Source organism: Amblyomma maculatum, chromosome 4, assembly GCF_055883805.1.
Source record: "Amblyomma maculatum isolate TAMU_Amacu chromosome 4, ASM5588380v1, whole genome shotgun sequence".
Classification (NCBI taxonomy): domain Eukaryota; kingdom Metazoa; phylum Arthropoda; class Arachnida; order Ixodida; family Ixodidae; genus Amblyomma; species Amblyomma maculatum.
This window is the reverse complement of record NC_139347.1, coordinates 79,158,913-79,226,534: the sequence shown is the minus strand read 5'-3', so window position 1 is coordinate 79,226,534 and position 67,622 is coordinate 79,158,913. Positions and strand designations below refer to the sequence as shown.

The 67,622-nt window shown below is 46.9% G+C and overlaps 4 protein-coding genes across 4 annotated transcripts in view; 3 read left to right on the top strand and 1 right to left on the bottom strand.

The window, feature by feature from the left end:
* Nucleotides 1-9,050: 9,050 nt before the first annotated feature.
* On the bottom strand, nucleotides 9,051-22,180 carry LOC146191507 (uncharacterized). The gene is made up of 2 exons (XM_084599963.1): nucleotides 21,822-22,180; nucleotides 9,051-9,594 (listed from the first exon to the last, which is right to left on the bottom strand). Exons 1-2 carry the CDS (start codon nucleotides 22,155-22,157, stop codon nucleotides 9,292-9,294), a joined length of 639 nt encoding a protein of 212 aa, XP_084456089.1. The 5' UTR covers nucleotides 22,158-22,180; the 3' UTR covers nucleotides 9,051-9,291.
* A 694-nt stretch (nucleotides 22,181-22,874) lies between these two features.
* LOC146191506 (uncharacterized) lies at nucleotides 22,875-35,531 on the top strand. The gene is made up of 2 exons (XM_084599964.1): nucleotides 22,875-23,093; nucleotides 35,322-35,531. Exons 1-2 carry the CDS (start codon nucleotides 22,914-22,916, stop codon nucleotides 35,457-35,459), a joined length of 318 nt encoding a protein of 105 aa, XP_084456090.1. The 5' UTR covers nucleotides 22,875-22,913; the 3' UTR covers nucleotides 35,460-35,531.
* Nucleotides 35,532-50,814: 15,283 nt separating this feature from the next.
* On the top strand, nucleotides 50,815-52,203 carry LOC146191505 (chitinase-3-like protein 2). Its single transcript, XM_084600343.1, has one exon. It carries the CDS (start codon nucleotides 50,815-50,817, stop codon nucleotides 52,201-52,203), a length of 1,389 nt encoding a protein of 462 aa, XP_084456469.1.
* Nucleotides 52,204-63,665: 11,462 nt separating this feature from the next.
* Shrm (shroom) overlaps nucleotides 63,666-67,622 on the top strand; it is a 483,537-nt gene continuing 479,580 nt past the window's right edge. The window contains exon 1 of the mRNA XM_084602015.1: nucleotides 63,666-64,279. Coding sequence (XP_084458141.1) covers nucleotides 64,130-64,279 — 150 coding nt within the window. The 5' untranslated portion in view covers nucleotides 63,666-64,129. The remainder of the gene's footprint in view (nucleotides 64,280-67,622) is intronic.

Genomic DNA, 67,622 nt, shown 5'->3' with positions numbered 1-67,622 from the left:
ATTCTTCGTCATGGACCCCCGAACAATCTACTGAGCGTGGATTGTTGGTGGGCAACAGCTGGAATGTGGCACTTAGATATGACATCGAGGCCCAGAGGCCTGCTAAGGAGGATGGTTAGGTGGGTGGAGGGGGGGGGGCAGTACCGAGAAGCCTGGAACTGGTCCGATTTTTGAGAATTCGACTGACAACTTCCCCATCCTAGAAGGGGGGCTGTGTAGCCATGCTGGAGGGCAGTTCTGTGAAGCATGACAGATGGTCTATGTGCATCAATCTCTGGGCGAGAAGATCCAGAGCGTAGATGCCAGCCTCCGGCAGGATTGCCGAGATCTGAGATGACTGAAAACTCCGAAAAACCGTTAGATCCAATGCCTATGGATTTATACAGTCGAATGGCCAGGGTAGGCCGAAAGGAAACAAACGGTAGGGCATAAGGATCACCGATGTTGCCGCTGCTTTGAAGAGCCTGATTGCCTAAGTGGAAGAGCAGCCATTGCCCCGGTCAAGGAGGCGTTCGATTGCTCTGCCTCAAAATCCAAGTGGGAAGGGCTTTATCTGTTGGGATCTCTAAATCGGTCAATTGTTAGACCTAAGTACTTCGCCTGGTATTCTACGGCATGATGGTTCTACTGTTATGCAGGGTCGAAAGTCAGCGGTTGCTCCTCGGGTGTAAGACCGAGGCCTTGGACTTGGTTTCCGAGGGGGTCAGTTCCAGTGTCTCGGTTTTTCTTTGCTTCCGATTGGAAGCAAGGTAATCATTGACACTGTCAAGGGCTTGCTGCTTGGCCTTCCTGATTGAGACCATGGCCCCGCCGGGGTGGTGCAGTGGTAAGACGCCCGACTACTGTGCCGGAGTACCCGGGTTCGAACCCGACCGCGGCGGCTGCATTTCGATGGAGGCGAAACGAAGTGGCGTCCGTGTGCTGTGCGATGTCAGCGCACGTTAAAGATCCCCAGGTGGTCGAAATTACTCCGTAGCCCTCCACTACGGCTCCTCTTTCTCTCTTTCCACTTTCATTCCCACCTTCCTCCCTTCCCTCACGGCGCGGTTCGGGTGTCCACAGAGCAAGTGTGACAGTTACTGCGCCTTTCCCTTCCTGTGAACCAATTTAACTTAACTTATTGAGACAATGTGCCTCTTTTAAGCCCAGATTAATAAGGCAATATCGTCCGCGTAGATGGAGAAGATTTGATGGCGTCTTCCTGTAGAAAAGATTTCGGTAGACCAGCTAGGACAGGCTAAAAAGCGAAGGCCAGAACCAGGCAGCGAGAAGCTCCCGGGGAAGGACAAAATCGGTTTATAGGTCGGCGATGGAGGCATGTGACTACTAACATCTCCCAAGGGGGAAGAGATGCATATATAGGGATGGTGTTTTGTCGTTACGCAGTTCGTCCCAGGCCAGCAGGACGCGAAAAACCCACCTCACCCGAAGTCAAGAAGTCTTTTTGAATAAGCTCATCGCCCATGCGGCTTACACGCCACGTATTATGGCCCGCTGGCGTCAGTATACAGAGGAAATTATTACGTGCCCCCACTGTACGACTCTAACGCGTGGCGGCATATCTCATCTACTCTGGGATTGCTCTGCTTTTTCTGCTGGACGCTCAGAGATCAAACCCTACCGCCTGAATTACTATTCCCTTCTAGAAGCTGATGCTACCACACAGATGATATTTGCCAAGTATGGCTCGCTTAGTGGCCTGGTTAGAGCAATATGATTTGAGTGACGACCTAAACAATGAAGATTCTGTCTGCTCCCCTTTACCCCCATCTATGGCCATGAGCCTTCCCATTCAATAAAGGACATTCGATCAATCACGTGACGTCATGGCAACCATGGCACGCACAACGCAACGTCGGAGAGGGGAAAGAAAGAGTGCCTACGGCGAATCATGACACGGTATGTGAAATCCGAGCTCTGGTTAGATAGCATTGGAAACGGCGTCTCAAGTGTCCGACAAATGAACGGCGCGCAGCAGGCAGGACACCGTTAGACCGGCGCCGAAATGCGTTGGAAACATTTTTTCTGTGCTTTTAGTTTCGAATCGCCCAACGTTATGGCGTCTCCACATCACAGGGTTACCACAACTGCCGCCTGCTTGAGGATCTGGACGACAGTGGCGTTCCTCCACGGTTTACAGAATATCGCTCTCAGATGTTGAAGACGGCAAGGAGGAGTCAATTCTCGGAGGCACCCAATTGCGGAGCGTTAGTCCATCTGCCCCCGGAGCTGTCTTGAAGCGGTTGAACCCCGCTGCAGCTCGGGGGGAACAGGTCATTGCAGAAGGCTAAGATTACCCCAGCCGTGGCTGTGGGTGGTGACGGGATGGGAGGGAGGCTGTCACTGGATGTCCGGCAGAGGAAAATGGTTGACTGACAACTTGGAAATTGACCAGGACTTGGAAGGAGACCTCCCTTGAAATGGCTCCTGCGAGGATAGGCTATCGGTTTGTGGTGACCTGCAGGAGCGGTCTCTGAAGATATCAGGCAGTAAGACTGGCAGGTTGAAGGGAGAATGGCATATTCTAGCCCAGCTACAGCAGACAAATCCCGTTGAAGGCGTTCTAGTCGGGTTGGTGGATGCGTCCAACAACATGATCAACGCATCGTCTGGCGGCATGAAGTCCCAGGAGCCTAAGGACGGGCATGGTGTGGAAACTGCACAGAGGACAATGGAACTCTTGGCACAACCCAAGAATTAAGTTAAGTTAAATTGGTTCACAGGAAGGGAAAGGCGCAGTAACTGTCACACTTGCTCTGTGGACACCCGAACCGCGCCGTAAGGGAAGGGAGGAGGGTGGGAATGAAAGTGGAAAGAGAGAAAGAGGAGCCGTAGTGGAGGGCTACGGAGTAATTTCGACCACCTGGGGATCTTTAACGTGCGCTGACATCGCACAGCACACGACGCCTCTTCGTTTCGCCTCCGTCGAAGCGCAGCCGCCGGAGGCGAAACGAAGAGGCGTCGTGTGCTGTGCGATGTCAGCGCACGTTAAAGATCCCCAGGTGGTCGAAATTACTCCGTAGCCCAGGAAGTCAATTTTGAGGGGTATGTGCCCTCTCCCAAGAGTAGTGGCAGGCGTCAAAGAGAAGGGCCAGTTCGATAAACGTAGACTGTCCTGGCTGGATGAAGGTGGGAGCAGTGGGCAGAAGGAAGCGGAGGCCAACAGCAGTGATCGCATCCAAGAGCAGGAGGCTCTTGGATGCGAGTGGTGGTGGTGGATTCATTGCCTTGTGAGAATTGAAATCACGGCAAATAACATTAGAGAGTTTTAGTACTGCGTAGTGAGGCGAATGTTTCTTTTTTTAACTATACGAAGTTTCTGAGACAGCTGTATAGCTTTCCTTTGTAGCCGTATAGCTGCGCTTGGGTGGATGTCAATGAGTAATTACTCCCTTATTAGAAACCTACTACACTTTGCGGCATTCCCCTAAATGTTTGACCAAGCTGAAAGCAGTCATCATTCAGCACAATAACGGACCGTGCACAGCAACAGACGACGAACAGTCTGCTCACACGAATGTCGTTCGCAGACGCCGGCGTCATCTGCGATCGAATAGAGCGTCGGCTATGCCACCGTCTGCTAGAATGGACCGTTCTCTTCCGTTCTTTTGTTTTTACGTTTAAAAAGTTACTTTGAGATGTAGTTTAGTTCTGTCTGTGGGCTGCTTGCTTTGAATGACCGGTGTTAAGAAATTTAGTACATACGACAGCATATCAGGCTATACGATAAGCCTGCGCGAGGGCAGTGACCATCTGCTGTTGGTGCATCCACTTGGTGCACGAAGGGTCTACAGAACGATGACGACCTCCGCAGTGGAGGCACTTGGGAGCACATGGTGTGCATTTCCGAATGGGGTGTGAGCCTCCACAGGTAATGGAGAGGGTGGGCCTGGCGCAGGCAAGGACCACATGGTTGTAGCCGCCACACTGTGCGCACTGGAGGGGGCATACCGGAATTTTCATCCCGTTGAAGATGGTCTGGGCGACTGGTAACAAATTGCAGGGCGACAGCACGTCCCCGTCTTCGGACACCAAGGACCTCTGCCTCGATGGTCTCCACGATGTCGCGGTCTGCCCCATAGACCGTGCCCACGCAGCTGTGGAGGGATGCATCGAGGGCATGGAGGAGGGTTCATGAGGGACTTGAGAGCCAGGAGGTTGATCGTAGGCCGCTTCAGAGGAGACGTCAGCAGCGACGATATTGCTCTTGCGATTTGTGCACACCTCCATGACTCCCAGCTGGCCGTAAAGAAAACCGCCGGTATCCCCCTTAACTGCTTTCCGGAGCGAGGTCGTCCGACGGAGGGGACATAAGACAACAGTGGTCAAGCGAGATTACTTGGGGCGCCTGGTCTTTAGCCGGACAGAAATCCAGCCGCCAGGATTCCGGCGTTGTTGGGCGTTGCGGGAAAGCGAGGCTCGAGGAGATTCCGATTGGGTACGTCCTGGGTGCGCTGAGCAGACAGAGTGAGAGGTGTTAGCTCAGAGGGTTCTGAGTATTCACCCTGTGGGGTTGCCGTAAAGGAATACAACGGTACAACAGGGCTATCCTGCTGAGATGGGAATGCTTTTGCAGAGGGGAAAGCAGAAATATTAGAGTTATCCGCTTCAGCTTGAACTCGCTGTTCTGTAAGGTGATATCGGTTGGCGGAAGCGAGGTAGTTGCTGAGGTCTGGTACCAGTAGATTCAGCATGGCGCTGTCGGTTGGCCATCGCTAGGAGATTCTCCAAGGCCTGGAGCTGGTGAGCCAGGTCTTCCTTCCCTGCAGAGAAGAAGGCGGAGATTCGGCTGTTATCTGACGAGAGAATGTCCTCCAGAGCCTGGCGTCGGCGGCCATGTTCGTCTCCCCAGTAGAGAGAAGCGAGGTCACTTGGGCAGTCATGGGTGACCTCAGGAACGGCCGGTCGTTTTTCCAGCGCCTTTACCGACGCACAGGTGTCGCCTTGATTTGGGACTTGAGGGTTATCTTGGTCTCAAGTTTTAAGGAGGCGAAGGCAGAAAGACTCCAGCTGGCCAAACACGATGCTCGATGTTCTTCAGCGAGGCATGGGTCTCGGCTCAGGCTAGCGGCGGAGCGCACCAGGGCAGCGTGTGTGACTGGATTCGTTTAATGACGCGGATCATGAATGTGTGCCTGAGAAATAGGAGGGAAAAAGCAGCCGGGGCCGTGGGTTAATACGTAACGCGGCTTACCTTGTCGAGAAGGAGCGCGGCATCGAGGGGTTCGAGCGAAGCGTCGAGCAGGGGATCAGCGTGCCCTGGCTGCGAAGCGAGCAAACCGACGAGTAAGGAACTGGCGTGACCTAGCTGCGAAGCAGCAGGGAAACACGGGTGAGAACCCTGAAAGACACCGGTGGGGTCGCGGGTAGCCGCGTGCGATGATGCTCTCCCTCTGTGGACGACCACGGTGATTAATCCGTTCAGCAGTGGCGCCCCACCGCACCACAACTGCCATTTCTCTCCCACTTCACAGCGCAGCTGTTTTCTTTTCCCTCAACACCCTCTGGCTCCTTTACGCTAGGCAAGGGGAGTTGTGGACTAGTTCCCAGGAAGTTTTTGTTTCTCTCTGTGAGAGAAGGGTGTCTTGACTGGTTCATTTGTTTTCACGGCAGGTGGTTGTAATCAGACTTGGTGCCGGTGGTATAAAAATGATTTATTGAACAAATCATGGGAGTTCGTCGACTACACGATGCCGATGCAGATTTCGAGAGGCTCAGTCGCTAACGATGGCAGCGCCGTTGCGACGCTCATTACATCTTCTTCCAGGAGCGTTGCTATCCTAACAGGACCTCCCAGGTGGTTTCGAAGTACGACTACTTCTTCGCAGCTGATTAGTCGGGGTCTGGGAATGTGGAAGCAGAACCGATGATTCCTGTTCAGGAGGCGACGTCGTGTTCTCCATCTCATGATCTGCAGGAGCATAGGCTTGGCTGGACTCACCGGCGTCCCTGACCTCTTGACTAGATGGAATCGCGTCTCCTGGGACCGTTGTACACTGCAGGTGCTCTCTGGTGCGCTTCTTGTGCTGCCCATCCTCGGTGGTGATTATGTGTGACCTCGGGATATCCGCTGGACCTGTAATTGCAGGGCTTCTCGTTTTCAGACGTGAGTCGTAGACGGTCACCTGGGAGCCAGTTGGCAAGTCGGGTAGTTTGCATGATAATCGATCGTACGCTGCCTTTTGCTCGTCCGCACTTCTTTGAGGCGACTCGTTAAACCTCGTTCGATACTGTCTTAGGCTTCATGTGACAAGATGGGACTGGAAGTAGAGCCCTCGTTTGTTGGCTCATTATTCGCTGAACCGGTGATTTCAGTTGGTTACGTCTGGGTGGTTACGCCACTCTAACAGCGCTTGGGGTAAGCTGACCTTACTGCGGCAGCACTTCACCAACAGCTTCTTCGCTTCTTGGACAGCACGTTCCACCATGCCATTTGATCGCGTGATACGGGCTTGAAAATACTTGCTGAACGTGCAGACTTACCATGAAGTCTCTGAACTCCTTGCTGCTGAATGAAGACCCATTGTCCCTGCACAGGCATAGCAAATATATCAGTGCATGCCGAGGTACCTGCTGACACAGTCGTCCTACGTAATTCTTTCATTTCGAGAAAAGAATGAGTAGTAGTATACCACGATAAGAAAGTCATGGCCTCCCTCATGGAAAAGATCTGCTCCCAACATTTGCCAAGGTAAGTTAGGGGACATAAAGGCTTAGCAATGGCATTTTTATATTTTTTGCCTTGTGCTTCTGGCACACCAAACATGAACGGACCAATGCCGTAATTTCACTTGTTATATTGGGTACAAACATGACTTGCCGTGCTCTGTTTTTCATTTTCTCTTCGCCTATGTGTGCTGCATGGAGCAGGTTCAAAACTTCCCTTCTTTTTGCCTTCGGTATAATGAGCTTGTTGCTACACTCAAGGAAGCAGAGCAGTTTTGTGTAAATGTTCTCACATACCTCCCAATCTCGGATGAAAAGCTAAGTCCATGTTCGAAGCAACGGACAACGACACAGTAATGGCGCAACTATGCCAGCACGTCCTGGCCGGCCTCAAAAGATGAAGTACTGGATGAACTGAAGCCGTTCTGGAATTACCGGCAGGAAATTCGTGTCGAGCAAGGGTTGGTCTTGCGTACACTATGACGTCAGGCTGTCCAGTGATATAATCATGGAATTTCTTGCAGACGTGAACGATGGCCAATGACTCTTTCTCAATTTGTACATGCTTTTGTTGCGTGTCAGTGAGGGATCGGGACGAGTTCGCAACTGGATGTCCGTCTTGCAATAGGACGGCTCCCATCCCATGCTGGCTGGCGTCCACGGACAACGTCACTGCCTTGGCTTGCTTGTTGTAGGCTAGAACTCGGGCTTCCATCAGTGGTTGTCGCAGTGTTTCAAAGTTCTGTTGGTGGTCAGTCTATTCGCAAGCGATGTCCTTGCGCAACAGATCTCTCAGTGGAGCTGTAATCGATTATATGTTCAGAAAAAACCTTGACACTAAGTTTACCATTCCCAGGAGCATTTTCATTGACTTGCAGTTCGTCGGAACAGGGACAGTCAGACTATCTTGCACACGATAAGGATCGATCTGAAGGTCTTAGGCTGCCAGAATATGTCCTAGGTACGCAGGTCAGAATATGTCCTAGGGACATCCTCCAACGAACTTTAGAGGTTTCCCATTGCCGTTTCGTGGCATCCGGTTTCTACCATGTTCGAAAAAGGACAGCGTATACCATTGGACATATACTACTGGGACTCCAGAGTCGATGGAAGGTGCGAATGGCAGTTCGCAATGCGGACGTAGATGTTCGCCGTGACAGGCAGTACTTCATTGATATAACTGCTTATATCAGATACGTTCTCGGGACTCCAAGGGAGCCAACCACCCGAGTGGATTAGTACATTGGATGACCTTGTAAATTTGAACCAGTTTTAATCAATGCTCCACCAAGAGGGGCAGAAGTGGAAGTATGTTATACAGTTGTTTTTAAAGCCGGAAATAAAGAAAAAAGTTGCCGTAGAGCAGTAGTTAGCGCACTCGGCTGGGGCATGGAATGACATGTTCCGAGTCCTGGCATGGACGTGACTCACTTTTATTTTATTCATGCAACTGGGACCACTTTTCGCGGACATGTTTCGAAGACAGGCTCTGCGGAGAACTTCCGGACTTGGATTTTAAACTTCCGATGTATTGTTCCGCCAGTTTCAAACCGTGACCGGTGGAGCAAGATTTGCACAGTTCATGCTATTGACAAATGCAAGCAACAGATGCTGGCAGTTGTAAAACGCACACCTGCCACTGTATGCACACCTGAAGCCTCGTGGAAGTGGATCACGCCTGTTCAGCCCGTGTGTATTTCCTTATCATAAGCAAACTACGTTTTCTGGAGAATAACTGCCTCTACATATCCCTCAATGGGGCTTTTCTACCTGTTTCCAGTAATGCCCTTCTAGCGGCCGGCAGACGCTAGGGCCGTTTGCAGGCAGAAACAAGAGACCTCGGGACAAGAGCTGTCCCGCAGGGAGGGTATCTTATCAAATGCTGGTGGAAGGCTCCCGTCTGCCACTCGCCTTGTGGACCCTCGTCCGCCTGCATGCACTCTGCTACCAGCTTAAGCCCTATCTTTTAATTTGTAATTTTATATCGCAAACTCATTGGCATGCAGTAATAACTATTATGTGAAAAACAACCCGCCATATATATATAAAGCGTCGCTTCGAACAAACCAAAAGAAACGTGCCTGCGTAGCCTACAACTAGCGTGTATAACTCAGGATTAAGGGCCCCGTGTGTTTGATTACCATCTCAACCTACCATTTCAGAAGAGCTGCCAGAGTTTCCAGCTCCTGTCATGCCATGTGGTCTCGTGACGTCACACAGTCCCGCGACCAATCAATGTCGGCCACATCACTGCCAACCACCACATGCGATAGACATGGCTGGGATATTTCGCTCATGTAAGGCCGGATGTTTTTGGAGAATGGAGCCTTTATTAAAATGTATTTAGCAGCACTTCACTGCAACCGCCTGCTTAAAAGCACATGCAAGCAAGAAGGTGCGGGAAAGCATTTTATTTTCTTTATTTTCAGATAAGATTGGCACACTTTACGTCAACAGGTAAGACGCGTACCCTGAACGGGACAAGCACGATGATCGAACACATATTCACATAAGTTGACAGCCCTACTGTCCACCACAGCGTCCTTTTTTTCGAAATCGTCGTGCGTGTGTGGCCACACATCAAGGCGCGCACACTGATTTTGGATGCACAAATACGTCGTTTCATCACCAGTGTGACAGCCCCGGGAAGGTCAGGAACGGTACCGTTACTGTCTTGTTGGCGCCGGTTCCCCTCCTTGCAGGGGAGTGCTGTCGGGACGAGAGACGCCTGGCCTTTTCATGAGTGGCTACAACTTGGAGTAGATGCATGAATGGGTCGCCTGTGGCCGTTTGGAGGGCACCATGAGCCTGCAGGCCAACGTTGGTAACACCCGCTTCGGCGGGGCTGGAGGCCCGCAGTGACGAGCCCGTGAACACGGGTAGGGACGGCACGATAATGTAGCGCCGCCACTGCTCGTCTTCGGTCACCTGAGGGGCGAATAACATCACTATTGGACTATTGTGTACAGTGCACTGCATTCCAACGTCACCTCCCCGTAACAGCGACCGCTGTACATGTGGCGTTCTGCCGGGCTAACACATTTGCATATTGCGACCGAAAATCCGTTTGACAATTTCGTTATATAGTCCTCAGCAGTTTGGATCTACACTTGCTGTCCACTGAGATATGAGCACCGTCGAGGATGTGTCGCTTAATTGTGGCCACGACCTCTATAGGTGGACTTTGGAGTTTTGCAATGCGCTGTAGCTATATTTAAGGCGAAAGCCTTAGTAGACTCATGAGTGTGGACTAGATTCGTACGTCCGCGGTGGGTGTCACAACGTCATCATCGAGAAATGAATTGATAAGTAAAATAATGATTGTATGAGGTAGACGGTGAAAAATGTATCTGCAAAATTTTATTTATGTGGAGTAATTAGTTGATTACAGGCAAAAGTTAATTCAACGTCAAAATAGCCAAGGGAGTCGGTATAGTATGCAGACGTCAAAACAGCCAAGGACGTCGAAATTGTGCAAAAAACGTACAAAAGCGTTGCAAGGCTTTAATGTCAGGCCTCGTCATTGCGTTACAACATCAAAAACAGTGCGCCAAAGGTAAGAGGAAAAAAGTAGTGAAAGAGAAAAAAGAGCAAAAACAGTAAAGAAAAAAGAAAAAAAAAACGACCAAAAGAGAAAAAGGAAGTAAAGAAGAAGAACAGAAAGAAAAGGAATTGGGTGAAAAGACAGCCGATAAGTGCAAAACGTCGCAAGAAAGGCTTTCGTCTTGCAGCACTGAAGAGAGATCTAAGCTTCCTCAGTGAGTTGGCGAGCTTCCTCACGCAGAAGAATTCGCCAACTACGCTGAGGAAGCTCGCCAACTCGCCCGTAATCGCATTACAAATCAGCAAGCAACAGATGCACGCCGATATAACGACCGATATCACCACGTCGTGTTCCAACCTGGTGACAAAGTTTGGGTGTGGACACCTGTCCGGCGCCCAGGTCTGTCAGAAAAACTTCTCAATCGTTACTTTGGACCCTACAGTGTGTTGCGTCGCATATCAGATGTTAATTACGAGGTTATTCCAGACGGAACTTTACCGAGTTCTAGTCGTCAGTGCTCGTCTGACGTACTGCATGTACTTCGCATGAAGCCTTATTTCACCCGCTGAAAGCCGTATTTACCATCCGGATCAGTTTTTTTTCTGTGAACTTGGGTTTTATTTTTTTATTTTTTCGAGGGGGGAATAATGCCACCTGGGGGTTTGAGGTAGCGCTTGAAAGACGAAGAAGTGTTAGACTCTCGTGCTCTTTTTCTAGCTAGGACTGTGGACTCTGTGTCTCTGTGTTACCGTTTCCCGTGAACCCGCCTTGACTGTGTGTCTCTGCCCTGTTACCGTTTCCCATAAATCCCTGTCTTCGTGACAATATAAAGGTGTTGCAAGGATGCTCCAGAAGCTGTGTGTAAATGTATGTATATACCGACTGAAAAAAGCATTAAATTCTTTCATCAAAACATTAGGGTCTACTATGTTCTTCTTTTGTTCGGCACAATGACTTGAAGCAGTTGATTGCTCCCTGGATAAGCTACCAAGATTTGTGAGAATTTTAATTTGTCAAAGAAGGCGAAATGAAAGAAAACAAAAAAAAAAAAAAGATTGTGCTGCGCAAATATAAATTGAGGGCTGAAATGTTCACTGAAATGTTACACTGCGTTTATGCAACCATGTTTGCGTCTTCGCTTAATTTTTCTTGCTGAATGGTACTACGTGTCCACCATGGACGTGTTTTTTCTTCTTCAAAGGAAAATATTGATTTTCATAGGCAAGGACACTTCTTTAAAACAACACCACAATCCAATAACGTTTTCGATTGCATCGATAAATGCAGTGAGGAACAATGAATCCCATCATGCGATAGGTCCGGCCACTTTATATCAGGTAAATTAAACTCTCCAGTTTATGTTATTTTAGACCTTGAATCGGCATGGCAGGATAGGCATTCATGCATCACTTCTACGCATTCAGGAGGCGCGTTTGGGAGACCGCACACAGCTCTATGAAGTGTGCAATTTCCCCAAAAAGGTAAATTTATATCATATGCTTTCATGGTTTTCCATATGTCCAAAAGTTTAAACTTGATTCTTTTTTATAGTAATTTCCTCACCGCCATCCCTGAGTCTGTATCGGCGAATTAATTTGTGTGACGATGCAATGACATCTGAGTCCAGCACGCTTTTTGCAACCAAGTTTCTATTATCGTTGAAACATAAGGACGGTCATCACTAACACTATATGAAGAAGAGCGTGTTGATTTCATATGTGAGCACGACAGAATAATTGCAGCTGTCACGAGTGGTAAGCTTTGTTCTTCCTGGGGCTAATTTTCGCAATAAAATAGTGTAAGATTCTCCCCAGAATTTAACGAGCACCAGGCCAGGGAAAAGCTGTTACCGGAGGGTATCGCCTTGCACTGTGGTTCGAATCCCGTATTTCCCGCATGCAAGGCTGATGTTCAAACCGCTAAGCCACTTCTGCAGAATCCACACACGGAGCGAGCGAAAACCTTGCACTGACCGTGTCGGCTGCTGAAGAAGTCTGGCCCACTGCGGCCGAGCAGTCATCTGCGTTGCCATTGCTACACTTGTGGCTGGTGACGTCGTCGCGGTCACCGCGCTCCCGTGGCCGGGTTCTCGTGCGCGTGAAGATGGTGGGGACCTCCTCGGTAGTAATGGTGCGGTAGAATTCCCTCACCTCGTCAGGATTTTCGTCCAGCTTGTAGGCGATGAAGCCGACCGAATATAGCAGGAACGTGCTGACTACTATGCTGTAGTAGACGAGCACGTTCAGGCAGCGCACCTCGTGGTGACGCCGCCGCCGCTGCGAAGACCTGCCGCCGTGGCGACCTGGGCCCTCAACGACGGCTCCACGGTCCTGCGCTTGGCTCCAGGAAGGGCCTCTGCTGGCTTTGCTTGGACTGTGGTCACCGGGCACCGTGCCGAAGTCTTTTTTGCTGCCGGCTCTGTCAGGATCACGGGGGCTTGCTGAGCTGGCGTTTTCTCGTTTGCCGGCGGGGCTATCACGGTGGTGATGGTGGTGGTGGTGGTGATGGTGGCCGTGGTGGTGGTGATGGTGATGATGGTCGGATGATTCAGAACCACCGTCGGAAATGCGATGCTGGCCAGAAGTGCTTGTCGTCCTCCATTATTTACCGTGCGTGTTCGGTTCTCGTTTCAGTCGCCCTGTGGCCGATTTCGCCACCGCTGATTACGTCTACAGACTGGCGCCTTGTTGTCCAAAGCGCGTGTTTTCGCGCGCCATGCGACGATGAAGAAGAGCGTGTGGATTTTGCATATGAGTATTACACAAGATTGCCGCTTGGCAGTCCCGTAGGGCGAATTTTCGCAATAAGAAAAGAAGATGTTGCCAGAAGAAATGCATGTATCACCATATAATGAAACCATGCATTTTGTGATTCCCCGTTAATGTGGCCCAGTTGTTTCCAACTGATTGCAGACAACTGTGCCACATGGACTCACTGATTATGCATTTTTGCATTGTTGGAAAGGTGTGTACTTACGGAACGTCTTGCAAAGAAAAATTCAGAAAGATTTTTTACGGTACCCGTATGGAACACGATTTCTCTTTGTAGATAAAGGCGAGGGACCACAGTATATGGCGTTCGAGAATGGCTAAATACCATTGTGAACCAGATGCAAGGACAATCCGAATCTACTTCCGCGATAGCATGCAATGGTTTGTGCCAATACAAAAAAGAGCTGAGCAAGTTCCTGAATGGCGCTCGAGAGTAGAGCCTCTGTTGTCCCTGAGGAAATTTTAGTATGACGAAGCCACATGTGGCTGCTTAATTATAAAATTCCCACATGCAACGGGATCGCTGTAAGTGTTGTGTTGTGTGTCCTCCACTACGACGCCTCTACAACAAGTAATTTCTACGCCTGTGTTATTTAACATGCACTGGTATCTAGGCGCATTGCGTTGCACCTCCATCGAATAAACGCGACCGCCACGGGCGGCATTCAGCTTTTTAGGCCACTGCACCCTCTCAGCCCCAATAAAACTTACACCTGATTCGTCAAATGATACGAGGTGTGTGTGTGTGTGTGTGTGTGTGTGTGTGTGTGTGTGTGTGTGTGTGTGTGTGTGTGTGTGTGTGTGTGTGTGTGTGTGTGTGTGTGTGTGTGTGTGTGTGTGTGTGTGTGTGTGTGTGTGTGTGTGTGTGTGTGTGTGTGTGTGTGTGTGTGTGTGTGTGTGTGTGTGTGTGTGTGTGTGTGTGTGTGTGTGTGTGTGTGTGTGTGTGTGTGTGTGTGTGTGTGTGTGTGTGTGTGTGTGTGTGTGTGTGTGTGTGTGTGTGTGTGTGTGTGTGTGTGTGTGTGTGTGTGTGTGTGTGTGTGTGTGTGTGTGTGTGTGTGTGTGTGTGTGTGTGTGTGTGTGTGTGTGTGTGTGTGTGTGTGTGTGTGTGTGTGTGTGTGTGTGTGTGTGTGTGTGTGTGTGTGTGTGTGTGTGTGTGTGTGTGTGTGTGTGTGTGTGTGTGTGTGTGTGTGTGTGTGTGTGTGTGTGTGTGTGTGTGTGTGTGTGTGTGTGTGTGTGTGTGTGTGTGTGTGTGTGTGTGTGTGTGTGTGTGTGTGTGTGTGTGTGTGTGTGTGTGTGTGTGTGTGTGTGTGTGTGTGTGTGTGTGTGTGTGTGTGTGTGTGTGTGTGTGTGTGTGTGTGTGTGTGTGTGTGTGTGTGTGTGTGTGTGTGTGTGTGTGTGTGTGTGTGTGTGTGTGTGTGTGTGTGTGCGCGCGCGCGCGCGCGCGCGCGCGCGCGCGCAGCGGCGCGAACCAAAACGATTGAGGGTAGTCCGGCGCCGTTTTGGTCATGCTGCTGGTTTATTGATCCCCAGATCAGAATGTCATTCATGTGACAGACGACTCCGTCCAGGCCTTGCAGAACCTGAGCCATTTGTCTCTGGGAGTGGTCTGGTGCCGAACTATAATCCCAAACGGCAGGCGACTAAAGCAAAGCTGACCGGACGGCGTAATTCATCATCAACGTCTTGCTGTTCTCGCTGAGTGGGATTTTTCAGAATTAAGAGTTGGCGTCGATCTTTGAAAACCAGATTTCGTCTGTAGGCATTGCCAGCGTGTGCTCGACTGCTGGAATGAGGTGCCACTCTCAAAAGACCGAGATGTTGAGCTCTGTGAAGTCCACGCAAATTCGCAGTGCTCCCGAATATTTCGGCACAACGACCATTAGTGCGCACTACGTCAGTGGCTCTGTGACCGGAGTGATGACACCGATTTCCTGTATCCGTTCCAGCTCCCTCCGTGTCTCGTCTAAGAGCGGTAGAGGAATGCGACGAGGGAACGACAGCGCGAAGGCAGTCGCATCCGACTGGAGCTTGATGTCATATATGCTCGGCGTCTAATTTTCCCAGTCCACTGAAGACATCCATGAAGTCTCTCGTTCAACGTCAAGCGCAGACAAGGATCCAACTGTAGGAGAGAGGCCAATGTTTTTTGGCCGAGCGACGGGTGGAGGAACCCAGATCCTACTGGGTGGAAACGGTTGACTTGTCAATGCGACGTAATAGGACGCAGCTATAGGATGGTACACGGCTGCAGTCGTTCACGAGAAAAGACAGGTGGATGGCCTCACTTTTAAGGCCCCTAGCGCAATCCACGCGGAGGAGGTAGCAATCGCCCTGGCTGCCTCCCACCCTCAATCTAAATTCATCCTATCCGACTCGCGAGGGGCCTGTCGGAATTATGAGCTGGACTGGATAACGCCTACAGCACAAAGAATACTTCGGAGAGCAGCTCGGAATCAGGATCCCCAGACCCGATTTCTCATTTGGACTCCAGGCCGCCAGGGCCTACCAGGGAATGAGGCCGCCAACTCGGCTGCCCGCGCACTCACTAACCGGGCCCCCGGCGTAGACCTTACCGATCTGGACTAGGACACTTATCCTCTCTTAACTTTTCAAGAAATCTATGCCTGTTTCCGGGACTTGCACCGTCAGTACCCGGCTCCTCTCAAGGGGCTAGGGAAAGCGGGCGAAAGAATACTTCTTAGACTTTTTACTAATACTCTACTGTGCCCGGCAGCACTCAAACAATTCGACCCTTCCTTTTCTGGCCTCTGCCCTTTCTGTGGAGGGGTGGCTGACACCTTTCACATGGTCTGGGCATGCCAGCTAAATCCTTTTCTTTTGCCCATAAACCCTTCCCCTACCCGAGAGGACTGGGAGGCGGCCCTGCTCGGCTGCCTGGATCTAGCGGCACAACAAGCGCTGGTCCGGCGGCCCAGACCAATGTAGTCCCGGAATAAGAGACTCCACCTAGTATTGTTGAGGGAGCGGCCCACTAGAGGTGGCTCTCCAAACAACCTCTCCTTTTGCAATAAATGCTTTCCACCACCACCACCGGGGCGAGTTCAGCGGACTAGAACAGCACCAACACTTCTCGGCGGCTGTCACAACAGACTGTGGAACGAGGCACTCCAGTGCCGCAATGTACTGGCTACGCTGATTTCAGCCTCGCTTACACCAGGAACGGCAGGTGCGTCGTATACCGCCCGATAGATTTCAGAACCGCTGAATCTTTTCCGAAAATGGAAAGATGTATGAGCGCGCGTCTTCCTCGCGACTAGACCACGCGCACTGAGGATGAAGACAATTAAAGATCACGCGCCACGGGCTTTCGGGCCAGGAGGCCGGGCATTCCATCCAACACTGTTGACCGTATTCATACCCCTGCCTATTCTTTTGCCAGTAAAGTTGTACTTGGCGAGCTAACCAACAAGCCACCGCGGCCGCCTACGGCAGAATGTTTCAGCACCCACCTAGAAACCTTTACTCCATTCCTTTATTTTCGTGGCGTAATAAAGAGTGATTTAAAGAAGTAATGACGTGCCTCTCTGCAGTAATCCACCACCCCACATTTATAAACGGGACTTAATCTGAAAAGTGTCATCAACGTGTGATCGGGTTTGTGAAATGTCTTGGTCTGTGATCATCTAAAGTCATATCGACATTTCTGCCACCTTCAGCTCTCATCGCTGTTTGCGCCCTCTGTGCAGTAGCCGTTCACAATGTGGGTAATAGCAGCGGTTACCAGGGGAAGCAGATGAAGAAATTAGTCCCCTGAAGAAGAAGAGGAAACAGAACCCTTGTCTCGTTTCGCAAACCTCGCAGCCTTCTTTTCCGGCCTGTAGTGAGTATAATTAGCTCTGAGTTGTAAGATTACTTCAATTGTTAGCTAGTGAACGCGTCAGTCACCTCATAAAAATATCTTCCTTCCTTATGGTATAAGCTTGCTTTAGAAATTATACCCCTACAAAAAAGGAAGCAAAAATAGTCTCCGCCCGATACATTTACGAAGGTCACGAATTGAATGCGGTCCGGCGTTATTACCTTCTTCGGAATCAAACCGACAACCTTGTCTCCAACAGTATGGGATTTTCAACACAAGCTTATCATCCTGCCTTAATATTGCTTTATTGATTTTTTATTTATTTTTGTGGCGGTGGCGCCGCACTACCATTCGCCCTTTTAAATTAAATTAGATCTTTCCTGAGGCGTGTTCCCTTTAGGTTACATTATTAATGTTGCGGCGACATTAATAAGGCAACCTAAAGGGAACACACCCCAGGAAAGATGTTATTTATTTAAAAAAGGGCGAATGGTAGTGCTGCAACGCCGCCAATTTTCGACGGTCTTGTGAAATGAACCCCTATTGCCTGCAGAAACCAAGTTACTGTTCGGCTTTTGCCAGTTCGGCTGTCTGGTTCGCAACGTCACGAGAACCGACGCACGGTGATACGCGTGCGTTTTCTGGCGTCAGGGATTGATATGCAGCATAGGGAACCTGCACTGCCGAGGTGGCCCAGCAATTGTTCCACAGCGCGCCTCAAAACATGTTGTGTTATCCGCTTGGTTCGCGATAAAGGACCGAGCATATTCAGCACTATTATAGATACGCGTGTGACAGGTAACGTCCCTGCTCAGGTGATATGTAGCCCAGTTATCTGACACACGCCACACAATGCTTTGACAGAGCGCGCAATCTGATCCTTGTAGCCAGTGCTGGTGGCGTGAAAACGCCCTACAAAAACGCCTCAAAAGTATTTGCTCTTCTTAGAAAAACAAAACAGCGCACTATTGACACACGGACAAAGAAAGAAACGACAACAGCGCTGTGATGTTGATTATTTCTTTGTACGTGTGTCGAAAGTGCGCTGTTTTGTTTTCCTAGGATGAAATACCTACTAGCCCGTTCTTCCACCCTTGTATTTGCTGTTCTCGCTAGGATATTTATTTATTTATTTATTTATTCGATACTGTTAATCCCATCAGGGATCGTAACAGGAAGGGCATAAAAATACAGAGGTACAAAATATAGTAATGGCAATTAATCAAGTACATGAAAGAATATGATACCAAAATTATGCATAACAAATTATACTATAGCAATAAGACAGACTGAGGAGCGTATGACAAGATTTTCGCGGACAAATAATACAAGTGAAACACAAACGGAAGGAGAAAAATTCGTAATGACATAAGAACACAGTAATTAGTCAGATGTAAGTAGCTTATGTTTCACACGTGTACTAAAAGCATTTAATGATGAATTATTAACAATGGATGTGTGTAAGGTGTTCCATTCGCGTATAGCACGAGGGAAGTATGAATATTTGAAAGTGTCAGTACGGAATGAAAACTCGTTTAGAGTGTGAGCGTGATTATTACGTGTTTGTCTTGTTTGCGATTTTGATATGTATCTTGAAGTGTCGATTTTTAAGTGATTGTGTATTAGCTGGTACATGGTTTTAAGGCGCGCTAGTTTTGCTCTGTTTTGAAGGGTGAGTAGTCCTGCCTGTTTGAGTAGTTCTGTTGGTGAGTCTGTCAACCTGTGTTTGTTATATACATCTGACCGCCTTCCTCTGTACTGCTTCTATCTGTTTAGTAAGCTTGTTAGTGAAAGGGAACCAGACAACATTGGCATATTCTAGAACTGGCCTGACAAATGTCTTATAGGCGAGTAGCTTTGTTTCCGATGGTGCTTGTTTAAGGCGTCTGTTAATGAAAAATAGCTGTTTTAAGGCGGTTGATGTGACAATGTTAACATGAGAATCCCATCTGAAATCAGAGGTCAGTGTTATGCCTAAATATTTATATTCGGAAACCGAGGCAAGGGGAATGTTGTTTAATGTGTACTGAAAAACTGATCGATGTAACTTTCTGGTTATGGATAAAGTAACTTATTTTTTAACATTAATAGTCATTTGCCATTCTTCACACCACTTTGTCACTGCTGTTAGGGCGTTATTTAAAGTTATATGGTCATTGACAGAGTTAATTTCCTGGTAAAGTACACAGTCATCGGCGAAAAGTTTAATATTGTGAGAAACAGTAGTAGGTAAGTCATTTATAAAAATTAAAAATAATACTGGGGCCAGAACACTGCCTTGTGGTACACCGGATGTTACATTGGCTGTTTCGGACCTCGCGTTGTTAATTTCGACGAATTGAGTACGGTCAGTCAGGTAGTCAACAATCCAATCTACTATGGAGCCAGCTCCAAAGGTTGCAGTTAGTTTCATAATAAGCTTAGAGTGTGATACGCGGTCGAAAGCTTTAGAAAAGTCTAAGAAAATTAGGTCGATTTGTTTCTGCTGATCAATGGCGAAGGATATGTCATGTGTAAGTTCGATTAGTTGAGTGACTGTAGAAACTCCTTTCCGAAAACCGTGCTGAAGAGGTGTTAAAATTTGATTTTCTTCTAAGTAGGTTGTTATGTGTTTTAAGATAATGTGTTCTAGTAGTTTGCATCCTGTGCTGGTTAGTGAAATTGGTCTGAAATTTGAGGGATCTGATTTGCTTCCTGTTTTATGTATAGGCGTCACTTTAGCTATTTTCCATTCTTTAGGAAGGGTGTGCGCTGACAACGACTTGTTAAAGAGTACCACTAAAAATTTTGCTACCCATTCGGCATATCTACGCAAGAAGATGTTAGAGATTCCATCAGGCCCTGATCCTTTTTTTGTGTCCAAGTTTAGTAAGAGGCTTAAGACACCTGTTTCTGTTACGGTAAGGGGTTCTAGGTAATTTCCGGAGCAAAAATTAGTACGAGGCGTAGTTCCGTTGTCTGTAGTGAAGATAGAAGTAAAGTAGTTATTCAGCGCGGCTGCAATATTTCGGTTTTCGTCTGGAGAAGCTTGGTTTTCATTTCTTGATTTAGGGCTCAGGTGACGCCAGAACTTTTGGGGAGCATCTTTTAAGAAGCGAGTCAGCGTATTAGTAAAGTAAAATGTTTTAGCTGTTTTTATTTTGGATTTCAAATCAGTGATAGCCAAGGTTAATTTTTCAATTGTTCTCGGTGATGGATGGCGTTTTTGCACTTTTTTCAGTCGTCGAACTTTTCGTTTGGCATGAATTACGGCTCGAGTTATCCATGGATTACGTTTGCGTATTCTCTTAGTCTTGGTAGGCACATAATTAGTGATGCAATATGACACAACGTTTTTAAATCTCTGCCACAATGTTTCTATATCAGTGTGTATGTCATCCGAGAGATGTTGAAATGATGTTAGTTCGTGCGATAAAGTATCAAGTATGGTAGTGTCGTCAGCTCGGTTGTAGTCGGGATACGTTATTGTTGATTGCAAACAAGGTGCATTATAGTGATGCGGGACAGAACACATTACTAGTTTGTGGTCAGACAGGCCATTTAAAATTTCCACATTGGTTTCTTGACAGGGGAAATGACTACTCAGGAAAACTAAATCTAGAATGTTGGAGCTGGTTCCTTGTACACGTGTGAGTTCTGTTACGATTTGCGAAAGGTTAAAAGAAAGCATTATATCAAAAACAACATCGGCGCAAGGTGAATTATGGTGCAGGGTGTTCCAGTTAATATCAGGAAGATTGAAATCACCTAAAAGTATTAGTCTTGCCCCCTTAACATGATGTAGCATATACGTATACAATGATTGGAGTATGATAGGATCAGAACAAGGACTAAGATAGACGCAACCCACAACGATGGTAGAATCAGAAAAGCAGAGTTTGCAAAAGATAGCTTCTACCCCTTCAACTTCAGGTAACGTAAGGAAACTTATATCTTTTCTTATCAATAATGCCACGCCTCCGCCTCGCGTCGGCCTGTCTTTGCGTGATATGGAATAATTTGGGGGAATTACTTCAAAGTCTTTAATTTCTTTTGTTAGCCATGTTTCAGTTATCGCCATGAATTCTGGCTTTAAACCTAATAATAAGGATTCTAGGGGACCGACCTTATTGATGATACTACGCGCATTAATGTTCATGAAGGTTATTTGGGACGCTGTGGACGGCGCGAGCGTAGAGTCCGTGTACCTGTGTTTTGGTTTTTTGTCTCGGTTAGTGAAGGTGTAACTGGAGGAGCTGCAACTGGTAACACTTCACAATTTTCGTTGTCGCAAAAATAAAGTTCACCGTTTATTTTTAATTTGTCGTAAACCAGCGACACTTTTTCGCCGCGATCTTTTCTTGGTTTCCCGTATTTCCATAGCTTTTTTCTGATTTCGCGGACACGAAGCGAAAAATCTTCACTTATGGTAAACTCGGTGCCCTTTAATTTGTGACAGTTGCGCAAAATGTTCGTTTTTTTCCCTGAAATCTAGAAGCTTTAGTATTACAGGCCTTGTTTTGTTTTCCGTTGGTCTACCTAGTCTGTGAATGCGTTCTATTGCAACTTCTTCCATTTTTAGGGATTCTTTCAAAACTTCTTCATTTACAGTTCGCTCCAGGGATTCGCTATTTTCTTCTTCCTTTTCAGGGATGCCATAAATAATAAGATTTGATCTTCTGGAGCGATTCTCAAGATCGTCTAGCTTTAATTCCAGAGATAATACGACCTGTTGAAGATTGGCAATATGATCGGTACATGACGAAAGTTTGTCTTCAAGGAGAGTAAGACGTTCTAGTTTGTTGTCTATTGATGTTAACCTTTCTTCTTTTATTGTCTTTATGTCATCTGCTATATTCTGTAACTGTTGCGAAAGTTCTGCCATGTCAGGCCCAGGATTACTCTCAACGTCACCCGCAAGCAGTAACAATTTCATCACATGCACCACATCGCACACTGTGTCAAGAAGTACCGCAGGGCACGGCAGCACAACAAGGCAACGTTCGCTAGATCGAAAACATTTCCCAAAGCGCTTTCTTACCTGCACGAGGAAGACAAGCGGATTATCCATCTGTGCGCAAGCCCAGCTGCCGTGCCCTTTGGTTCGAAATCCTTCGGTCAAGTCTTTTATAGTCCAAGAAGCTTGCAGCGCCGCTCCGCATGGCTTGAAGGCCACACAGTCGCTGCCGCTAGTCGTTGGCGATGGTAGGTGCCAAAATTCGTCCGTGGATCGTAGGACCGGGGGCGTTGCAAAGTTGTCGTTCCGTAGCACTTGCACATGTTCGGGCTGGAAATGCTGACGTGGTTGTTGGCATCCCGACGGTATCACCAGCAGGCTGGCGATGATCTGCACGAGGAAGACAAGCGGATTATCCATCTGTGCGCAAGCCCAGCTGCCGTGCCCTTTTCAGGTGTTACGGCGCGGCGATCGACACAGCAAAATTCATTGCAGGCTGCCTATAGCGAACATATACGTTAGTCTTGATGAGGGCATAAAAACTTTGAGCGGAACAGCGACCCAGGTGCTATTCCGAGGAGAACAAAATGTGTTTAATATTCTGGGAAGAAATTAAATTGCGCTACTTATTTTTACAGCAGGAAACTACACGAGAAAGTATATGCTTTCGAAACGGTAGGCATTTTCTAAAACTTTGTATATTGCCTTAAACAAATTTACTAGCTGTTTTGTATAGCATAAACATCACTTGCGAGTCAGCACATGCCCTTTGCTCCTCTATCTCCCAGTGGTTGATGTAGACATGGAGCTCGATCTCACGATCTCATATATATATATATATATATATATATATATATATATATAGGCCGGGCCCCGGCCGGAACGTCGGAAATAAACCATTGTTTACGTTTGTGCGCCCTTACCTCATCTTAAACATATTTCTGGATCCTGGAAGACTTATTGATTATTGCATAGCACTTTGAATCTCCGCTGAATACTAGAACCATACTTATAGTAAGAAGAATGCAATAATGGGATTACGAGTCTTGCCAAGCTGAATGCATGTCATAATACGTCACAAATACGTCACAAATACGTCACAGCGTTGATGCCGTCCTCTGGTCCGCGCAGCGCATGCACGCTCTGTGTGCATAGCAGCCATCGACGCGGGGGACCATGCAGTTCTACAAGGAGGACCCGAACGACGCCCGAGCCCATGGACTGACTGGCTCTCTGATCGCATACTTCGTGATCATGATCGCCATCATGTTCATCTTCACCTTCGGCATCCTCATCTACGCGCAGAAAAAGAAGCACTGCAAAGACGTCGGTCTCGTCACCACAGCAGCGCTCAAGGTATCCCGGGCCTCCTCTCTCTCTCTCTCTCTCTCTCTCTCTCTCTCTCTCTCTCTCTCTCTCTCTCTCTCTCTCTCTCTCTCTATATATATATATATATATATATATATATATATATATATATATGCATGGTATGGTTATAAACACGTGCATGCCTCCCCGCTTGGACTTCCGTTACCGTCATCGATGCAGTAGTTTTAACGCGGTAGCGTTCAACGCCCTGTTCTTTAAAAAAAGTCCGGCGTCGATGCTGTAAGCGAAAAACAACGGGCATATGGCTTTAGCAGGTGACATGGCCACGGTCGCCGATTGGTCGCCGGGTTGTTTGACGTCACGACACCACGTGACATGTCAGAAGCTGTCAAATCGGATTCAGCTTCGAAGTGGGAGACAGAGATCGAAACTCAGCGTAACAGAACCCTTGCATTCCGAGTTCGACACGCTGCCTCTATAGGCCCCGCAGGCACGTTCGTATTACTTGCTTGAAGCGGGGATTAGGCTGTATGCTGATGAGTATCTGTGGGATAATCGAAGCACAAATAAAATGTTACTACTTAAACGAGTAGCAAAGTGAATGTACGTAAACGAGGATTCGTATGAGATTAGCCGCAAACTGGAGCCATTAACGCTGACGCATCATATACCCTTAAAAACGGAGCTTAAGTGTCCCCCAAATTCTTTTAACCACTGCTTGTTGTCAACCCGATTATGGGCAACAACCCTTACATCGAAAATAATTGAGAATCGTTTAAACATGATCGCAAAAAACAAAGCACAGGCATTCCATACCACAGTTAAAATGTGGTAGAGCTCCTTTATAATTGTTCCAGTACGTCCATATAGTCAGATACAGGTCAATAAAAAAGCGGCAAACAGCCCTCAAAGGACCCCCTCCCCCTCCCCCTCCATTTCAGTGGCATCGCTCCAAATGTGTGACGTCGCGGCGCACACGAAAAAAAAAAAAAAAAAAAAAAAAAAAACAGGAAAACGTGTTCTTCCGCGCTCACGGTCTCGCAACTTTTACCAAAATGGCCGCCTCCGGTTGTCGCGTCCGTCCGTCGGTGTCGCCAGCCGTGTCACCTTGTAGGGCCTCATTCTCACAGCCGGTTTTTCTCTCCTCCGTCGCCTCCGTCGCGCTGGCGCTCGCCCGAGAAGGGGAGTTAATGGTGCCAGTACTCCCCGAAATCGAGTGGCCGGCGCCGTGGGGTTTTGCTCCAAGGCGCCGCCGGTCCGGCGAGCGGCGGACTCCGCCCCACGAAAGACGGACCAGTGAGCGCGCTCGCTTTTCTCACGTGACTCAACGTCATGGCTTGTGTGTCGCGACCGAGCGAGCGCTGGCGGAGCGGCCGCGCGGCCATCGCGGGCTCGCATGCAGACGGCGGTGCGCGAGCACAGAGAAAAAAAAAAGCGGGGATTGCCCTCCTGTTTGGCGCCCCGCGAAGCGCGCGCTGACAAGAAGACAACAGCTGCCGTTTCTTTTTTTCTTTTTTTTTTTAATGCACCGGGTGTCGCAGCTAAACATGACCTCCTGCAAAACTTAACGATATTTCAGTTGTATGTTTGAATGGGTGTATCAAAAGAAATTTTGCAAGTTCTGGCGACTCATTCCTTTATTGATGACGGAGTTATTATATATGTTCCTATAGATTTCTTCGACTTCGCTGACTGCCATGAATAATAATATAGATGTGCGCATTAATGCTGAGCTTGGATACTGGCTTGATATATATCGGTACCTATTTGTTGTTCCGTAGTACGTGCGGTGCTTGTACTGAGGCTGACATAAGAAGGCGTTCCAACTCTGAACTGCTGCGAGAAGTCGCGACATTAAAAGCGGAATATAAGAGACGGGTAATTTTTTTTTTTATCTGAGATGCTGAGGTAACACTATTTTCAAATAGCATAATTAGAATTTCACTCACTTTCATTTTGGAGCTACGCAAACGGTACCTCGTTGCAAATAGTTAATCTGGTAGTTTTTCTCACCAACCTAAGTTAATCCAAACGCAGAACAGGTTCTTGACAAATTGAAATCATGTAAAGCATGCGGCTCACAAGTTAAGCTAAGAGCCATTATATAGACACAGCCCGAACCAAAAACAAGTACGGAGTGGCAAACAAGGTTCGAGACAGTAAAGAAGTCAAAACGACTGCCACACAGATGAAGAAGGGAAAGGAAGAGGTAATGGACGAGGTGAGGAAAGGAGCAGAGGACAAAACTGAACAAAGAAAAGAGAGAGAAAAAAATGCAGACAGCGGGTAAATGGCGCGGCAAGAAAACTTCGTCAAGGGGAGGAGGTCTAAGAAAGCAAGTAAAGAAAAAGCATATCAATGGGGAAAAGAAATGCAAGAAAAGGTCGCAACCTCCCCGCAAGAGAGAGAACCCTTAAAAAAAAAAAAAAAAGCTGTGACGAAACTGCGTTTCAAGAGGAAGCCACCGCTTTTGAAGCCGCGCATTGCTTGCACTTGCAGGTGATAGCGAAATATTAAGCGCTACCTTAATATCACGAATGGTGGTATCGACAGGAACGTTTCATTGCTGGTGAACAATGCTTACATTGATAGCATTCTTGAGTTGCGTGGTGTTTCGTACAGCTACTGAAGCACCAAAGCACGAGAGGCTAACAAAAAATGCCGATTTTATTTAATTTTGCAATATGCAGGACGTCACAGCTAACCTCGACTTCCGACAGATTTGCGTGAAATATTTCAGTCGGCGCTATTCTAACTTGATTTTTTAATACTTGTATCAAAACCATCTTGCCATGTTGTCGCGAACAATTCTTTTATTGATAGAATAGTTCATTACGTTTTCTGTGATTGTGCTGATTGCGAAGAATAATTTTATTGGAGTGAGCATAACTTTCTGTGGTTTAATACATGCTTGCTATAATTATACTCATTTGTTTTGGCGCAGTACGCGTGGTGTTTGTACCGTTACCAAAGCTGAGATGAAAACGCTTTCTAGCTCCAAACTGCTGCTAGAGCACGTGAGACAGCACGCTTCCCTTTTTTTTTTTTTTTTTTTTTTTTCCCGTACAGACTCTGAGTACACGACTTCCACCGCTGCAGGGAGGGCAGCCGCCCTTCGTATTTCTTTTTCTTGCTGGAGAAAAAAAAAGCGCTCTGACGTAGAGTCACGTGGGAGCGGCGAAGCCCCGCCCGAACAGGTTTGACGGCGTCCGGCGGCGCTTTATGTTTGAACATCGCGCCGCTCCATCCGTCGTGCGGTGTCCCCCGCCGGTGCCGCCGCGACGGAGAGGAGCACCGGCTGTGAGAATGAGGCCTAGGGCTCCATGGCGGAAAAGAGATGCAGTGAAACGCAGAACAACGAAGGGGTTTCGTGAAAACTCGACAGTGCTGAAATTCACCATCAGAATTCATCGTTTTACCTGTTGTACACTAATGAGCAAACGACTATCGATCGAATCGAGTATATATGTATTATTTTTGGAACTCACGAAGCATTTAGGAACTATTTGCCAGCACGGACTCACTCGAAGAAACCACGTTCCAAGCGCTACTCGTAGGTGCAAAGCGGTCGGCCGTGACGCCATGGTATATACCTCGGCAGCTATTGGCTGGAGGGGGGTCCTTTGATAGGTGGATGCCGCTTCTTTCTTGACCTGTATCTGACTATAGGTCTTGTATATCTATTCCTACGTAATATTTAAATCTTGCACTCAAATGGTCGCGGCATAGTTTCTGAGCTTGATAATAGCATGAGCACTGTGAAAAATATCTGCAGTTGCATTACATATCCATCACTGTGAACTTCTTTTTTTTTTCTTTGTAAATTCGAGAATATATATATTTGCGGTACCGCAGATCAGTTGGCAACTGCTAACGTGTAACAGAAGAGAGAAGAGAATTTCAAGCCAATATTTATTTTTCTTATGAAAATTGTGCATCCGAGACGACCGATTACACCGGTTATTTAATAAATATTTGTCAATAACTAGTTCACATCCGATTTGCAGGACACATGGGCTGTAAATATCGCATAGAGACATTTCAGATAGTCAGACGTATAGCAGGACGATAGTTTACAGTAACACCGGCATGAAGAGGAAAAACATGTGAGGGTTTAAGAATTGCTTATACTTAGTGATACGAGCGAAAGCTGTGAGAGTAGCCACGGTGATCCCTGTAACACCACCTTTTTAGTCAGGTTGTATTTTTTTTATATTTTTCTCTTTAATTTATGTCTTGGGAAAGGAAGACTCAGTATAAAGTAAGATAGGCGCCTACACTTAATCAGGTCAAGGTCACACCACGTTTTTGAATGTCAAGAAGCCGGAGGTTCTGGGGGACGGACGGCGCAGTATATACTCATAGCCGCACTTTGTCCTCTGGCTCCTTGAATGAAAAACAAATTAGCTGTGGTTTAGCTCTGGTTAAACCTAGAAGGAAGCGGAAGCTTCTTTTGCCTGGCTACGCATGTGGCCGAATAATGGGGGACACTTAATCTCCGCCTTTAAGAATACGACTCGACAGCGTAGGCTAGCAGCCAACATATAAAACCCCGCTTTAACCAAGCTGTATCAACGTGCCTGCGTGGCCTAGGGGTGTGCAAGGGTACTGGCAGGCTGCGTCTGATATCGCCCTCCCAAATGAAAGGAGAGGCCGAGTTGGCAGCTCCGGCCAAACGTAACGTCAGGCACGACCGGTCTCGAGGGAGAGAGCGCGCGCTTTTTCTTACGGCCTTCTCAATCGCCGCGTGAACAATGGGAACTTTTCTCCTTGAGTCACGCTCTCCGCCGCCGCAAGGGGCGCGACCTGCTCACTGTTCGCTCCGCATCTGCTTCAGTGGCGGCGGGTGGCTTTTGCCTGGTTTCGCGCTGTCGCCCGCTGGTTTCGTGGTGAGTGCAGCCCCTAAATGAAAAATTACAGAAGGTAGATGCTGCAGCGGCATCTTGTCAGCGTGCTACGCACGTGAATGGAGTCTTTATATTAAAAAACACTGTCGCTCAGCAAACGCTCGACAAGCATATGACATGTATTGCGGCATGGTATCTACTTTTGTTCATTTTAATCTTAATTTTTTCCCAAGCTTGTACAAGAAGATGAATAAAAAAAGTGAATGAGCAGTGATCACATCGAAGCTTCTTCAAGGCAAACATAACAGCAACAATGGCAAAACCGTCTTTCAGCGCTAGATGAGAAACCATCGAGGTAACACCGAAGATGAAAATAATTTTATAAAAATATAATGTAAGTTGCAAAATGCTTACATGACATAAAGTATTAGTATAACGTCAGAGTAAACGCTTTTAAGTTTTGTTTTCAATTTTGCTATAATTTATAGACCAGCAAATGTTTTATGTTGTATTATAAACATTATTTTAATTTTGCAAATAAACGTTGGTTTAATGAAATGTTTACATGATATCATGTTATTTTATGAAAACAACAGGAAATCTATTTCAAGCACTAATTCCTAGAAATATTTTCATTCTTTTTCTAGTATGTTTTTGAACTAATAGTTCCTTGTAGCTATCTGTGCAGTAATGCTTGCCTTAGAGAGCAATCGCTGCCCCATTATTTTGGTAGAATGCTTTGCTTATTACACATGCGCCACTGTTACTCAAGGGACACTCCTCAATAATGGATATAAAAGCTTTTCTCTGTGCTATTTATTCAGAGGTGACTATAGGAGTTGTATGTCGCGCTGTATTGCGCGCCTAGGCACCTAGTGTCGACACCGACGAAATCATTTCAGCTCTGCCGCAATCAGTAACCGAGGAACTGAAAGAAGTGATGGTATCTCCTGTCATCCCATTACCCACTGTCACGTATTCTGGTTTAGCTTACGTCGCTGGATACATTGTGAAGTTAATCAGTGACTTCGGGTGTGACGCTTGTGCTATCCTTCTTGAAACCAGCGAAAGAAGCAGCCCCATGTACACTATTCTGCGAGGACAAGATTCTAGCGGACCGCATTATCCAAAACCAGAGTTTGTAGCCCTCTTGGACAAGGTTGTGTCTCTTTTTGAAAAAGCTGTCGTGCACCTACCATACACAAATGTCCTTGAAGTCCTACAAATCTTAATCCAGCCAGCACTTGAGGACTCACCTTGGCTGAGTTGTCCGGAAGGCATTGACAATAGCCATGCTATAAGGTCCGCTTCTTTAATATGTAAGAAATTTCTCAGAATACTTCTTGTCAATTATGCTAAGAAGGTGACAGACAGGAACGAAAGGCCAGCTCCTTATGTGCACAAACCGTCCAGAAAGATTTTGAGACTTTAATTTTCTAGCCGCATGTACCGTTTTGATGAATGAGTGCAATGTGTTAACTTGGAAGGACATTTTTTTTTTGCTTGCTGCAATTTTCAATTATGCATATGTGCTTACGCTCATTTCCTCTATTAAATGTCGTTTTTTTTATCACTGTATTAAACTATGACTGTCTACGTGTGCGTCATTGGCGAGACTACGTATACATCTGCTGTCTTTCAACCTACTGATTTGTTTTAAACGAAGCTAGAACAGCCCACTTCACTAGACAACTGAAATTTTAACTGTATGCGTAAATGTTTGATCCTTACTCTGAATCTGAGACGTGCTATGAATTTTCGTCAGTGCCTCTTTTGCTCTAAACGAAAACGGCAGCGGTTGACAGAATATCCACCGAACAGTTTGCCATGCACTAGCGTCAGGTCGCGCTCTACCTGCTTACAGCTTTCAAAGGCACACTGCGTAAAATGGTACATATATTTTTGTGAAAAATTTAGGAGCAAAAAGTGTTGATGTAAGTGCACCCGAAACTTCATTCGACCGTGCGCGACAGCACTGACGAAGGCGCGCGCGCTCTCGCGCGCACGCGCATTATTGACTATTTTATTGCTCATACACGATAAATCAGACGCTGATTACGGCTTCTTCCTATAAGCCATAAGGGGTGAAATATCAGAACCTGCCGGTTGCAACCGATGCGGGCGGAGCAAAGAGCGAGCGCGTGTTTCCCTTGCGCGTGAACGGCTGTAGCGAAGGAGCAGCAGTGGGGCGGTGGCGACCCCACCGAGGCGCGGCGGGCGGTGGAAACAGACCCCATTGGAGAGGCCGTAAGAGAAGAGAGAAACGCGCTCTCCCTCGAGACCGGCCATGCGTCAGGCAACGTTAAGTAAAGTAAGTACGCGGCCATGTCAGCTGCCAGCTACCGCCTGCCACTGAGAGCTGGCTGGCGTAGTGAACCTTCCGCTTCAAAAAACATTTATTTTATATACAGGGATGTTACGACACCGGTCGGTAAGGGGCCGCCCCTTACAATTACTAGACGGGCTCTCTCTTACAGGATCCCATTGGCGTGTTAGCCGCGGCCTGGGCCCGTTGCGCCGTCAGGTCAGAGCAGCCGAGCAAAGCCGCCTCCCCATTCTCCCGGGAAGGGTTGGGTAAGGGTGATAGATAGGTGTTTTTTGACATACCCACACCATGTGGCAAATGGCCGGAGACTTTTCCTCACAGTGCGGCCATTTCCCCGCGCAAGTGGGGTGAAAGTATTTTAATACTGCCGGGCACAGTAAAGCTTTGGTGTAAAATTAAGACGAAGGAGAATGCGCTCCTCTGCCTTTGTGAGGCCCTTGCAGGGCTTATTGAATGGCTGAATTGGTAGAATTGAATGATTTCTTTGAAAGTTCAAGCGGGAACATTTTTGAGAGCAGTACCGCCTCGTGTAAATATTCGCCATTAATTAGTCTGGATTTATGTAGGTTATCGCGGCACAATAGATTGTCCCAAAGTAGCTCACTTGGCACGTTTTTGATGTGCGTAAATGATAAGAAGCCCCCTTTGAGTGAAATGCGCAGTTTCTTCATTAGTTATAACTTCCGATGCTATTTCAAAACGGTAAGTCATCTAAATTACAGGTGTTCAGAAATAGTCTACAGAGCTTCTTTTACCTCCTTTATTGATACATACAGTTGTGTGACCGATGGCTTTATAACGTTTCCATTTCTCTGCCGTCTTTCAACGCGAAAATGAACGTAGTGCAAACTTTTAAAGATATACAGAAACGTTATGGGCGTATTCTAGCATCGTTTATATCACGAATTCACATTAGCTGATTTTTAAAGGTTAAGGGTGGCATCAATTATTGTCTGGTAAAAGATTCCAGCAAAGCGAATATTTTGTAATGTCGGCATCACGTAAGCAACATAAGTAAACAAAAAGTTCAGGAAGATGGTCACTAATGGAATATGAAAGGCTCCAACACAAGATACAAATCTTGTGTTGAAAAACTTGTTATGAATATATCTACTACAGACTACCATTCAGTTATTTTTGTTGGTTCGTTAATAACATTGTCGAAACCATTTGAAAGATTCGGAGTTTTAAATATTTTTCTAATTGTCTACAGAAGGATTAACACCCATGTCATTGTTATATTTACCAGCTGCCAACCAATCTATACCTTTTCTCTGCAACAAACGAAATAAAAGCCTTTATAGAAATTAAGAAATATTGAGACATGCCTTTCGCGGTCGATAGCAGACCGAATATAATACCTCAAATGCAATTAAACATAATAATAATTCACAATATTGAATGAATCTAAAGGAGTTCGCAGGACCACGACACAACCTCTGCGAACGCAAGGTAACATGTATTTCTTTCTCTAAATATCACTAATTTTGTTCCATGATTTACAGAACGAGGTAGCAGTTAAAATAAAATTATATAAATAATTATTCTAAAGAGAATGCCTTGTTTCGGACAGGGCTTGCGTTTAGCAATATTTGTTTTTGCGGCAGCAATACACGCCTATGCTTTTATTAGAAAATGAGGCACCAGTTTCAAGAAATGATTTTTCAAAATTATCTAACGTAGTCAGTACATCGTATGCAGGCCATTCTCATCGATTACTGATTGATACCGACGAGGCATGGAGTTCAAGTATATAGCTGTCAACGAAGGTTTTCCTACGTGTCCCCCCTAATGCAGCAGGTGGTCAGATTTGTCCTCGGCGTTGCTGACTTTTTGTCCCTCGCATGACTCGTAAAGTTTAGCCAATGATATTCAAATTAAATAATCTCTCAACCCTCTTCTTCTTCTACCAATTTCTCACAAGCGTAAACAAGTGCTTGGGATCCAAGTTCTATATAACGTTTGACCACATATCCAAACCAATATTTTTGCGTGCCTATATGAAACATAATCCCACTATCAATTCCCCGGGGAACCTCTTTCTCGTTATATCTTGAACTCAGCGAAGGAAACCAATACACGAGAGGAGATTTAAGCCCGGGCTGTAGTTTTCCCGCTTTTATAGTTTAACGTGGAGAGTTGATAAGACTCGATCATTTTGTATTGTGTGCTTCAAATGTGTAACGTTCACAGAGAATCCTATATGATTTCAACACAAAAGAAATGCAACTCGTCTTTGCAATATCATTGATTGATGGTAACATTTCGGGTTAGTTGCTTTAGACTAGTTCACTACAATATTCTAATGCAGCGCAAACGACACAAAAACACAGGAAGAAAATACAAGCACTGACACTGCTAACACATAAGCGGCTTCTTTTTTTCTTCCCCTCCCTAAGCAAATAAGTACCGATAGAAAAACACTATGATTAAGAACTACGAGAAATAAGAAAAATAAGTTAATTCTTCAGGGGCTCAGTTGAAGTCGAGCTAAGACGGGTCTGTCCCCTCGTATGAATAACAAAAGCTTCATAGATTTATCTGCCCTTTCTGTCTTGTTGCGCTCGCAGAACGTGTGTCTGGTCGAACAACGGGCCGTATTTCTTGCATTGGTTACAATGAATTAGAAGTTTGCTTCAATTACCTTTCTTCTTTGAATTTGAATTCCCACGTATCTGTGCAGACACCAAGACAGCGGCTTGCCTGACCGACATATGTGCGGTCACACTTAAGCGGAATCTGATATATCACTCATTTCTGGCAAGGGACAAATAGGTTTTCGCGTCTTATACTGCACGGCGATATGTGTTTTTGTGTCCACCTATCCACACCAGGTGTTCATTTCCTTATGAAGCCCTATTCTTTTCAAAGATACGCGGATGGGATCGAGTTCTTTAGCTCAGCAAATGGCTCATAATATCTCAAAACTTCCTTCGGAGATCCCTTTGGAACCTGCAAAGCCGCTGAGAGCGTTACTCTAAACAACACTGAAAGCCAATGATACAGTTGCGGCTGCGGATAATTGGAATTTGAGCAGTCGTGGTGACTACGTGCAACCCATTGCTGGCAAATATATGTAATGATACATGTACCCGCGAAAAATGTCACTAGAAAGTGACAACTAGTTAAAAATTATTTAGAACGGAAAGAAAACGAAAGCAACGGGAAGGACCTATTGAAGAACAAAAATGAAAAAAAAAAAAATGATCTGAAAGCAGACAGACACGCACCCAGCAACTCCCGACTGAAGAAGAAAACATTAGTCTATCAAAATATTTTCAGAAAGAGAAAGTGGATGCTTATTTTCAGAATATTTTGACTGCATGCAAAAATTGCAAAGTATCATATCGTTTGTTAAGTTCTGCATAACTCGTCGGTAATACTTTTAAAGACTTGTTATTAATTATCAGCGGTTAGCAAAATGCTAATAAATGAAGATCATCGGCAACAGAGATATGATGTTCTACTACCGTCAATAGATAGTAAAGCGCGGAGAGGAAGTTGTGCTGACCATTTTCGGTGTCATCATGATACTGCCAAGAATACTGGCACAGAATTAAATAATGAACAACTGATCGTTTCCATTATCGCGAAATATCTACTTAGAAGGGACATTTTTGACCTTTCAAACACCCTGACCGCACTTGAAATCCCAAACACACTTGAAATATGGAGCTGTGAGATCGACGCACCGTGTATTTCGTCAGCAGAGTAACGGAAGAGGCGTTACTAAAAACGGCTGCCGCATCGGTTAGAACGTGGAAAGGGTACATGTGGATGTGCGGCAGCCGCTTTCGCTCTGGTGCCTGTATATCGCTCTTTTTGCAGAGGGCTGTACTCGATTGATGACGTTGCTACCTTTATCAAGGCGGGGGCCTTGTATGCACCATTAGCAGTGGAACTCGGCGGCAGCGGACTCCAGCGAAGTGGTCCCCAGATATTAGCATTACGACATCTGAATAGTCACTGGGTATCTGCTGTTCTATTTATGGTCACTGCTATTTATAGACGTAAATACTTGAATGCACCATTTAAATCTCCTTAATCTACATCTTAATCTAACACAATCCACCTCTCAAGCCACCTTAATCGACTTGTGCTCCATCTCAAGTTTTTGCATTCACAACACTGAAGTAGTCTTAAGGTCCCTCCGTACTTAATTGATTAAACGAGCTGATTGAGAAAATGTCGCTGTATAGGGTATCATATATAGAGTCACATTTACTTGCGACTGTATAGGACTTACTGCTGACAACAGGACGATGTTTTCATTCAACTAACGCTTTTTGTTGTCACATCTCTTAGCGTACGCACATATTTCAGTATAAATCATCTTCACAACTGAGTAGTAACGTGCGATGTCAGTGCACGTTAAAGAACCCCAGGTGGTCGAAATTTCCGGAGTCCTCGACTACGGCGTCTCTTATAGCCTGAGTCGCTTTGGGACGTTAAACCCCACAAACCAAACCAAACAAGTTAGTAGAAAAAAGCTGCAGGGCTCTTCCTGTGGTCTCTCGATCGCCTGTAAAGCGGCACTCGGGCATGTACGGCGAATAATGTTTTATCTGTTGAGTGCTAAACATATCCGTAATCCGATGATGCTCTCGACAATATCGAGCACATCAAATTTATAGATATTCGCACGGAAAGATATACCTTGCTCTGATAATATAATGCCGAGACCACGATGGAGACTTGAGCAGTCATGTTTGTTGCTCAGCCATCATTCTTCACCTTTCCCTTTGCCGGTTGTCTTATGAATAATCACATTTATTCATTCGTTGCAATATGGATATTCTACGCGCCTTGGAGGAAAGCAGGATAGTGTGGCCTAATTTTGCTGAAATCATTATTACATGATTTCTATAGTGCCGTTAATTACAACACCATTCTTTGGAAATAGTCTACTGCTGTTTCTCTTCAGCTTTACTGCGCCGTATTGGTGGACCAGACAGTCGATCTAGAGCATGCCAGCCGTAGGAAAAGTGTGGGAGTTTGCAGACGCGCGATGATTTCATTATTAACGCCTGAATTTCTGAAGTAGGACTGCTTGTTACAGTTATGCTTGTCATTTCTGTGCAGGACTCTGTATGGCTACAGGGCAGGGAGGTTGAGTCTCAGGAGCCGCTGGCGTCGAAGCCCGATGACGTCACACCTAAAGTTCGCCAGACTACACAAAGCAGAACGTTGGAGACGTTTCCGGACTTACTTCACTGGTGAAAGCTGATATAGTCGCCGGATTTGCTCCTCCCTCTCATTTTTTTCCTCTTGACGATTTCCGTTCTTTGCAGTAAAATGAATCGACTAACTACTTTATCTCTGTCTCATTTCTAAAGGTTTCGGAGTTGGATTATTTGTTATAACTTTGCGCCCTATGACTAGGGATGTAAATTTTCCGGAAATTTTGAAGGAAAGGAAAAACAAGAAAAATAAGAAGGTTTTATCCGAAAATATAAATTATTTATCATAATCAAGATGTGTAGCTGCCTTGAAACAGCAGTTTTTTTTTTTTTCTTCCAGGCACATGTTGCGCCACATTTACATGGTTGTAAAAAGACATGACACTTTTCATGGTCTAGAAGGTTTCTGCTACATTTGTCGCAGCTTTCATTGCCGCGTGTGAGAGGAAGTGGTCAAAGTTTGGCTGTGAGCACACCAAGAGTGGAAATAGGTTGGTCGGTTTGTGGGGTTTAACGTCCCAAAGCGACTCAGGCTATGAGAGACGGCGTAGTGGAGGACTCCGGAAGGTTCGGCCACCTGGGGTTCTTTAACGTGCACTGACATCGCACAGCACACGGACGCCACTCCGTTTCGCCTCCACCGAAAAGCGGCCGCCGAGGCCGGGATTCAATCCAGCGTCCTTGGAAATAGGTTGGACGGACATAGAGTACAAAAGGTGAGGTTCGTTTGTTCCAGTTTGATGAGCAGCGCAGGAAAGAACAGCATCGATTTGGAGTAGTGCGAGGAAACGAAGTTCTAGCCCTGTATCCGTACCTCTCTTTTCCGCATGGATTTATTTGACTCAAATATTTTTCAGTGATTTGTTTTCTGGTGAAATGTTATGCGCAGTTGATTGTACCGTAATTTCCCGACTGTAGTCCGCAGGGGTAAATTATGGCTCAAAATAATTTACATAGCCCTTAGTCCGCAGGAACAAATTTCGGTTGGAAATAGGGTTTTTCTTAGGTTATGAGCAAGCCGTGTGCAATGCGTAATCAATCATTCTTTGTCCAAAAATAAATCCATGCGTTTTATCGTACTGCTTTTATTTCAGTCCTATAATAATAATAATAATAATAATAATAATAATAATAATAATAATAATAATAATAATAATAATAATAATAATAATAATAATAATAATAATAATAATAATAATAATAATAATAATAATAATAATAATAATAATAATAATAATAATAATAAGTGGTTCAGAGGAAGGAAAAGATGCAGTATCTGTCACACTTGTCTTTGTGGACACCTGAACCACGCCGTAAGCGAAGGGAGGAAGGTGGGAGTGAAAGTGAAAGGAGAGGAGCCGTAGTGGAGGGCTACGGAGTAATTTTGACCACCTGGGGATCTTTAACGTGCGCTGACATCGCACAGCACACGGACGCCTCTTCGTCTTCGTCCTAGAACTTGTTAAAATCACTTTCCTCGGTGCTGAACTCTGCCGAGGAGGAGGAGGAGGAAAAACTTTATTTAGTCCTATATTATTTGGCGGTTTTTGGACGTCTTCAGAGATGTCTGCTTGTTGTATCCACAAGAGTCTTCTCCGTCGACTTCGTCCACTTTTTACAATGGTCGGTTGCCCTCAGTCCAGGGCTCCGCTGGCTGCTGCCGCCCGTTGGGCTCGCTGTACCAGACCTTTCTGGTCTTCGCAGCTGTTCGTCTTTTCGGAGCCATCGTAACCGCTTTACTGTGCCAGCTCTGGCGTTGCATCTACATTTATGCATCCCCGTATCTATTATTTTTTTTTATTCATTTGGTTTTGCACATGTGCATACAAATATAAGCACTGAAAAGCAGTCCCTCTTCGTCACCTCGATAGCATTCTCTTGCTTATCAGAGCTGATTTCGCTATGATATTTAGCAGGGTAACATATTGTAGGCGCCCATTCGGAACACGTATCCCTAACTTTTTTTTTCGTAGTGACCGGTTGGCTGATTCTTCCAAACCATATGAAAAGATAAAACAATGTGTCGTTCACACACATACTCCGCGTGATGCAAAATTTTAGTTTTGAGAGATGTATAATTCGCAATATATATATATATATATATATATATATATATATATATATATATATATATATATATATATATATATGTTACGACCAAGCATCCGCAATTGCGCGCTCTATTGTTCGCCTGTGGGCATGGATAAGTTTTGTGAATATGTGGTGATGGTCCAATGGCTCTAAGTGAGCCTGTTTCCAGGAATCCTGTTTTGTAAGCATGTTTTGCTTTGTGGACAACCTGCAAATGCCAAATTGACCCTGTCAAGAGAACGTCTGGAAAAACACAAAGAAACGTCCCCCTGCGGGAAATAGCAGGAAGTGCTTTCTTTCTTTTGTTCACCCTTCCAGTCGAGAAGTGCTATCCTCCAGTGATGAATGCCTCCTATCCAAAGGAGACGACAGAGTGACATGTCCGCTGACGTGCAGGACAAGAAAGGAGCATGACTCATACGGCCATTAAGTGATTTCCCGGGAATGCAGGAAAGATTTGCAATTGTCGAAAAGGGACCATGTTGGGAGCCCTATGCGGCGCCACGTGCACTCGGGTTTCTGAGAAGTAAAACCCCTTGTCAGAACCAGCCTGTGGTTTCTTTGCTGAAGAATAGAAATGTACCTCCTCTCCTCGCCGTTCCCAAGCTTTTCCCGCCAACAAGTGATCACGCCCAACGAATGAATGCCGGACCAGTCAGTGCTTCAGACCATCAGTGCAGTGATGTGTTCGATTGGATGCCGATACCTGAGGGGCGTGCCCTGGATTTGGTTGGTCAGCATCTTCAGAGAGGGGCTGGACATAGGGGGTTTTTAAGGACGCTGCAGAGCACGAAATGTCGCTCTGGGCCCTGGGTAAACGGCTCATCCAGTCGCTTCTCGCTATGAACTCTTAACGCTTGCCATTTTGTTAATGTACCCTTCTTTTTCGTGTAAATAATCTTGTAAATAAGTTTCTCAAAGTGCCATTAAACCTGCTTGTACATATTTCACCAACTTCGAAGATTCAATCCTATTTCAACCCCGAGTCTCTGCACGCTACCAAGTGAAGGCCGGGTCGACATAGCCCCAGCGTCACGACAACTGGTGGCAGCGGTGGGATAAAGCCCCAACACTGGTGACCAGCGTTGGGATCTGAATCTGCAAGCCACAACATCTGGTGATTGGAGGTGGATCTGAAGCTACAAGCCACAACATCTTGTGATCGGAGGTGGCATCTCAAGCAACAAGCAGGAGCAACAATCGGCCAACAAGAGGGCAGCTCGGAACATCGATCGCATGTGTGGGTGAGTGCTTGGCTTTTCTTCTGATGTGGACCAGGTTCTAGAACAGGGTTAGATTTTAGAACTGGTAAAGAGAGTGTGGAAACGCCTTTAGGTTGGTAGTTTGCACAGTTGTTTTGGAAGTAGCCGACACTCGGAGCGATCATGGACCTACAAAAGCTGCAGAAACCGGACCTGTTGCTATTGTGTGAGGAATTGGGAATTGATACAAGTGGTTTGGCACGAAAACCCTTGATTATAAAGGCAATCACTGATCTGGGAACCGATGATGAGGAGCTCAGTGAAGCATGGAACCTCATCGGTCAAAAAAAGGAACAGCTCAGACAGCAGAAAGAGCGTGAAATTGAAAGAGAAGCAAAAAAGCGGGAGCTAGAAATTGAGCTCCGGAAATTAGAAGTAGAGTTGAGCAAGAGGTCGGGCAATTGTCCCCAGCTAGCGGTACCTCTTCTCAACAAGGAGGCAGATTTCAAGATGTCAAAGTACATGCAGCCATATGTGATATCAGGGGATATCGGTCTGTATCTGGGTAACTTTGAGCGAACTTGCGAAGAACTGTCCTTCCAGCGAGACACGTGGTCTCAGAGATTATTGACGGTTCTGCCCTGCGAGGCAGCGGAGGTTGTCGCGCGGCTAAGCAAGGAGGACGCGGACAACTACGAGAAGGTCAAAGCTTGCCTTCTGATTTTCGGAGACAGAGATGTGCAGGCCTTAACACGTTCAAAGGCGCGAGAACTAGCTACACTGCTCATTCCAGAAAAATCCACAGCGGAGGAAACGGCAGTTAAAACAGTGGTAGATGCTGAAGATAGCAGATCAGAAAACTTTGAGAGCGAGGCATCTCAGATAAGTCAACTAGAAAGTGAGCTTGATAAGACACGGAATGAGGACGTTCTAGAGAGTAACCTCTTGCCGCCAGTGTCTAGTAATCTCACGAGACTTTTAAGTGGAACCCGAGAGGACTTAGCTATAGAGCAAGCCAATGATCCCAAGATACAGGAGATAAGGGAGCGCCACCGCGCCACTAAGACAGCAAACAATATTTCTTTCGAGATGAGAAAGGGAGTGCTGTATCGCTTATTCAAGGATAAGCGCGGAGTAGAGCGGGACCAATTAGTCGTTCCCCAAAAGTATCGCGGAGACTTACTGCGACTTTCCCATGGCAGCTCGTGGTCATGTCACCTTGGAATAAAGAAAACAAAGCAGAGGCTGTTGCAAGAATACTATTGGCCTGGATGTTTTAAGGACACGGAAAATTTTGTACGGTCATGCGACACGTGCCAGCGGGTTGGAAAGGCGCAAGATAAGTGGAAAGCTCCGATGGTGTTAGTACCAATCATTACCGAGCCGTTTCACCGGTTAGTAATAGATGTAGTTGGGCCACTTCCTGTGACAGAGTCAGGGTACCGTTATATCCTCACTATGTTATGCCCAGCCACAAAGTTTCCAGAGGCTGTTCCGCTGCGCGAGGTGACGTCCGAGAGTGTAGTGGATTCGCTGCTGTCAGTGTTTGCACGAGTTGGATTCCCTTCCGAGGTCCAAAGTGATCAGGGTAGCGTTTTCACGAGTGTCCTCACCACCTCCTTTCTCGAGCGATGCGGCATTAAGGTAGTGCATAGCTCGATCCATCATCCGCAGAGCAACAGCGTAGAAAGATGGCACTCTGTTCTCAAACGAGTCCTGAGGGGACTGTGCTATGAAAACAAGCGCGAATGGGATACCTGCCTGCCTGCAGCGCTTTTCGCTTTGCGGTCAGTGCCGCACGAATCCACTGGATTTAGCCCAGCCGAGTTGGTGTACGGAAGGTCACTGCGCTCACCTTTGCGAATGGTGCGCGAAGCCTGGGAGGGGCGCGGAGAAGACCCAACAGTAGTAGAATTCATTCTGAACCTCTTGAATCGCTTACATAACACTAAGGAACTCGTTGAGGCCAGCATGAAGTCAGCCCAGGCTCGTTCCAAGGTGTACTATGATAAGAAAGCCCGTCAAAGGACGTTTTGTATCGGGGACCAGGTGATGTTGCTGAGAAGTTCAAGGCAGAATAAGCTCGAAGTACAGTGGGAAGGACCGGCTGAAGTCGTTGCAAAGCTTTCTAACACTAACTACGCAGTGAAAATTCCCGGTAGGCGTAAAGAAGTGCGCATTTATCATTGCAATCTTATGAAGCCTTATGTGCAGAGGGAAGCCGTGGTAAATCTAACGTTAAACCTTCCCGAGGAGATGGGGGACAACTTGATTTGCCTCAGCGGAAAAGGAAGCAACGCTCAGGAGCTTCTCAAAAAGACGGAGCAGAGAGGAGAACTAAAGAAATCCCAGCTGTCCGATCTGGGCGAGATAATAACAGAGTTTGAGGCCTGCTTCGTGGACAGGCCAGGCAGAACTGATTTGACTGAGCACGATATTGAGCTGACTTCAGACGTGCCAGTGCGATCAAGGTGCTACCGATTTTCTCCAAGGCAAAGAGAAATTCTGGATAGGGAAGTAACTCGCATGCTGGAACTGGGAGTAATAAAACCCTCGGAAAGCGATTATGCTTCGCCTATGATCTTAGTAGAAGCTCCAGGTAAAGACCCTAGGCCTGTGGTAGACTACCGAAAGCTAAATTCTCTCACCAGGGATCAAGTGTATCCTATTCCGAATATTGAGGAGAGAGTAGAACAGGTCAGTAGAGCGGCATATGTGACTACGCTGGACCTTACTCGAGGATACTGGCAAGTACCGCTCACTGAACGCGCCAGCAGATACGCGGCTTTCGTCACTCCGACGGGCAGCTACCAGCCAACAATGATGAGTTTCGGGCTCAAAAATGCTCCATTTTGTTTTTCCCGACTCATGGATAGGGTTTTAAAGGGGTGTGAAACATTCGCGGTGCCTTATTTAGACGACATTGCGGTTTTTTCCGACTCATGGGCGGACCATATGGTACATCTAAGAGCTGTACTGAGCCTTTTGCGTCAAGCTGGACTAACCGTAAAGGCCGAGAAATGTTGCCTGGCAAGGGCGACCGTGGACTACTTGGGTCACAATGTAGGTCAAGGTTTCAGGAAACCCAGCGAGATTAAGATTTCTGCGGTAGCAGACTACCCGCGGCCGAGCACGAAAACGGAAATTCGAGCATTCCTGGGTCTGACGGGATACTACAATCACTACATCCCTAACTATTCAGCTTTGGCTAGCCCTCTGACCGACGCTCTCCGCAAGACAGAACCGACAAATGTAGTCTGGGACGAACAAAAGGAAGCCTCCTTCGTAAACCTGAAGGCTGTGCTGATTAGCCGTCCGGTATTGCGAGCTCCAGACTATGACCGAGAATTCACGGTCCAGTGTGATGCCAGTGATCGAGGGTTAGGTGCTGTTCTCTGCCAGAGAGATGACGACGGTAATGAGCACCCCGTGCTCTACTTGAGCAGAAAACTGAGTTCTAGAGAGAGGGCTTATTGCGCGTCAGAGAAAGAGTGCGCTTGCATTGTATGGGCCATTCAAAAATTGCAGTGCTATCTTGGAGGGGCCAAATTCACCGTAGAGACGGACCATTGTCCCCTGGCTTGGCTGCAAACTGCGACATCGAAGAACAGTCGCCTTCTTAGGTGGAGCTTGATTTTACAGCAGTACAATTTTGAAATAAGATACAAAAAGGGGAAGTTAAATGGGAATGCGGACGCGCTTAGCCGCTCTTTCTAAGCGGTCCGAGATGTTCCTCACCATGTATCCAAATTGATAATCAGGTTTTTTTTTTTTTTTTCGTGCGCTTGTATATGTGTGGCTATGTAAAGCAGCACGTTTGGTTTTCTAGGAATACGTGGGTCCTGAACGTCTTGAGAGTGGGCTTTTCTCGAACAACAATGGCAGTTTTCTTTTAACCTGGTCTCTTCAGACGGGAGCCGAGTGCTTGCTTCGACATGTGGTTGAGTTTCAGACAGCTCGAGCAATTTGGCCTACAACAATCAAGACAACGCGACAAGCAACAGCGAGCTTCAAGCGTTCACGTGCAGGCCATTAAGTCGTCTCTTCATGCAGCAGCTGGGACTGCTGCCCTCCGAGACTCTTCTGGCGGGGGAGGAGGCTGTTACGACCAAGCATCCGCAATTGCGCGCTCTATTGTTCGCCTGTGGGCATGGATAAGTTTTGTGAATATGTGGTGATGGTCCAATGGCTCTAAGTGAGCCTGTTTCCAGGAATCCTGTTTTGTAAGCATGTTTTGCTTTGTGGACAACCTGCAAATGCCAAATTGACCCTGTCAAGAGAACGTCTGGAAAAACACAAAGAAACGTCCCCCTGCGGGAAATAGCAGGAAGTGCTTTCTTTCTTTTGTTCACCCTTCCAGTCGAGAAGTGCTATCCTCCAGTGATGAATGCCTCCTATCCAAAGGAGACGACAGAGTGACATGTCCGCTGACGTGCAGGACAAGAAAGGAGCATGACTCATACGGCCATTAAGTGATTTCCCGGGAATGCAGGAAAGATTTGCAATTGTCGAAAAGGGACCATGTTGGGAGCCCTATGCGGCGCCACGTGCACTCGGGTTTCTGAGAAGTAAAACCCCTTGTCAGAACCAGCCTGTGGTTTCTTTGCTGAAGAATAGAAATGTACCTCCTCTCCTCGCCGTTCCCAAGCTTTTCCCGCCAACAAGTGATCACGCCCAACGAATGAATGCCGGACCAGTCAGTGCTTCAGACCATCAGTGCAGTGATGTGTTCGATTGGATGCCGATACCTGAGGGGCGTGCCCTGGATTTGGTTGGTCAGCATCTTCAGAGAGGGGCTGGACATAGGGGGTTTTTAAGGACGCTGCAGAGCACGAAATGTCGCTCTGGGCCCTGGGTAAACGGCTCATCCAGTCGCTTCTCGCTATGAACTCTTAACGCTTGCCATTTTGTTAATGTACCCTTCTTTTTCGTGTAAATAATCTTGTAAATAAGTTTCTCAAAGTGCCATTAAACCTGCTTGTACATATTTCACCAACTTCGAAGATTCAATCCTATTTCAACCCCGAGTCTCTGCACGCTACCAAGTGAAGGCCGGGTCGACATAGCCCCAGCGTCACGACAATATATATATATATATATATATAATTATTGACACGTGCCTAGCGCCGCGCGACAGCCGTGTTTGGCGCCGACGACGACGAAGCGGTTGTTGTTGGCACGAGCGGCGCGCTGGTGCTGGACTCTTGTGATCGGAACGACAAGCCGACCTTATTCTCTGGTCCTCGGCTACGTGTACCTTCACGGCTCCCTGTGACTTCAGTCGTGACAATATATATATATATATATATATATATATATATATATATATATATATATATATATATATATATATATATATATATATATATATAAAACATGTGAGAATGTTGTTATGCCCACTTTCTTCTTGTGTTTTTTTTTTTCTGGCTCATTCTAGTCGTTAGGAGTTTACTTTTATATGTGCTTTTTATATTCCAGTGAGTTTTCCTATACTGGACAGCATCTTATCTAATTTTTCCTTCACCAAACACGTGGCGAAATCTACAGGTCACATTTCCGCACGTTCCCTTTGTATTTTTATCCATGCTTACTCTTACTTACGTCTTTTTGTGTGAATTTTAAGGCAGTTATTTTAATGCAGTGAATTTTAATGTGCAGTTCAAAGTTAACACACTTCTCTCCAAATCAACCATGCGGAAATAAGTATTGGGCATATTTTAGTACTTTTAAGCTATATTCTGCACCTTTGATATCAAAGGCGCTGCTTTTTTACTCTGTGAAATCTTGGTGGTTAAACGTTTACCACTTTTTTCTCAAGCTTTGTGACAGAAAAAAAAAAAACAAACTGATTTCTGTTTTTGCGTGTGTTCTACTTCTTATTTATGGTCAATAGTCGTGAACTGTCAGAATTGTGTCCATTTTGTTATGTTTTTAGACAGCTCATTGCATCATTGCATTTTTCATTAAATCAATAACATTCTCTCTGGCGAGACTACGGCCTAACTAGCTTCTCTTTGTATTTTCAGACTTCGGCACTCAGCTGAAGACAGAAAAACAAAAATGTAGCATTTCGGCATACTTAATTGTTTCAGTAGATTAGTATTTATCACGAAACTTCTCAACCAAGCCTAACTTGCGCAACCGGAACCAAATAACTGCAAATAAAAATACACTTCTGCAACCTTCTGAGTGTTCTTATTTAGAACAGCCAACTGTCAATGTTAAGGGTTTGCGCAAAGTTTCATTTATTTTTTTCATGCGCCTCGCTGAAAAACCAAGAAAAAGTTTTTTCCAAAAGTTCCTCTTTTTTTTTTGTGAGCACTCCCACTCTATATTTGTGACACCTATAGAGTAACAAATAACTTTTGAGATGGCACGCCCAATATATTTCCATATTCGCTGTCTTAAAGCGTTAGCTCTACTGCTTAGGGTGCTACTTTGAATTTCGTTTCACAGGGTCCGAATGACATTGACCTAATTAAGCGCAGGTGTCCACTGAAAAAGAGGGGTGCTACGGTCGCCGTAGGGAACAGACGTACTCTTTTCGTTTCCGTCGGTAATGTCCGCTTTCGCGGTGCTAATTAGTTTGGACCCAGAATATTTTATTACCGCTGTGTTCGTAAAGGTATCCGCTATCATCCGATACCCGACTTTGCATCAAAAGCGCGTTATTTATCGATTTATCAGACTTTTCTTGGTTCACCTCCAAGAGGAGATGCTAGGCCGAATCGAACCCAGAGCTTGCTAGGCCTAGCCAGCCGTAATTCTGCTACGATAACATGGAGGGTTCCGCCGCCTCTTCGACGCACGGTTCCCAGTTTTCCCAAATAAGCGTGCAAGTAGAAGGAGAAGAAATTCCGCCCAGGGAGTTTCAACGCTCACCCGAATGGCTGCACATCGGCGGACACAAGAGCCGACCGCGCCTGCAAGTCAGGCTGGGTCGACTTCTCGAACCGATACTCCGAGCTCTCAGCAGAAGCCTAACTTCAACCAGAACGTTAGTACCGCTGTTATTTAGGTGGCTCGCATGCCCTCCATGCCTGCAGAAGAAATTAAGATCGTCGTGCGGCCCCGCGGAGGGCTCGATATTTCCAAATATAGGAGCTGCATGCGTAGCTACTGCCATCATGGTAACAAGGGAATTCAGCGAGCAGATCGAGCTGAGGATACGGCGTGTCCCAATACCCAGCAGAACATTATTGTGCTCAGCACTCCGAGCGAGGAGCGAGCGGAGAAGTATGCTCGAATTCAAGCTATCAACGCCCAAGACAACATACAGGGTGTGTCCGGAAAGTAATGCATTTTTTTTTTTTTCTGGCTCTGTAGTCAATCCTATCGCGCTGGAATTGGTTGGTTCAGGCGAGGGGGACGTTCAACGTTTCATCGCTGCCCAGTACAGACTGCTCTTAGCTCTAGGAGCGTCATGATTGCTGTTTCCGTGTATCCGCTGATAGTGCCCCTGTCACGACGTGTGTTGGCATCTCCACACAAACAACGGTACGCTGTCGTTCTGTGATAAACTGAATGAGAGTCTTGCCGAGACCTGTCAAATGATTCAGCAAGCCTACCAGAAATCTGCTTTGTCGTATCCTCGTAGCGCCAAGTTCTTGCTCTCATAGCACTGCGAAGTGGCAAAGTCCCGGATGGCAAACCTCAGAGCCCCACACCCCAAGAAGGCAACGATGATTCAGTCGAAATTAAAACAATGCAAATGGTCTTTTTTGACGCCAAGGGTGTAGTTGACAAAGAAGTTTTACCCCAAGGTGAGGCAATGAACGCTGTCTACCAGGTGGATGTGCTCGAGAGACTGAGAAAAAGGGTCCTTCGAGCGGAAAAGGAGATCGCCGACATCTGGGAGTTGAACCACGACAACGTTCTGAACCACACTCTTTGCGAGTACGGGAGTTTCTGCCAAGCACAACTTGGAAACGCTGCCCCAGCCCCTCTACAGTCAGGAACTGGCTCAGACAGACTTCTTCCTGTTCCCGAGAATCAAGAGCGTCCTGAAAGAAGTCGTTTTGAGACATCGAAGGGATTCAAACCGCCGTGAAAAAGGCCCTAAACGAGGTTCCTGTCGATGCCTTCCAGGATGCGTAAAGTGCATGGCAGGGGCATTGCGCTCGAGGACAGTGAAGCCGAAATAATGCAGCAGATCGGTACCAAGTACAACTCCCTCGCCGCGGGCCGAAGCGTATTGGGAACACGACTACAGTACCGTAGTGTTCAATGGTATCAAGGTTCCTAAGTATGTGCGTTACGGATCCACGCTCAACGCGTGCAGTCTCTACACGAAACAAATAGAAGTTTCCAAAGTATGCGGGAAGGTCAGCCACAGGCGCGACGTGTGTCCCACACCGAACCTATAGATGCTGATATAAGTAAACGGAGCACGCTTTTCTGTTCAAAATAAAATTACGCCTTATCCACTGGAGTTAAACAAACAATATTTGTCCAAGTAAAAGGGGTGTCTACTAAAGGTTCGCATATACTGGCAGAATGTTTTACTGGCAGAATGTTTTCATATACTGGCAGAATGTTTTCAAATGTTGTATAATTGACTGGCAGTTTCAATTATACAACATTTGAAAACTTTTATAAGCAAATAACGTGCTCCGTTTACTTTTGTCCGGAGGAGTACGTGTTTGCTTTGCATGCGGTGCTTCTAATCCAATAGAGGCCCACAAGTGTGTCTCTCAATGCTCGCTCTGAGGTGGAGAACACCCCACCGGGGACCGTCTCTGCAGAGCCAAATACAAGGTTCCACTCGTCGTCTGGCGACGGCGATGGGAACGCCGTAAGCCGAACACGCCTTGGACGCTAAAGCTCGTGCAGTGATTCTCTGTGCTGATCCCGCAAAGCTTCGCGCGGCTGTGACTCACCTCACAGGAACAGCTGCGGAGCTACGCGTTCGCGCGTGACAGAATCAGCTGGGCCGACGCAGCAAAGGGCTAAGTTAAAAGCAGCAGCTCTAGATCCAACAGCGCCACTAGCGGCCGAAGCACACCGAGCAGCAGGCAGGCGTGGATTACCAGCTTCTACTACAAGGAACTCAAACAACTCCGCGCAACCAACGCGACGCTGGTAGAAATCACGCGCTGACCGAGGTCAAGAAACAATAAGCACAGCGAGCCCAGGCAACCACTGGCCCTGCTCAGTTACTTGAGACACCTACACGCGCCGTTATCCCTGAGCAGAACACTGACACGCCATCACACCGAGGCACACAATCAATGGACACAACCCAAGACGAGCCCGAGGAGAAGAAGACTACCGACCCAGCACCCAAGAAACTTGAACACTTACCTCTTCATAACACTTCAAGGACCTGATCCAATTGGAAACAGCTAGAAGCCAAAATAGGAGCGCTCGCCAACTCCTACGCCAGCATGGCTGCCGTCATCGACCAGCGACTGGCGTGGTTAGAGGAGCTGATCACCACGTCCTACCGCACCATACAAGAGCTTTTCGACATCATTGAACAGACACTCAGGCCCATAGTACGCAGCCCCATCTTTGCGGCACAATTCGCAACAGACGCAAACCTCAACTCTGTCACAACCATCTTCCAGCCTCAAGCCACAAAAGGATCGCTACTGAGTCTTATGGTACGGCCGTCATTGCACCCGCCGCCGCAGTGGTGGACGACGGCCGTTGCGGCGCGCGTCTTTCTCTCCCTCTTCTTTTTATTTCTTCTCTCTATTTTCTCTTCTGTCCGCACGAGGCAGCGGAGGTAGCTCGCCCCGCCGCGGTGGTGCAGTGGTAAGACGCCCGACTAGTGGCTCATCTACAGAGCCACTAGCAGGCCCTTGCATTTTCTTTTCCTTCTTCCAACAGCCACAACAACAAGTGTTCACAGAAACAAGTGTGACAGATGCTGCGCCTTTCCCTTTCTTCGAACCAATTATTACTATTAATTATTTTATTACCAAAGAGCAAACAACAGTTTGAAATCAAAGCTAAAGGTGCTGCCGCGTTTACTCCTCCGAAGCCAAACTGTCAAACAACGTACAATCCTGCGCGCCCTCCTAAGTCAAACTGTAAAACCATGTACAATCTTGCTCAACCATGCAAAACTTCAAGCCATGGTTAAATCCTTATCATTTATTCGGCGTGATGTAGACACCGACGGAAAAGGCTCGTGTAAATTAAGAGGACGTTAATTTTTACGAACAGGGAAATAGCTTGGTCGTATTTATCACAAACTCGTCTAAAGAGAGGGGCGCGAGATCGCATTGATAGCATATTTTGGGAACCATGCATCTGCTAGAGCACGAACGTTATCCATTTATACCTTCTCAAATTCCTTCACTATATTGGTTGCAGATAATGACGACTAACTAATTGCAGCTTCGAAACATGTGATTGCACCCTACTGCCTGCAGTGTTGTTATCCGCTGCCCTTCAAGTTTTACGCTTGTCAGCTTTTCGAGCGTGTACAATACAATTTTATCAACAACTTCTTGTTTTCGTTTTTTTCTTTTGACTGAAGCATCGTTTACTAACATTTTACTCGCAAACCGAGCACAAATTGCAGGAAATTCTTGTTCGTGCAGGCCACATTCACGAAGCAGCTTATGAAAGTCAGTTCATCACTCCCCTTTGGAATGCTTAGAAAACAATATGTATGTTTTAAACAAGGTAACAAAGGGTCAAATACGCGAAATGCGAAATTTTCAGTAATTTACACACTTTTAAAACATGCATGTCTCCTTAGAACGAGTTGAATAATCATCAATTCATTGTTTAGTAAAAATGTGTATTGTATGCCTTTGTTCCTATGAATGTCTGGCGTTTAAAGTTCTTTACAATAGCTTCTATTTGCTACTCTGCCACATTGGAGACTGTGCTAGTCCGAGTCTTTTTGCCATCTTTTCTTCGTCGTTGCCTGTCCCAGTGGTTTAGTGGTTAGGGCTACTCAGCCAGATGATGCAACTTCTATCCCTGCTGCGGCGGCTGCGTTTCTGTGGGAGCGAAAAGTAAACGCGCCCGTGTACTTCACGGTGCCTTCAAGAACCCCAGGGGATGTAAATTAATCTAGAATCATTTACTATGGCGTCCTTTAGAGTCTATGCGTCGTTCCGGGACGTTAATTTGCAACGAAGAAAGCCAACAGCCATTCTGAATCAATTTCCCTGGTATAGGTTGTCCTTGTTGACCTACTGACAGAATCCAACAGTTGCTGTTGGCTTCCTTTATGTGCATATGCCACAGCAGGCCGCTCGTTTCCCCTACTGCTCAGTGTGCCCCAGCTGACTGACTATCAAATAGACAGTATACCTCCATAAGCAGCATAGAACAGCTGGCATCCCTGAGATACTTAGGATGCGTCCTGACCAAGCAATATTACTCTGTTTCTACAAAAAAAAAAAAAAAAAAAAAAAAAAAAAAAAACAAAAAACCGGTTATTTGAATCATGATAGCAAAAGCCATTATTAAAGAATTTTTGATTCATCGTTATCGCAATACCGTGCAAAAAAGAGTACGAGGCGAGTACAGGGACATGGCGCTGAACTTACGACAAATGTCTGCCACAAAAGTTAAGCATACAAAATAAGCGGTACACCTAAACTCCGCCTTAACGGTATGGCGTGGTAACGACTTGTGGCCATCTGTGGTGTTTCATTGTTGGGAGATGCCGAATTCGCAATAGGACGTACAGGGGCGCCATCTTTGTAAGGGGCTTTATCCTTTATCCTTTAACCTTTATCCTAAAGGGGCTTTATCCTGCACGCTTCTCACTCGTCCTTGAAAGCTCCCGCTCAAACTAGGGCACGGCGACGGCTTTTTGGCATAACGAGCCCACTACGATCTCGCTTAAAATCAGTTGTATGTTCAGCGCCGTGTCTGTGTACTCTTCATCGTTTTCGCTGTAGCAATAGATAGACAAAGCAACATTCCTATCTTTCACCTTGTTTGTTTCACCAACACTCGGTTTCGTGTACATCTTGTTTGTGCACCTACCTTGCATATTCGTTTATTCGTCTTCATAAGCAGCAAGAAGCTGTTAGAAGAAAATGACTGCGGGCGTGTGTCACGCGCTCATGAAGGACGCCCAGCTCGCCGCTGCGAGATTCTATCGGCTGTCACATTCCCAGCCGAGACATGGGGGCCTCTAGTAGCTACATGTCCGCGTCCCACGATGACCGCAGCCCGAGCCGACGACTCAGCGAAGACGAGACCTCGTTGCGCTATTTCCTAAGCAATCAGAACCTCTTCCTGGTTGTATTTTTAATCATCGGCATCCTCACAATATCCTGTGCGTGCGTCGCCATCGTCGCCGCGGTGGTCGAGCACTTTTGGACGTCCATCGACTCCGACGAACCGCTGGGAGCCGCAGAGTTGATCGGCGGCGAACACGACCACGGAGGAAAGGGCAAGTCCTCCGGCCGCGTCGTCATGCAGCGGCAGTCCGGCGGAGACGTCAACCGCTCCATATTCTGCTTCGTCAACTACACCGTGGCTACAGGGTCTCCGCACCGGTTCAACGTGGACAACACGTCGGCTGCCCTCTGCGACGCGCTCGTCTTCGTCTCGGTCGGCCTGCACCCGGCACAGAAGAGTCTGCGCTTCAAGCGGCCCGCAGAAGACCCCGAACTGCTCCAGGGCCTGGTGTCGCTCTCCACGCCCGCCTGGGTCTGTGTCGGCGGTGAGCCGTTGGACTCGCGCGACTTCCGGAGGCTGGTGCACGACAAGCGGTCGCGCCTTTCCCTCATTCACAACGCGGCGATATGGACGCGCCGCATAGGGCTTGCGGGACTGGTCTTTTATTGGAAATACCCTACTTGGGAGTACCGCTCAAATTACAGCAGATTCGTGAACACCATGCGCCTCATATTTGACCGGGAAGGGCTGCGCGTGAGCGTCGTCGTCCCTTGGGAGACGGACAAGCGACGCGAAGGCTACTATGTCCACACTTTATACAGCCGGCTGGACTTCGTTGTCGTGGACACCCACCGGACCGTGGAACCCGCTTCGTTTCCGGTGACCACGTGCCAGAGTCCGATGAGGTCTGTGCTCAGGGCACGACACAACGGTCAAATGGGACTATCCTCGGTCCTGGACGAACTGTCCATGGTTACCGAGCACCTGCTCAGCAAGACTGTGCTGAGCGTCTCGTTTGCCAGCGCCACGTTCACCCTGAAGAGGCCCTGGATGAAACATGCCCGCGTCGGCATGCGGGCGTTTGGACCGGGCCGGCCCTTCCGTCACACCAACCACTCGGGCCTGGCCAGTTACTACGAGGTGACCGAGGCGCTGAAGCGCAATGCGTCCTGGAGCCGCGAAACGCATGGTTTCTCTCGCTGCTCCATCGCTCATTTGGGGGATCAGTGGGTCGGCTTCGAGGACCGCGTCAGCCTTCGCTCCAAACGGCCAGTGGTGCGCAAGACTGCAGGGCTCGCCGTGTGGGACTTGCCCATGGACGACTTCGCGGGTGATCTGGGTCCCACTTGGCCGCTGCTCCGCGAGGCGCATGCCATGGTGCATGGCTGAGGGAGCGAGGAGGAAGGAAGGAAAACTTTTCTATATCCTTATTTTATACATTTTATACCTGTTCTTGCCTTAAGATTGTTTCTCCTGCCAGCCTGCATGGCATGCACAGTAAAAACTATGCAATCGTTATTACACGCGCTGTACGTTAGTTGAATTCGTAACTATCTTTTCGTATCCTCAAACGCTAGAGACAAATATAGTATTGTTTTTTTTTTTTTCGGTAAAGCCATATACATTACTGCATATGCTGCGCTGCCTCTTGTTATTATGTTAACTATATTCTTGTGACACTTTTGTAACCCTCTCTTGTCAGCGCGCAATTATTTCAACATCAAAACGTTGTTCATCAGTAATTACATGTATCAAACAGAACATGTGACCTCGCATGGATAGCTACTGCTCGAATGTTAACAACGGTCTCGTCGTTAAAGATATGCATGATGTTGGGAAAGGGCAGTTGCCCTCGACGTTACTGGAACCAGATTTTCTATGTAAAGCAACTTTCCCTTGCTCCGCCGACGGCTAAAAAAAAAAAAAAAAATGGAAGGACATTTTAACCCCGCCTTTAAATATATTATGTGATAACGGTAATAGCTTCTGTTTGCCGCGTACGTCTTACCGCGGACCCTTATTCGCGTACATGTACTTTGCTTTCCAACCGATAAGTAATCCCTTAATTTTTTTTCTTGTATAGAATCTCACATATACTCGTTATTATACAGTTGTACGTGAAAGGCTATACCCGACGTAGATATGAAGTTCCACTTAACAATGCCGTACAAACGTGCCTGCGTGGTATATATATTTAGCGTGTCTGAATCAGAATTCAAAGGTCCTGGAAGGGTTATTCTGATCTCACTCTCCCATCTTATTTGAGAGGCCGGAGTTGGCAGCTCCTGCCAAATCAGTCAAGGCATGTGCTCACGGGAGGCGAGGCAACTGCATACGTCCAATCAGTAGCCGGCCATACCAACCACAAAATAACGCCTTGCAGAACCATGTCCATGATGTTTCGCTGACAATGCCTACGCCAGTGGTAAATTTTCTGGTTAACGCGACTTATAGCGGTTTCGCGTTAATAAGCGAACATTCTGTGGCAAAGGGAAGAGGCCTCATCTCCTCCGCACGCGATAGCATGTGTCAACTTTTCGGGCAGCCGTAAGCCAAGCTAGTATAGGCCAAGCAGTATAGGGCTCTGCAGGTAGCGCGTCTGACATTCAGAAAAGCGGCCCTTGTATGTTACAATGACAGACACACGGGAGTGCAATCACAGAGGTGGTAAGATAGCGACCCGCGTATCGAGCCTTGGGTCCCGAGTCAGACATGCAACCCCTAGGAAACGCAGGAACTTTCGTATGGCTTGGTTAAAGCGGGGCTTTATCTTTATGTCAGATAGTCGATGTGCTAGCTTATATATGCTACATATGTGTGGGATTAATAGAGGTGCAAATGAAGAGAGTATAGTGATCAACCCAAAGAGACGCCATTTTCGCTCCCAATGAAGATGCTTCTTTTTGTCAGAGTTGTATATAAGAAGAACAATTTGTTCGTTTTACGGCCCCGGATGTTACCTATTAGTCCTTTCGAGGAATATACAGGAATTCAACGTGCCATTTCAAAGCTCTGCTTTGAAGGGTATGAAGCGATAGCGTTAACGGCTTCCGTTTGCCGGCTTCCCTATCGCATCCTCTTGCGTACACACACTTTGATGCTCGCCTAATCACTAATTCCTTAATCATGCTTGTATTATGTCACACACGCTCATTATCATATAATATTATGTGAAAGACCACTCGAAATAAAGCCCTACTCGTCCAAGCTGCGTGAACTTGCCGGCGTGGCTTTGGGTTAGCGTGCACGTAACGCGGAATGAAACGGTCCTGGAGGGTTCGATTTCCCTCAACCTAGCATCGCCTGAGATGGCAGCTCCTGACATATCGTCCATGTCACGTGGGTGCGTAGCGTCGCATAACACTTAGACCAATAACTGCCTGCCCGTGTTAGCTGTTACAGCATACTACATGATTATGTTGTCGCAAATAACCGAGAGGCTAATGGCAATGAATCATTTATTGTTCTGTTTCAAACTTTAGGTGACAGACCATATGGGACGTCCAGTAGCCGCATACGTCTTTCAGGCGCAGGTTTCGACTCAAAAGGGCCGTCATAGCCTTGCGGTCACAGAAGTGTGCACACCCCGGCCCCCTGCGAGAAGCGTGCTTGTGATGTTTCAAGGCTGCGATGCTTCGAACGGGTGTGTTCGATTCCCAACTCACCGTTCCATATGAAAGGAGCTCCCCGGGTAAACAGCTGCTTCCAACTCGGTCATGCCATCTGGCCTAGTGACATCACAAGACCCGCTGACCAATTAGGACCTAGCCATGTCACCTGCATGCTTCTGATTTTTAGATGCTGTGGGGATTCAAACGGAGGGCAAGGGGATGAAGGGTCGTGGTGTTTACTACCTGCCAACTACAAACTGCCAGAAGTATATGCTCGTGATTTTTCGAGGGTTAGGACATCCCAAACAGTCGACACTGACGCTAGTGGACCTTTTCAATGTGACATCGTTGTTCCGTTACGCAGGAAGTCCGGCGGCGAGCACTGACTCTTCGATGGTTTGCGCGACTTAACGAGGCACCATGATATCAGAAAATTGGGAGGAGCTACCGGCTAAGGTTGCTCACTTGAGATGGGAAGGTGGTATTAGAATCAGCCTTCCAGTGCTCTTGGATGCTGGATCAGGCAGGCTACTTTCTAGACCACGCAGTCACGTTCATACGTCTTAGTTAAAGCGGCCGCTTTATATGTCGGGTGGTCGCCCACGCTACCGCGTCATACTCTTAAATGCAAAGCTTAAGTGTCCACCACAATATTTTCTCTACACTAGGGCACTAAAGCTTTCACGGTAAGAGCTTGCTACGGACACGTGTGGTTTGTTAAGGCTGCAAGACTTCAAGACTGAAGGCCTGAACACTTCTGAGCAAGGCTGTACAGGAGGACATTTCAACATGGAGAGAAAAAAAAATGCGTGTGCCTAGCAAGAACAGAGTGATGGTGCAGTTTTACGCATGATTTGGACCGCAAATGCAGCTCTCTGCCCTATGGGTTTCTAGTAATTAATCGCAACTTGGCTGTGTGTAAAGCGAGAGGGCAGCCTGCAGCTTTTTTAAGACCGCAATGGCTCGGGGAGGTGAGGCAAAAGTTTTCACTTCTTCATAAGGTTCGCAACGTCAAGTGTGGGGTGCTCTGACCAACTGCATGAAAAAAAGAAAATGCAACCCCTGAAGCCTTATCACTTTCGAGAAAAAAAAAAGAAAAAGAAAATGCAACCCCTGAAGCCTTATCACTTTCGACAAAAAATAAAAAAAAAATGTCAGTGCCCGAGCATCGCCATCGGAGATTTCTTTTTTCTGGTTTTGGTTTTTTTTTCTTGTTAGCCAAAATTGAGACTTATCTTTCAGCCCTGCATACTTTGTTCGTCTATATAGTTTACTGTAAATTCATTTATTTAAAACGTTTGCATCGCGATTAATCTCGAGCACAAGTGAACTCGCTTCCTATAAACGATGCCACAGGGAACAAAACGAGACACACTTCCAAATAGCAGAGTACGTCATCTTTTGCGAAGGCCGCTGTAGCCTCGTCAAATTATTTCGAAGACAGATCGGCAGATATAAGATGCTAGAATCGGCGCGAGTGGTTCGTGATCGAGAGAAAAGGTCGTCTACGCAGCAGAGACACACTTTTGTGAGGCTTTGTGGGAACATGCTTGCGAGGCTTTGCGGGAAAGTTGCGAGAAAAGCTGATAGACGCCGAGAGACCGCACATCGTCCAAGGACAAGACAGGGGTGCGTGCTCTCGAATGCATCGAGAGCATAATCAAAGCACCGTTTCACCAGCCGCGTGTGGCTTGACTTTCACGCTGAATCGAAACGTCGGCAAAATGCGTGATTCGCCGAGATCTAGCGAAAATGGGCTTGTCGGGGGCCGCGAGAGTATATAGCGCAGGCGCAATGATAACGCACCACAAAGCGAGCACCGAAGACACTGAGTGACAACAGGAAAAACAGCGTCTCTGCGAACGAGATGCAGCGTAATCGTGAGCACAGATCTCCACTGCAGTGAGATTGGTTACCTCACGGCCATCGACAGGGCGCCGCAGGCAAGTACGAGGTTCGCTTCGCGAATGTTCCGGGGACTCGATTTGCTTGACCTATGTGCCCCTACAGGTATTGAAGAGCACGTGCGCTCTCAAAATGCGCTTAATGTTGTCGCATTAGCCAAGCGTATTTGTTTCTAAAAAATTATGCTTAAAAAAAAAAAAACAAAGAAAGGGCGAACTGACTCCTCTACTTTACTTGCCAGCTGTTTCTTCTGCCTGAACTGCATTAGGAATGAAGTGCTTTCTTCGAAAAAGAGCATAACTGCCTACGCGCTTTCTCTGCGAACAGCAGGACTTGAAGGTCGATTAGTCTAGTGCCTTGACCACTGCGCTACCTCGTCGAGGCTGCTATATAATTATAAAGAACTAAAGTGATCATTCTTTACTATGCGGGGTTGAGAAAATCCGTTGCTCGGTTATTTTTAGGAAAAGCGGTGCGTGGAGTGACCCAGAGATGTAAAGTGTTCGAACTTTCTATCTTTATTCCTTGTGCTCCTGATTAATTCCAAGTGAAAGTTTCTGAAATTTGCGTAAAACTTTCGAAGGCTGCACCAGGGGGATTTAAAGTAGTCTGTTAGAGCCATATCGGCGAGTGAAACCACTAAGCTCCAACCCCCCCCCCCCTCCCCCTCCCCCCTCTTTTTTTTTTTTTTTTAAATAAGTAATACTAAACCGCCTGACCCGCCGTGATAGCTCTGCGACTGGGCCGCTCATCTTTTGCGCAGGAAGAGTAGGGTTTAACCTCGGCCACGGCATCCTGTTTCAATTGCGACGAAACGCATTCGGCGCTAATGGGCTGTGCGAAGTCAGCGCACGTTAAAAGCCTATTGCGACCTAAATTAACCCAGAAGCTTCCACTACATTGTCCCTCATTGTAGATGTGTTGCTTCGGGACGATTAACCCAATAATTTATGGTTTAAATCCACCTGAAGAAAATGTATATACTGATAAAAAGCAGCCAGTTAGTAATATACACAGCTGCGTACAAAGTACATTATATGGTTAATCTGCCGCGAGAAAGTGAGAAAAGCACTCTGCACAGCTGAAAAATTAATTTCGTAGAGAAATCAAGAATAGTGTGATTAAACGCGTGCATTAAGATCGGGGCAGAGAAGACACCCATCCGCAACAGAACCTGCCGTTTCGAGACATGCGGTAGAGCTTATAGCACAGTTCACACTCTAGCGAAAAAACTGTACGAGTCACTATAACCTCATACAGATTTCTCATACTGAACTCATACGAATCTCACACAATCTCATATATCTCTCATACGTTGAATGATATTTGTATGAGATTATATGAGAATTATACGAGCTTAGTATCAGTTTAACATGAGAAATCTGTATGAGGTTATTGTGACTCATAAGGTTTTTTCGCTAGGGCAGTCGCCACGCTTTTATATAGGTAGGCTCCAGCTACTATAATCACGACGTCAACTTCGGGGCAACAGGAAGCGCGTCGCTCAGGATAAAGCGGAAAGTCGTGCCATGCAGACCATCATCATAATTTATTCGGAGATTCTGCAAAAAAAAAAAAAAAACACACAGAAAAGAACCGCGCGCTCCTTACGTTGGCGCAGAAACGAAAAATACATGCAATTGGAGCCCTGTCCTTTCTTTGGGCCCGGCAGTATACGGTGTTTGATCTATATTGCCTGCTTCATACACGCGCACTCACGCCGCGTTCCTATTTCAGAAACATCCGTCCGATGCGAAGCATAATAGTCCCGCGAACTGGTTGCTCTGCTATCTGGCCTATATTTAAAACGGCGCCCACTGCCACCGGTCACGAACTGCAATCTGGCACGAAATGAAGACAACGCGCCTCGCAGCTGTTTTCGTTTTTCCTTTTCTTTTAGCGAGGTGCGCCACGTTCAACGTGTATGTATGTGCGTATGGAACGTCATAGAGTCTATGACGTTCCGGCTCTTGAAGGACGTTTTCTCTGCGCGGCTTGCATGTTAAGTTCGCAAGCGTGGTGAATATATAGAGCTGGTATCACGCTGTAATTCTGTATTTGTTCCCTTTCTTTCCGGTATATATTGTCGTTGATTGTTTTTTCTTTAATCGAGCTCTGTGTTGCACGTTAATGTTTTGGGTGTTCGATTTATTGTTTTGAACGCCTTGGCCACAAACCTCTACCCTGACGGTGTTTGCGTGCATGGCTTTGTCTAAATGCCGTTAGAATAGTTAGCCCGATGAAACGTATGGCTACGTCGTTCTTATTAACGTTGCTGCAATTGCCGTCCTCGAAGACAGTTTCTACCGCCGAAATTTCGCGCGTGCTCATCCGAATCTACCGAAGCGAGTGTCGTAACCAACCGAGTGGCATTAATTCAATCAGTCTACTCTTTTGTCTCTGAGCAGGCTTCAAGTGAACGCTCAATTATCTTCTTGCGCTAAAACTTACGCGTTCTACTTTTATTTGCTGTCGTACGTCTTACTCACTTGATCAATCAGCTCATGTATCGACGAGAGCAGATTGAACATCCCATTTGCTGGTTTCATATAGTACACAGTAAGCATTCTCCTCTATAACACGAGTGGTGGAACTTGTACGCCACTCGCTCTTCTAAACCCAATATTTTTCCGACTTCCCGTTTTCAATTTGCAATGAAATCGATTAAAACATATATCTTCTCGCTATTTGCTTCATATATCCCACATTTTATTTAGTTTTTCTCATCTGAACTGTAACGGTAATTTTTACACATGCTTTGTGTGTTTTTCCTTTCTTCTTCTGAGACTAATAATTCCACCTTATGATTTTCTTTTTTTGTTCCAAATTTGTCAATGTTATGCATTTTTGTATTCTTTTCCTTTGTTTTTATGCTAATGTATGACCCTTTCTCACCGTTGTCTCCCCCCCCCCCCTTATGTAATGTCCCTGATAGGGATCTTTAAGGGAATAATAAATGATGATGATGATGATGATACCTTTTGTCACTGTCTCATTATAATGCGCGTTCATTCAAGTAGAGTACTCTCACTGGCTATTTTCAGTCCCCAACCCTATCGATCGTGCCTAACTATTGTGTTGTTTCTTTCTATTTGTTTCGTAATTTATTATTTTATACCAAGCTTGTACTCTTCACTGTGTCCCACTACTCAGGCCACAGACTTTTCATAGCCATGTCAAATAAACACTAATTTTTCTTTTTCTTTTTTTTTTCTTCTAGTGATTGTGATGAAAACTCAAGGATGAATAAACAAGCAATCATTATCTGGGCATTATCGCTTAAGACACTGAAAAGGGTCCGTTGCGATGTCTATACCATGGTGACTGTATAGGTCTGTTTTTGAGGTGAAATCCGCTGAAAAGCTACCGCCTATATTTAAACCCTATGCAAATAGAATTCAAATATTTTCTCATCTCTATTTTACCACGTATGTACACATACTGCGTGCTCTGTTGAAAAGGTTTTTCATTCGAGCAATAATGGTTTTGTCGCGTGTCTGCTTGACAAAAGTGATTTATAAACCATGCAAAGCTAAAAATAATGTTTCAGTAGGCTTGGGCTCATTTTCCGTGCACTTTGTTTTTATTAACCAGATATAAATAGATGGTACCAAAGAGTTTGTTTGGCGTCACTCAGGCAGCGGGATCAGCGCTGAAAAACAGTCCGTGGTCAGTCAAGTCAAGCAGCTTTTAGCGATGGTAATGTGTCTAAAGAGATGATGCCTACCTTCGTCACAAAACTCACAAGGGCCCCCAGGGAGATGAGGAGCATTGTATAGTGACTGTAAATAGGACGACAGAACATGCAGGTCTATGAAGTGGTAGAATCAATGGTACATTACAGAAGTTGCTCGAAGTGCCGCCTGGTGTACTAGATAGTATATACCTATACAAGATAAGCGAAAAACCATTACAAGCTGATCACCGTCATGACGGTATTTCTGGCGTCACTGAGAGTCTGTCGTGCACGACCGTGCGATCCGGTGAAACATTCTGCGTGTTGTGAAGTTTCATACGCGGTTGTACGCTCAGATGTGTCAAGGGGGCAGAGAAGGACTGAAGTGATGAGATAAGTGGATGCCCGCCGTAAACATGAAAAAGAAAAAAAGAAAGAAAACGATGAGTGGTTAGCGGTGAAAGTAAGATGGATCATAATGTCATCCGCGAGCAGGAATTTAACGACGTTTGACATGAACACGCGTTCTCTCAAATAAGAAAGGTGTTTACAAAGAGACACGATCTCCCCCAGTGCTATATAGTGCGTATTCAAAGACATGGAATGTGGGCTGTTAAGCGTCAGCGTTGATGGAGAATATCTCAGTAATCTACGATTCGCTGATGACATTGTCTTATTAAGTAACTCAGGGGATCAATTGCAACTAATCATTAATGATCTAGACAGGAAAAGCAGAAAGGTAGGCCTAAAAAATTAATATGCAGAAGAGGTAATGTTGAATAGCCTGGGAAAGCAAGAGCAGTTTAATATAGGTAGTGAAGCGCTGGAAGTGGTAGGCAAATATGTCTACTTAGGACAGGCAGTGACCGCATATCCGGGCCACGAAAGAAAAATAACCATGAGAAAAAGATTGGCATGGAGCGCATTTGGAAGGTCTCAGACATTATGACTAGCAGCTTACCGGCATCGCTCAAGAGGAAAGTGTTTAACAGTTGCATCTTAGCGGTACTCACCTGTTTGGCTCTTACAGGGAGGCTAACGAAATGGATTCTACTTAAATTGAAGTCAAGGCAGAGGGCTACGGAACAGAAAATGTAGGTGTAAAGTTAAGAGACAGGAAGCATGCAAAGTGGGTCAGAGAAATAATCGAGTTACTGACATTCTAGTTGTAATCAAGAAAATGTGGGCATGGATACAGACAGTAGTGCGAATAGAGGATAACCGATGGTCTCTATATGAGTAATAGATTGGATTCCAAGGGAAGGAAAGCGTAGCAGGGGGCGACCGAAAATTAGGTTGTAGATCAGGTTAAGAAGTTCGCAGGGGTCAACAGGATGCAGCTAGCACAGGACCAGGGTTATTTGGAAGAAAATGGGAGAGGCCTTCGCCCTGCAGTGAGTGTATTTCGACTGACGATGACGGCGTCCTCTGTCACCGAGGCATTCATCAGGAGCAGCGTGTCGAAAAATGAAGGACACCATATGTCTAGCAGCCGGGAGTGTGGTAGATTTCAGAGTACCTCGTCACGTGGCAATAAGTAAATAACCCAGCGGTTGCCAGCAGAAGTGTACGGAAGAGAACCATAGAAATCAATTCCAACGATGTCCAAGGGCTGAGGAAGCACTGCATTGCCACAAATGTAAAAAAAGGGGTTCATTTGGTGCCGCTTAATTGGGCAACGAGAGCAGCGCTGAAGAAGTCTACGGCGAGAGTGGACGAGCAGGATCTCGTTCCGAGCGGTGGCAATACGGCCAATAGAAAATTCTAATTTTAGTCTTCATAAAATGCTGATTATGTAAATAAATGCCTTATATAAATTTTGTTTAGTTCTTTGTCATTGCCCCTATGATCATCCCACTCATGTTTTCAAGTTGGCATTCTCCGTCTTTCAGAACCGAACCCTGGTCAGTGTCTATATCGTAGGTATATTCGATTTCCGCAGAACTATGGCGGCAAGTAATAAATACCTCGTGATTCGACAGGCTGTGCATTCCTTTGGATACAACGTTGACAAGAGCGACAGCGGGGTTTGAGCAAAACGGAGGTGCTGCGTAAGGAGGATGCAACGACATCAGTAATCGTACACTACAATGCCTCGGCTGCCCCACTTCCATAGTGCACGCAGTCTACACTGAGATGTGAAATCGTTTCGCCTTTGTAACGCACCAGCAAGCCCGCTGTCCTAGAACTTGCGCCCACTGCCTTTGTTCGAGGACGCCAACGACCCACAGAAACGACTGGCACTAATGCAATCTACACAGGCATGACAGCTAGCGTTGATATGTGAAGAAGTTCGCAACGAAACTCTCCGAGAGTGTTCGTTGTTTGAGCACACATGAATTAAATGCAGCCCCGTTTCCATTTCTTCTCTGCTGAGCTGTATGCTAGAAGGCAGCGAGTTTTGGCGACCAGACGTGACACCGGTACCCCCAAGCGGAGGCCAGGTTTTTTACTGCGATTTTGTCGGTGAATGTGCTGCTGTCTTTCGCCGTGCCGACTTCACGGCTTGTCCCCAACGCTGAACACCTGTGGAGGCGACGCAATCGCAAGAGATCGCCTGCACCAGACTTACAGTTCCAGGAAGCCCAATGTCCTCGAAGACTCCATGGGCGGATTTGCGCGTGGGCGTCTCACCCAGTTTCTGTATGCGCATTCGTATAGGCTGAATTTCAATTCGTGCCCTTGTTTCCCGCCGTTGAACAAGTGCCCGTTGTGTTTGCCGCTTCGTTTTCGAGTGGGGCGCAGGGCTGTCTGTAGCAATAATACGCACGCTGAGAGTGTTGGCGTCCTAAGGAGGCAGCCACTGAACCGAAACGCCCCTCCCATAGAAAGCTGTCGGCGCCCTCATTGCGTCGATCGAGTTACTTAGGCTATTTAGTGAACTAGCCCCATTGTTACCGTTGAAGTGCACCGGTGCGTAAGAGCTGCTTCCAGGTGCGAGATGCCCTTGGTCTTCAAAGGCAGCGAAGCGCTTCATGCGTACTTCGTGGGCGTTTAACCGCCGTCATTATCATCTCAAGAGCCCCTCGCTACACGCTTTCTTGCTGTGTACACATGGCGCGTGAGGAGCTGTCAGCACGTTGCGTGCGCCTTATTTTCCCACAGCTGTATTTTTTTTTTCTTTCGTAGCCAAGTGCATTAGAATTAGTGTTATATTAACCCGTTATTACGAAAGACAAGTGATAATAATGGATTTCATCGTTGCAGTGACTGCTGCAGATAAAGCGGCGTTAAGGGTGATTTCGACAATTTACCTCATTGTATATATTTAAAAATAGGAATCTCGCTGATGTCAGTGGCAAACCGCTACTATAGAAGGCGAGTGGCACCTTTCTCCTGTTCGTCCTTCCCCATGCAACGGGTGCGCGCCACAGCACAGTGCGTGTCAGGGCACACGCGCCTTTTGTTTTTCTTTCCTGCCCGGGGTGAAAGTGCCTGCGCCGATCGCTGTCGCCGTTGCCCCGTCGCCGCCGCAAGGGCGGACCAAATCCCGCCAGTCCGCCCAGCGGTGGCAGCAGCCATCCGGCGGCCTACAGCACTGGCACTACGGCGGCGAAACCAGTTTGTTTATTGGTGATTGCGATGCGCCGCTATCCCCCCCACTCGTCGGCGGCCCTCCTTGCCCCGGCGCACTTCCCCCCTGTCACTCGCGGCGGCAGCCCTCGGGGCGGCGGTGTGGCGTAGCAGCTGCATGCAGCACCCTCACGCCCTGCCAGTAGCAGCTAGCGCACGTTTCGCTCGCATTCTCACAACGGGACACCGCCGGCAAACGCGCGGCTGCCTTTTGCAGCTCGTACGTTCGACGAACATTGTCGGAGCGGCAGCAGCAACGGCTGCCGTGTGCGACCAGCGGCGGCGGCGGCCCACCGTCATCTCGGCGAACCCACGTGGTCGGGCCGAAAGGCACGCAGCGACGACGTCCTCGACCCCGTAGCGGCCTCGGGCGGATGCCGCCTCGGCATGGCTACCGCCGCGGCGACCTCCCACCTCCACCAACGGCTGCCGAAGAAGCTCTGCTGCAGACGTCCGTCGATCTCCAAGCCTGGATGGGCTCTGCTCGCCCAGCGTCCGAAGGTGGCGCGTGTGCGCGTGTTGTGACTACTGTAATCGTGGGGCAGTGGCTATGTGGTGGTGCGCGTCATCAACGTGCGAAGAAGGCGCCGCCGACCTGCCCCTGTCCGGCTGCCGGTCGGCGGTGCTCAAAGGAGGCGCCCCGTGGGGATTCCAAGTGGACAAGGCGCCCGGTGGACTGCCCGCCGTCGTCGTGTCGCAGGTCAGTACAGCGGTAGCAGTGCGACCGCCTTCACTTTCGTTTTAACTCCTCGCACTCCTTCGCTGCCATCCGGCATGACATCAACGTGGCTGGAGGAGGCATGCATTGCTGGAGTGATGTTATGGCACCGGTGCTTTCTACTGACGCAATGAAGAGTAGCGCCGAGGATGAATATTCAGGCTATGTATGCAACACATTCACTCTTCAGGTCATGTCACTTGCGGAATCGACGCCGTGCGATAGCAGGCGCGACTTTCGACGCGTAAGCCATTTTCTTTCGTCGGCAGTATAGTTCTGTTATCCTTCTGATATATTTCTTGTTTTAACGCGGATCCACTCTACAAAAAATCCATCATCGGCGTTGTGAGCGGAAAATCCTGAGCATGCCTCCGGAAAGTGACATGGCCAGGCGTAGATTGGTTGGCGGGTTGTGTGATCACTGTAGACTGCATGCCATGATCAAGTTATTGGTAGGAGATGCCAACTCCAGCAGTTCCTTTGAGACCGGACATTGACACGGGAATCGAGTCCTGGACCCTTGGATCGCTAACCAGTCACGCTACTCTAGGCAACGCAGGTGCATTCGTACAACTTGGTTAGCGAGGTTTTATATTCTTGGAGGTGCAGCAGCTTAAGAATTCATGCTAATGAGTATCTGTGGTATAATAGAGGCACAAATTAGGCAGTAGTCATTAGGCGAATAGTAAAGTTGATGTACGTAAGCGAATGAGATTCCGCAGACGAGAGTAATTAACTCTCGGTTCATACCCATAAATGTGGTGCTTAAGTGCTCGCCAAGATTTTAATTAGCATTCTCGAAAGTTCTGAGTAATCGTTTTAAGTGTTTCCTTTTTTTTTTTTTTTTTGTAGATTTATGGCTGCTTTGTACTCCACCTGGAGGGATATACGAAATATATGTGATCTTTGTTGCGTGTACAAAGTCCGCATTATTCAACGATGCAACTAAGCAAATAATGCGAGGTTGTGGCCACTTTGCCCCTTTTGTTGCGCGACGGCCATTACTCGAGTGGCAGAGGTATAGGTCTATATATGATCCATAAACGACAAATTTCTCATGGGACAAGTATGGTAGCCCCATTTTTTTTTTTTTCGACCAGAAATACCAGTACATGTACATTTCAAAATGGGACCATCCTCACCAAGAGTGACACGTAAACGCTCTTCTGCAGGAAGGAGAGTGAAACAAGTTCAAAGGCTCCGCAAGACCTTCCGAAACCAATACCGCATGTCAGTACGAATTATCCGCGAGGAGTTTTAGTTGACGGTTTCCGCCTTTGTGGAATTTTCTGAATGAAACATGCGAAATACGGCTGTCGGATTAAAAAGCATCTCGGCTAAATGCTGAACGCACAATTGCGCATGGTTTGTATGCGCTCGACATTAGCATTGGTTTGATACTTTTCAAGCTAATTATCCCGTCTTCCCGAATACACGACAGCGCACTTCAATCGAGTAAACATCTCTAGGCAGCTGTTGGTAGCCAGGTGTCTGCCATAAATGCATTTGCACCATCATCGGTCCTAGTCTGTGCGTTGGCACCTCCAGCTTCCGGCTGAAAGCGCGCCAAGCGAGCTGGTAATCCGGACAACAGAAAGCCTGAGCATCGATAGGAGCCGTATTGGACCCTCACCAAGTCTGAACGGATATCGGCATTGCGTATACTTTCACGTGGCTTTAAATGCTTTTATATCTCCAATATCAGGGGTATTTTATCATTCACTCCTCACTGTTCTGGGTGCTTTTAACTCAGCTCAACACAAAACAGAGAATGATGAGCACTCAACCATGTTCAGTACAGTATACAGCACCTTCTCTTGAGAGCGGGGTACTCTCTTGACTGAAGGCTGGCTACAATGCACACTGCTCGCTTTGACCGCGTTAACATGTCCGGCCTGACACAGCCCGCAGGTATACTTCTCGCTCGTTCCCACAGACGATGTTGTGAATGTGGCCTCTACGCACGTTGGCGTCCTTGGAATGTATCTTTATGACTCCCGAGAAACACAACCTTACCTGTCAGTGATTACATACGAACCTTTACCTAAGCGCTGTGTAACGGCAAGAGGAAGGTATATTGTTCTTGTTTTCTTAATTTCCAGCACACAGTCGCTCAATGTGATTACACCGAATAGAGCAACGCCTAATAACTTAATTCCCTCTCCTCTCACGCTCACTACGGCCAAGCGCGTTCCCCGCTCTTCGTCACCACGCATATCCTTCCCGCAACCGCCCGACGATAAGCGAACAATGCAGTGTTTTTGCGCCACCGGGCTTCCCGCTCGCTCGGCAGACGCGCAGTGCATACGCGAGACAACACCGGAGGGAACGTGTGGCGTCTGTTGCGGCGGCGGCTCATCGCGCCTTCCCCGCCTCTCGTGTCACGGCGGACAGCTCGCTCGCGCGTCTTCCTTGTTTTTGTCCTCGGCCCACAGACGCGTGCTGTTGCGTCCACAGCAGCGAAAACGTGCACACTGACGATGCGAGCGTGCCTCGTTCTTTATCCTTATTTTCTTAACGACGTCCTTGCTCCGAATGCGGCCGGATTTTCCTTCGCGTGTACGTATATATGCACAGGGCTCGTGCTCAAGCTGGCACCGCAGGTCGCTTTCTTTTCTCGGCGCGCCGGTTAAAAGAGCAAATAACAGGCAAGAAAGTGGGGAAAAGGAGAGAAGAATGCCGCTACGGTAGTTGCCAAGGCGGCGAAATGGTTATGCAAAATTATACAACGAGCCAAATGGCCGACGACTCGCTCTGTTCTCTTTAACTTCGTTGTGCTACGAATCTTTGCCCCGCCGATAGCTGAAATGAATCTCTTGTTTGCCGCGCGTTTTTCTTTCTTTTATACATTCTTGGAATGCTACACTCATGCTCGCCTCTTTGTCGGGCGTGTTAGACTTGAGCGTTAGTTAAAAAGGTGTGCGCTAACTGAGGAAAAGAAAGAAAAAGAATGGCACCACCATTATCGGGTGTGAATGCTTTCAAGTAATAACCTAAGGCCACACAAGATGACTAACCGAACACTATAGGAACAAGTGCCATGATAAAATGCCATTTGTTGTAAACCTGAAATACAAAACGGAACTGAGGAAGATATACACGTTTCAAGGAGGGATTGCGGGAACGATGAGACAGGGTTACATCGAAAACACCACCCGTACAGTGCCACGACTTGCTCTCCGCCAATATCTGGGTCGCTCAGAAGAGCATGGCGAACCAGGTGATATCGCAGCGACGTATCCAGGGGATAACAAATCCGTCACCTCCATCCATATATACACTTAGGTATCTCAGCTAAATGTAGCTAAAGTTTCAAAAATGTGGT

What these genes read in the sequence shown, in the direction of transcription:
- LOC146191506 (XM_084599964.1), top strand. Translation starts at nt 22,914, where the DNA reads ATGCAGTTCTACAAGGAGGACCCGAACGACGCCCGAGCCCATGGACTG. An exon ending in TCACCACAGCAGCGCTCAAG is followed by an intron (nt 23,094 to 35,321) that starts GTATCCCGGGCC and finishes ATTTCTGTGCAG; the next exon opens with GACTCTGTATGGCTACAGGG.
- LOC146191507 (XM_084599963.1), bottom strand. Translation starts at nt 22,157, where the DNA reads ATGGATAATCCGCTTGTCTTCCTCGTGCAGATCATCGCCAGCCTGCTG. An exon ending in CGCTTGTCTTCCTCGTGCAG is followed by an intron (nt 9,595 to 21,821) that starts GTAAGAAAGCGC and finishes TTCGCCCCTCAG; the next exon opens with GTGACCGAAGACGAGCAGTG.
- LOC146191505 (XM_084600343.1), top strand. Translation starts at nt 50,815, where the DNA reads ATGGGGGCCTCTAGTAGCTACATGTCCGCGTCCCACGATGACCGCAGC.